General features: G+C 32.8%; 4 pseudogenes; 2 read left to right on the top strand and 2 right to left on the bottom strand.

The window, feature by feature from the left end:
• Positions 1 to 1,935: 1,935 nt before the first annotated feature.
• Positions 1,936 to 3,442, bottom strand: LOC114170697 (annotated as a pseudogene).
• Positions 3,443 to 18,380: 14,938 nt separating this feature from the next.
• On the bottom strand, positions 18,381 to 19,030 carry LOC114170321 (annotated as a pseudogene).
• An 11,626-nt stretch (positions 19,031 to 30,656) lies between these two features.
• LOC114170491 lies at positions 30,657 to 32,024 on the top strand (annotated as a pseudogene).
• A 7,275-nt stretch (positions 32,025 to 39,299) lies between these two features.
• Positions 39,300 to 60,170, top strand: LOC114170320 (annotated as a pseudogene).
• Positions 60,171 to 72,089: the final 11,919 nt, after the last annotated feature.

The following is a 72,089-nucleotide window of genomic DNA, read 5'->3' as shown; positions in this document are numbered from 1 at the left end:
CCCTAGGTTCTTCCGCCACCTTTGAATCACTATGGAAGCCACCGTCCATCTTCGATTCATCGAAAACCACCACGCCACCTAGGAACCTCCGCCACTCGCACCTTCACGCATCAACGAGTCTACTATGGTTTCACAACAGTAACCGAAGACAGAACCACCAACGTTTATCACAATATGAACCATGAAAAGCAACACCGTGGATTGTAGCAGCGTTCATGGGGAAAGAGACCCAACAGTGTGGCGTGGCAATGCGAGGTAGACGGAGCAACATACCTGCGGTGGCGTGAATGGCCAGAGTGCAACAACAACAACAACAGATGGAGCAACAAGCGGAGGAGAGAAATCATAGGCGTGGAGACGAATAAGAAGAAAAAGGATTCATGTTTTTGAACCCTAACAGACCTTATGGATTCGGTTCAATTTTTAACCGAGGTTGAAGACCTTAGTGCCTCAGTTCAATTTTTAACCGAGGCAGAAAACTCTTTTTGGCACCAGTCCAATTTCACTCGAGGCCAAAATTCACTATCCTAGTGGCATTTTTGAAATATTGGCCAACTTTTTGACACTAGTCCAACTCCACCCGATGCATATAAGCCCTTTTGGCACCAATTTTCTTAGAACCAAAGCAGAAAGGTGTTTTCTACTTCGGATATATGTTGAACTGAGGCATAAAACTTAAAAAATTTGCAAAAATGCCACCATGCCATTTTATGCTTCGGTTAAACGACAACTGATGCCTATAACGTAAGTTAAAAGGCTAAAACTGACAAAGTACTTATTGTTGTATTTGGATTCTGGAAGATTTTGTTTTTGATAAAATGTATTTTATTGTTTCTGTTCTGGTTTGAAAATATATCACTACAAGAAATACGCAAGTTTAAAATGTGGGAAAAAACTAAAACAAAAAAATCATTTGAAATAAAAACCCACATTTGGCTTCGGTTGTTGCCTCAACCGAAGGATAAAACCCACATTTGGCCTCGATTCGTGCAAAAATCGAAGCTAAATACCCCATATAAATTTAAATTAATTATTAATTTAAAAGACATATATGGTCTCAATTTATTCATCAACTGAAACCAAATGTCCTTCATATGGTCTTAGTTCACCAATCAACCGAAACCAAAAAACCTTCATAATTTAAAATAATTACGTAATTTTAAAGGCACATGGCCATGTTTTTCTTGGGAATCAAAGAAGAATGTCGGGCTTTTGACTTCGGTTGACAACCGAAACCAAAAGTCTTTTTTACCTCGTCTGAATATACCTTGAGTTTGAAACCAAAGCTGAATGACAAAAATAACTATGACCAGCACCATTTTTTGCACGGAAGAATTTGTTGAAATTTTGATAAGTTTGGGTTAAAACGAAATTGTAAATGTTGCATCTAAAAAATATATCATGTTTAACGACAATTATATAAGACCACTATTGTTATCCTAATTACAACAATAGATATAGTTATGACCTTTGTTATCTTGCAAATATAATTATAACTTTCCATAATAACTAATATCCTTTTATTTTATTAAATCATGGATCCATCATAATATTTTAAATTAATCAAGTAATAGAATTAATTCATTATAACTGCTTATGTTCAACAATAATATTATAAATTAGTCACATAATAGAATTAATTCATTAATTTATTCTAAGTTTGATAACAAAGGATGAAATACATTGAATAGAAAATTTTACTAATGCAGAGTGTTAATAATATATATATATATATATATATATATATATATATATATATATATATTATAGATAATGGTAATAACTTGACAAATGATCGACTTTATTTTCTCCACATTATTTTAAATTATACATAATTCAAATGTAAGATAAACAAGAACAGTAAGTTAAACATAAAAGCAGAAGAAGGAAAACATATAGAAATTTATGATAAACATAAATAGTTTAGTTCTTCTGATGCACTGGTTTGGTAGCAGTAACACACTAGGGATAAACCTCAATGATAGAAAATAAACCTTGAGTTGGTGTGATGTTGTAGTTACTGAAGCCAGCAGAGAAAATGAGGTTGGCCCACTCTTTCTCATTTCTTTCTTTACCACCGAACCACATCATCATATTCATATCTAAGAGAATTTGTGTCTCAATTAATTCATCGTCTTCCATATTCTCCATTACAGCGTCGATGATAATAACCCTTCCCTCACTACCTATTGCCTCCTTGCAATTTTTCAGTATTTTTACACATTCCTCATCCTTCCAGTTATGCATTATCCACTGTTTCATTCTCAAAATACAAATGATCAGAATCACAAAACAAAAAATGGAAAATCAAGATTGATTTTGTTATCCATATTCTTTTTTTTTTATATATACTGAGTTCACACTCTCAAGTTCAGATACTAGGCCCTACTTTCACTTATTGGTTAGGTTTGTATTATATTTGTTCCAGAGGTCACACGTTTGTTATTACTTTTAACCCATAGTAAAAATATGTTTTTAATCTTTATAAATTCAATTAAATTTCATTTTAATTTTCCAACTTCTTTACTTTGTATCTCTACAAAGTTTTGAAATTTCAAAATTATTTTTACCGGCACAGCTGCAGCCATAAAAGGATATATCAATTAAGTAACAACAAAGACCAAGTTATGCTAATGTATAATTAATACTAAGATTGTATATATTTACCTTCAACATAATGGAATCAGCATGAGGAATTGCTTCAAACATGTCCCCTCCAACATATTTTATGTTCTGAGTTTCTTCCAAGCCTGCAACAACATGTGGCAGATCAAACACAATGCACTTTAATTACCTGTGGGAAGGACTCAACAACGACCTTAGCCATGGTCCCTGTTCCTCCTCCAACATCAACCAATGATTCTATTCCTTCAAACACTTTCTTATACTTCTCAATCATCACAGTGGAAACCAATCGACTGTCTACAGCCATGAATTCATTGAAAAGGTGATTGAAATTAGACTCACGTCCAGCAAAATCCCATAATCCCATACCATTTACACTGTGAAACGGCGTAGGGTCTTCATTTGTGAACCAAGTAGAGAATTGAAACCATGGATTCATCAAAACTGGATCAAAAATTAATTGCGGCACACGTTTCATACTAAAGGGATGGTCCTTAAGGAGTAGTTTAGATGCATCAGTTAGCGCATACCTCACTTCAAGCTCATTTTCTGTCGCATTGTGTTGAGAGAAAAAACCAGAATGAGTCAAAATTTTCATCAACCGGTTGAGGAAACAAGTCTTGGAAGGGTGGATAGGTAATGAAGCAATGAGTTCTGAGATTGGCATAGGTTGGCCATAGTCGTGTATGATATCTGGTATGCTTAAGTCATTTGCACATTTAAGGGACATAGAGTTTATGAAGTTGAAAATATGTTTCCAAACGTGAGTTTGAGCTTGAACAAATTTTGTAGCATTCTCTTCACTATGGGATTCCATATGTAATTTGGTAGGTTATTAATAGAAGTATATATTAACAAAGTAAAAATAAAAAATCAACCATCTCACGTAAACTTTGAAAAGTTATGGTTATGTTGTTGGAATCTGATCTATTATATTAGATGATATAGATCAATAGTTGTGCCAGATAAGGGACCAACTTAGCCTTATAAAAGCATCCACTCAACTTTTATATATAATTATGCTACTTAGTTTCACAATATTAAAATCTCTAAATTATACTAATATTATAAGTTTGTAGCTGAACTTGCAGCTCACACTTAGTTTATCAAAGGTGTTCTGTGTCCAAAGTCGAAAAAAGAAATAACATAATGAATCTTCTTTCTATTGTTGTGTATTGAGGTTAGAGACAAGGAGTAAGAGCATTCAGCTTTTCCCTTCAAAATATCCACAAAATTTGGGCCTGGGTGGTCCAGAACTTCCCAAGGGTTGCCCCCAGTTGCGACTTTTCCCTGCACCTCTAAACATTTCTTTTCTATTCGCAATTTTTTTTTTATATTTCTACTTTTCTTTTTTTTTTAACTGATTTCATCCCAAGTTCTTTTGTTCTTACGATCACACATAAACTAACATTTCTCTAAATAAAACACCATTCATGATGATAAAAACTAAATAACTATCATTTTCTTATCATAATCTTTAATGAAACAAATATATTGATTACTTTCTTAAATAATATGTTTAGTGTCTTATATTGATTAACACATAAAAGTAATAAATTAAGATTAGGAGACATAGAATGATAGTCACATCATCTGATTAATTAAAAAATTAAATAATAAGAACTTAATTAAAAAAAATATAAAAATTCTCAATATACAATAAATTAAAGGGTTAAATATGTTTTTGGTCCCTCAAGTTTTAATAAATTTTAGAATTAGTTCTTCTTCGAAATGCGTAGATTTAGTCATTTTTATCAAATTTTTTTAAGTTTATTTGACATTTTAAACGCATTTTATGATAATATTTGAGTTAACATTGAAGCGAAAATATGTCAAACGGTATAAACAATTCAAATACTATTATGAAATGCGCTTGAAATGTCAGATAAACTTAACAAATTTGGTTAAAATGACTAAATTCACACATTTTTAAATATGAATGACTAAATTAGTCAAAAAATTTGACGAACTAATTCCAAATTTCATTAAAATTTGAAGAAGTACAGACATATTTAATCCTAAATTAAAAAAACTTTAATAAGAACTCAATTAAAATCCACGACTAAACTTAACTTTTTTATCGGCGTATACTAAAAAAATTATTAAATATATTTATTATATATTATTATTTTCAAATGACATTTTTCTGTTTATCATGATATTATTATTTATTCAATTATGGTTTTCTGATGTTTGACATTCATTTATTAATTAATTTGGTGTAAGATATGATTTGAGGTTTAAATATTAACATTTTCAACATGATTTTATTCATTTTCAATAAATTCATTTTCCTTAACTGATAAAAAAAATATTTAAGTTGAAATCATATTTACACATTAAATTATTTTTATCATGTTATTATTAAAACTTTTGATTATGCATTCGTAAGTTATTATTTAATTATTTTAGACCGACTTGCATGAGATTTGATGGAACTATAGAAAATAGAAATCCACCTATTGTAGTATCACAATATGATGTCTTACAAGAAGTTGAAAACGTCAATGTTGAAATTGGGAAAGAATCAGTACTTGAAGATTGGGCCAAAAGACAACAGGGAGTTAATCATGCTAAGTTAAACACTCAAACAGGGCAAAAAAAAAAAGTATTTTTTTAACTTCCTTATTGGTTAGACCACTTATTACATCACAATTTGGATGCTATGAATATTGAAAAACAAAAATATGTGATAAGGTGGTGTTTACATTGTGGAATGATAGTTTAAAAAAATTTAAAGACAATCTAAAAGCATGAAAGGATTTACAATTGTGGGGTATTAGACCTAATTTTTGGCCTGATGAGAATACTAGATATTTCCCTACTATATATACATTGAAAAATGTAAATAAATATTTCTTTCTCAAAACTTTAAAGAACTTAATTGTTCCAGATGGTTATTATAGCAACATTAGTAGATGCGTAGATATCAAACAACGTAGGCTTGGTGGATTAAAAAGTCATGACTCACATGTTTTGATGGAGCAACTTCTACCTTGGGCAATGAGAAAGACATTTCCCAAAGAAGTATGCTCTATTTTGATTGATTTGTGTATGTTCTTTTGACAATTGTGCGATAAAGTTTTAAGAAGGGATAAACTTGACCAACTACAAAGTAGAGTCGTCCTCACACTATCACATGGAAATGTTATTTCCTCCTTCTTTCTTTATAGTCATGATTCATTTAATTGTGCATTTGGTACAAGATCTCAATCTTGGAGGACACGTCCAATATCGATGGTTGTATATCTGATTGGGAGATATCTTGGAAAATTAATGTGTTATGTTCATAATAAGGCACAAGTTGAAGGGTCTATAGTTGAAGGATACATGGTTGAATAGGCTTTAATGTTTTTTCTAGATATTTATATGGAATTGAGACTATATTCAATCGACTGTGTCAATGAACCTTATATTGTTCCATCTAATGTAAGTACATTATTCCCATATGTTGGAAAACCAGTCGAGGGTTTTACTTATTTCACTTCATCTACAGAGCAAAAGTTTCAAGCATATCGTCATGTGCTAACTAACTGCACCATAGTTGACCCATTTCGAGAGTAAGTATTTATGTTTATTTGTATAATTGGTTTCTCCTTCAACATTAGATTATATATTTTATATGTTTCACATAAGGACTTTAGAGACCCTTTACAAAGACAACTAAGAAGTCGCAAAAGATCATCCTTTGTGATAGACAAAAGGGTTCATAAGAAATTTGCAGAATGGTTTTCACGTCGTGTATGTATATTTTTTTGATAGGCATGATCTTTGATTTATATATATTATTAAAATATTAAGTATATATCTGAATATTAAGTATTTTGTTTTTGTTTTGCTTTGTATTAGATAACGATTGAATGAATTGCCATCCATTCAAATGATTTAAAATTCTTGGCTATGGGTCTAATTGATTGTGAAAAGCAATATACATGTACATTTACAATGGAGAAATAAGTACAACATGGGTGAAAATGATGTTGGTAATTTTTATAAATCTAAACCATTTGAACAATAAAACTTAGAATTATTATTTCCAAGTGAGGATGGCAATATACAACTAACAAGGTAATTGACGAGTCTTCCTTCATTCACACTCATACACTATTAGCTTTTGATGAAACTGACGTTAGCTATAGGAAAGGGAGAGAGGTTAAATTATCAATTTGGTCCCTCTAGGTTTTTTAACTCAATTTCATCCCTATTTTAGGAAATTTAATGCAATCAAGTGCTTTCCATTACTGGTGTATTAACGGCATTAAATGGGGTGCCACGCGTTAGTTCTTGGATTTTTGAATTTTTTTTTTGAATTTTTTATTTATTTTTAAAAGTTTTTTAAAAAAATTAAAAATTTGACACATGTCAAGCTGACATCGTGCACGTGGTAGTGACAGTGTGATGTGGCAGTGACAATGCCACGTGTCACTATTATGTCAGGTGTCATTTTCTCATTCTCAATTTTGTCCCTATATTTTAATTTTTGTCTTAATTTAGTCCCAATTTTTGTAAAAATTGTGTAATTTCGTCCCCCTCCAAATTGAAACAAAAATTAACTTTTTTATAAATGTTATAGAATATTTTTATTAAATTTGATATTTTTATTCAAATTGATATTTTTATTATATATTTTTAACAAAACTAAGTTTATTTAAATTTGTTTCACTTATAATTGTTTTCAAATTTTAAATTTATTTGTTTTTTATTGTTACATAAACTAGATAATTTTTTTTAACATTTATATAATTGTTATTTTTACATCACCTCAAGCATTTGTATAGAAATGATTGAATTTTACACATTTTAAAAATATAAAATTATTTAAAATATAAATTCAAATAAAAAACAATATTAAAGTATGATGGAATAAAATATCAATATAATTTATGATTTTTTTTATTAGCATTATTTTTTATTAACAACTTTAAAACAAGTTTAAATAAAGTTTAGTGTAAAATATAAATTTAAATAAAATTAATCTTGTTAAAAATATTTACTTCAAATATCAATTTTGATGTGAATATTTGTGTATCTTTATATAAAAATTAAATTTGGTTTCAATTTGGAGAGAACATAATTGTTCAATTTTTACAAAAATTGAGACTAAATTGACACAAAAATTAAAATACTGTGACCAAATTGAGACTAGGAAAATTACACTTGGCATAATAGTGACACGTGGCATTTTCACTACAACATCACACTGTCACTGCCATGTGGCACGATGTTAGCTTGACACGTAGCAAATTTTTTATTTTTTTTAAATTTTTAAAAAATAAATAAAAATTCAAAAAATTCAGAAACTAACACGTGACACCTATTTAACGTCATTACTATACCACTAACGGAAAGGATTTGATTGTATCAAATTTTCAAAAATAGAGACTAAATTAAGATAAAAAAAATACAGGGACCAAATTGATTTTTTGTTACGAAAATAGAGACAAAAGGTATAATTTAACCTAACATGTGGAAAACTTTTTCTCAATGTACCGTCAATTACACTCTCAAAGGTGTCAATTACACTCTCAAAGGGGATCAACGTAGTGATTTTAAACAAGGGTTTGTTAGAAAGTAGTGAATATTTTTCTTAGTAGGAGTTTATATTGGTTCTATTAAATTTGTACAATATATATTTAGTTTTTCTGTGACGAAATGGTTCCGTAATTGAAAATGATTATAGATATTATTTACGTTCTTGGTATTTATTTTTTTCTTCTAAGATCAAATATTTCGGTATTATGAAACTTATAAATGCGCATATAAAATCAGGATGACTATATTACAATAACTTTCTCTATTTTTCTTGAGCTTGCGTTTGTCGCTTTATTAGATTTCATTTGTTTCTTTTTGTGTTTAAATAATACAAGTGCAGCCTTTCTTTACACCGCATCGAAGATTTACGTTTGCTTGTTCATTTATAATAAACTTTTGCATGCTAAATAAAATATATATCATCAAACTCTAATAAATATAGTACTGAATCGAGACCTTTTCATTAATAAAAATAAGTCCATTTCTTGTTTGCATCTAAAATAATTCGATCATGTAATCCTACATAGTTTTTAGATTGGAGATGTAGAGACCACCTAAAGTTGACTACTACTCCTTGTTGATTTTGATGTGTTTGTCTTATTTTTTTCAAGACCACCTGAAGACAAAGAAAACATCAACCAAAAATATTAGGTTGAATGTATACACCACTCATAAATCCTCTTCTACATGGGGACAAGTAGTTTATCATAATAACATTTGTTCACCTTCACGTCGTCATTCATCTCATTGAGGTAAATGTTGAATTTAAAATTTTGGACTTTATTATTCATGGCCATGTAATATTAAATCTTCAAGAGTTTTATTGGTCGTTAGGAATCTTGAAAAAGAAATTTGCAACCTCAAATAAGCCTAAGTCAGATACACAAGTTGATATACCAGTTTTTGCACCTAAGTTTACTCATTCTTCATATCTTCAACGTCCATATAAACTTTGGTAGATATCTCAACTCTCTTACTATTTTTTTTTCCACTAATTTTTTTCCATATATAACTTGTAGTTGTTATATTCAACAAATTGATTCATTTTCCAAAACTGAAAAGGTTCTTCATTTCCATTTCCTACTCCACCTCCAATTGCACCTCAACCAAGTAGTGAACAAGCTCCTCCTCCACCTCTTCCTACACCTCGACTAAGTACTGAACAGGCTCCCCCTCCACCTTGACATCCCCCTCCACCTTGACATGCACCTCAGCCAAGTAATATATGTTTCATATAGTTTTCCAATTTATTAATCCTCTAATCATTATGCAAAAAGCTAGGCGTTTAGGTTTGGGACCTTGCCCATCTAAAGTGTTTGGCTTCAATGCCCATTCATATAGTAAGACGTCTTCAAGTTTTCCTTCTATACTTAGTTTGGCTTCAATGCCCATTCACTTCAACCTCAGCAATTTAAATGGATATGAAGCATGGTTATCAAACTCGCGAGTTAACTCATTAACTCGTTAACTCGGACGAGTTTGCGTTTTTAGCTATGGCTTCCGAGTCAACTCAGAAGCAAACTCGCTTTTTGTGTGGAATCGATATACTCGGTTGCAGAATCGATAGAATTGTATGAGCTTGCGATTTTAGATGCGTTTTTGCGAGTTCGATGGACAAAATTTTAATTAAAACGAATTTGTATGGAGAAGACCATCCCACCAGATTAGGGCTCCTAGTGCTCAAGTCCTTTCTTCTTCTCGCGCATCACGCCCTCTTATCTTTCTCTCTTACACCAGATTAGGGCTCTTGCTTCGTAGTTCACCCTCTCTCATGTAGTCTCTCACGTCCACCGTCAGTGTGGTCACCATCGTCGATTGTCGTCGCTGTCACGCTTAGTTGATGTCGCCTCGCATGCTGTCGGCTGGGTCATCCTCTCCTCGAACGTTGTTCGCACTCACCTCTGCACACGTTCCCCTCTGGCATTTTGAATGTTTTAGTTTATAACATTTTTAAAAACAATCTTATAACTTAAAGTTATAACCTTTTCGGCCCTCTACATGCGAGTTTCTTATTGGAAAGCAACATTGTTAAATATTATTAGTTAGCTTTTAACTCTTAAAAATAGTGTTTGTTTATTTATATATTATAACATATTTTTAATTTTATACTGAAGAACTGATTAATTAGAATAAATTAATGTCATTAGAGAATTAATTAGAGGATTAGACATTGACACATAACATTTGAATTTATATTTTACAATATTTATATGAATTTATTTATTTAAAGTATTTTTATGTTGTATTATTTTGTGAATTTATTTGCATTAGGATGTTATTTATATAAATTAATTTTTTAATATCAAAGTAAAGTTTACGTAAACTCTTGAGTTTGATAACCTTGATATGAAGTAAACTTAAATCTACTAAGATGATTGTAGTTTAATGGCATTTCACCTACTATTTCAATAACCTCTCTTATGATCACTACAAAAAATCATGTATATTATGGCGTTTTTAATATGACATTTATTTGAAAATGTCACTTTTTGCAATATAATATAACGTTTATAAAACTGTCATAATTTACATGCAATATATGACGTTTTTAAGTGTCGTATTATTAAATGTCATACTATTATTAAAAATTATGACATTTTATAAATATCATTCTACCATAATTTTTTTTTCTTGTGTAAAATTTCTTACAACCTTTAATTTTCAAGTTTCGGGAAGTTTTTCTTTAAAATGTTCAGAACTTTTTTTATCAAATTTCTTTCCCCTCCTCCCCTACACCCCAACTCAACGTTCTTATTCAAATTCCTCCTTCTAAACCCTAATTTTCTTCAATTTCTCCCACCGCACTCACTCCTCGCAAAAACTTCACCACTATTGCAGCTCACCTTACCAACACCGCCACCGTCACATATCTCATATCCACCGTAGATGGACCTTCTCCGACTCTACTTGGAGCTCAACGTGGGTATCACACCTATACCTCATCGCATGTCATCGCACTTGTACCTCACCACACGTCAGCTCTCTTACGATCCTTTCACACCAACACCATTGAAGCTCACCAAAACTGCCCCAAACTGTCCACCCTCATCGGAATCGCTCATCCTAATGAAGCTCACCAAAACCACCCCAACTCCTCCACCTTCATCGGAATCGCTCATCCTAAACACTCACTCTGGTGAGGCTTTGCTTGGAATCCACTTTTCACCCTCCAATCCTATTAACGTATATACATTTGGTACCTCCCAAATTCTAGCTTCTCGATTTCTCGATTTCTTAGCTTTTCCAGCTAAACCGTTTTAATCTTATTTCTATTGTGAGCCAGTAGGGATGGCAACGGGGCGGGGACGGGTTTCGCTATCCCATACCCATCCCCGCATAAAAAATTCATCCACATCCCCATACCCAAACCCAACGGGTATCAAACTTTTTTCCCATCCCCATCCCCACCGGGTAACGGGTATAATCTCGTACCCATACCCGTACCCGTGTTCTAACTACTTCAATATTAATTTTTATAAAAGAAAAAAAATTACGGTAAAGAAAATATAATATTATGAAATATTCAATATTAGGAGGATTTTCTTCGATGCCAAATACCTTAAAATAAATTATAATTGTTTACATTTTATATTAGAATACCAAATAAAATTTCATGTGAACCAAAACATTTGTTAAATTTGCAAACTACAACATTGATGAACTTAGTTGATAAAATTAAAAAATATTTCAAAAAAATATAAAAGGAAAACAAATATTTAAATTAAAATATATTTTAAATGTTTGTTTACTTCAATTTTTTAAATTCTAATGAATATCTTTTTTATACACTAATAAAAGTTATAATATATCACTTGATCAAAATGACACAAAGAATAAATAATAAACATAATAATAAAAGGAAAACAAATATTCAAATTAAAATATATTTTAAATGTTTGTTTACTTCAATTTTTTAAATTATAATGAATCTCTTTTTTATACACTAATAAAAGTTATAATACATCACTTGATCAAAATGACACAAAGAACAAATAATAAACATAATAATAAAATTTTGACATAGATTTTGTATCTTTTGAACTTCAATATATGTTGGATAGTGACAAAAAAATATTCATAGCAATTACATTAAATTTTTATATTGTAATAAATAAAAGTTATTTATACAATTAAAGTGGAAAAAATTACAGTATGATTAATAGTGAGTTATAAAATAACAAATAATTAGATAGAATATATCGAAATATTATTCTACATGATGAAAATAAACAATAAATAAAAATATTAAAAGACTAACAAATGTGTGTTTTAGAAATAATTTGAGAGACTATCGAAAGAAATCGCACAAAGGAAATCAAATGTATAATTAAGGTATGATAAAATGAAAAATACCTTACAGAACTAATTATTAAATTATGTTTGAAGTGGTTAAAATTAAATAGAAATATCATTAGTGACCAAAAAATTTGTCATTAAATTACATATAAATTAGTAATTAAATTGGTCACTAAATCAAGTACAGATTCGATCATTGAATCGGTCACTAATTTAGTCATTGATTCAGACAATAAATCAACTACTACCACCAATTACGAAAAATAGTGACTGATATGGGTTACTGACTAAATCAGTCACCATTTCATGTTTTTCTTGTAGTGAATTATCATATACTATTCCTAAATATCATTATATATATATATATATATATAAAATTTTAACCACTTCAAACAGAATTTAAAGTGAAAAAATTACATTATGATTAATAATGAGTTATAAAATAAAAAATAATTAGATAGAATATATCGAAATATTATTCTACATGATGAAAATAAAAAAAAAATAAAAATATTAAAAAACTAACAAATGTGTGTTTTAGAAATAATTTGAGAGACTATCGAAAAAAATCACACAAAGGAAATCAAATGTATAACTAAGGTATGATAAGACGAAAAATATCTTAGAGAATTAAGAAAACTTTTCAAATATTAACATATAATTAATGGTTGAAAAATAACGAAAATTATTTTAATGAAACAAAAGAGTTCTTCAAATTAAACAAAAATTAATAATAATAATAAGTAAAGAATTTTTTTTATATTATCTTAAATTGAGAGTATAAACATTCTCATGTGAAAGAAAAATTTATAATAAATAAAAATATTAAAAAATAATATAAATATTCAAATGTGAGGCATAATTTTTTTTTAATTAACATACATCATTTTAACATAATTACATAAAGGTTATGATAAGATAAAAAATATATTGGAGATGAGAATGAGTTTCATGACAAATGAAATAATTAAAAGAAATAAAAAATAGAAAAAAAAAATATATATATATATATATATATATATATAGGGGTTACTTGATTAATTGTGAATATTTTAATAATTTAAACGAGAATGGAGATATGGCGGGGACGGGTATTATGGCGGGTATATGTACATCCCCATACCCATCCCCATACCCAACTGAAAAAGTCGGGGATTCCCCATACCTATACCCATACCCAGTCAATGCGGGGATTCCCCGTCAAAACGGGGACGGGTTCGGGCAATACCCACAGGGACGGGTTTATTTGTCATCTCTATGAGCCAGTGTCTTTTTCTTGAAATTAGGTTTCCCATTTCTTGTTTTGTGCTTTGATTTGTGCATCTCAGTGATCGTTCTTCTATTTCGTGTCTCTTACCTATTTCGTGTTTCTTCTATTGCATTGGTGTGACGTTGTTTGTTGCTGTGACTATCTCTTACCCTTTTTATTTTCTTTTTTTATTGAATTGGCGCTTCATTTTTGGGATACTTTGATTATGTTTCTTTTTTTATTTCAGATTTTTGGTGTGGGGTAAAAATTAAATCTTGATTTTTTTAAATGTTTGGGTTTAGCTTTGTATGAGGTGCTTTCAGGCTATGAAGCCCAACACGACACGGACACGACACGGATACGGGGAAGCGTCTAAATCGTAAAAAGGGGACACGGACACGGACTTTGATTATTTTTCAGTAATATATTATAACATATAGTTGTACCATCACCTACATACACATGTTTCTTTTAACAATGCTAAGCATCATTTATCAGTTTTATAGATAAGCATCAATCTCTATCATATTTCTTTGCCACTTTTTATTTAGATTTTCTACTTAAGAAAATCTAGATAATTTACTTAAGAAAATTTCTTAAACTAATTGTTTTGTTATTTTAAAATTATTCAAATACTTATATTATTTATTTATTCCATGCGCAAATGATGTTCAAAGTGATGTATCGTCTCCCAACGATGAAGCATGATCAAATGGAAGAGCAAAATAGGAGGAAAAAAAAAAGTTTAGGATTAGGTTTAAGTATAAAAATGTATTATGAATTGATAATATCTTTTAATATTATTTGTTTTATGTTAGTATATTTGAATTCTTGGTGGGTACTTGTAATTTTTAAACAATCAATGAAATAAAAAAAATTTCATTTCTTTTGTATACTTCCATATATTTTTTTTACAGGTTTTATATAATTTAAATTGTTATTATTAAAGAAATATTATATTGAATTAAAAAATTATAAATATAAGTGGATAATAATAAATAATAAAATATTTTATTTAACAATTATTTATAATAGTAACATTTATAAATGTAATAATACAATGTGAATTATGACATTTATAAGTGTCGTTTTTTTTAGGATTTGTTTTTTAGTAAGTAAATAACGTCATTTTTAACTGTCACTAATTACTTCTTAAAAACGTCATTTTATACAATGTATAAAATGGCATTTGTTGCGGCGTTTCACTTTAAAATGCCATATTATATTTTGTGGCGGCAAGAATTACGATGTTTTCGAAAAACGCAGCGCGCGTAAATAACGACGTTTGAAAACGTTGTAATATACAAAAATAAACGTCACAACTTAGACGATTTTTTGTAGTGGATGTTTTTACGTAGATCACATCAAACAAAAAAGGGTTAAATGTGTTTTTGGTCTCTTAACCAAATTGCTAAATAGATAGATAGCATAATGTATGAATATGAGTGATATGAACAAAAACTATATGATTTGATCTCTTAGATAAACAAATAGATATGATATATGGTCCTACCCTAGCCAATGCATGTAGTTCATTATGTGTTTCTCTAAAGTAAAAGTGAGTTTGCCCATCTTTGAATGTGATGTTAGTACATCTCAAGTTTTAGTCATCTAGGTTATGTTACTTGATTAATTTGATTTATTGTGTTTTGTAATAGGTTTGTTCATAAACATCAATGATGACTTTTCTTTGTACAAAAATAAGGAGAATTGCCTCAACAACTTTTCTATGATTCATCCATCATTCGTAATATTTAAATATTTAGTATCTTAATAATTTTTTTTAATGTAAATAATGCTACTGATTATGGTTATTTTTTATTTTAGGTATGTGATCAAGGGAATATTCCTAATGAAAAAACAAATGATTCATATCAATATTGATAATTGGAGAATGTTATGAGACTTTCATTGTTTTATATTTATGAAGGATGTTCTTTGCATATATATATATATATATATATATATATATATATATATATATATATATATATATATATATATATTTAGTTACTTTGCATCATGCATGGATTTTGGGGATATATGTAAGTTTCACATTGAGTAGTAATATGAGATTTTTGCTGGAATCCTCAAGTGTTTGGTTTCTCCCTCTTATCAGTTAGCATTTTTGTCACCTCTTCTTTGTGTCATGCAGTATTTATCTTCATACTTTTCAGCTAACTAGGACAAAGAAAGGCGGGGAGAATATTCCTCATTTATATGAACTTAAAGGGAATGAAACCTTAGGTTCTTACTTGCAAATTCAACCTTGCTCTGATAATGCTCCTGAAGTTTCTAAATGTTCAATTCAGTGGTATCGTGTATCATCTGATGGTGCAAAAAAAGAACTTATATCAAATAGTTTTTCTGTTTTATTTTATTTTTTTCAACTAGCGATTTGGCTGGCTCTTGATTTATGCATTTCTTCAACTTATTGCATTTCCTATTATTGGTCACTTTCCCAAAAGGCAAATAACAGTTATGATTATGCAAATTCTATCCTTTAGTATTTATAGAAAGTTATATACCTATAATCTGTTTAACATTTTTCATCTCAATGTAAACTACCTGTGTTGTTTAAATACTAATGATTAATTTAGTTAGACTCAAACTATTTTATAAGATGGTATCCGGACCTATTCTAGTGAGGTTTATTAATTCTATCATCCACTCACTATTCGATCACACCCACAAGAGATATATGACCATATTTTAGTATATAAATGAGTGTAAACTTCTTTTTACAAGTCGATTTTGTAGGGTTAAGTTAGGTCTGAACCATTTTGTAAGAGCTTAATACATAGCTTGTGACTTGCATTTTTGTGGCTATTATACATTTAAGCTAGCCAAACATAACTGTCTGTGGAGCTTATTATGTATGTATTTTCTGTTGTTTAAGATGCTGGAAGACTTGTTAAGTATATCATCCAGTAAGTTCACCGTTTTTATCTTCCCTTATCATATAATATAACTTTCTCAGGTGCAATCAAATCAGTTTACGCCTCTGAGCCTTTTGATGTTGGACGTGTATTGCAAGCTGATGTTATTTCAGAAAGTGAGCATCTCACACTTTCAACTGTTGGTCCAATAGATCCAGGTCTGCTTTCAATTTGACATATCCTCATTTGCATTAGTAGTAGTCACTGACAGACATTGCTTCGATACATGTTTTGTTGTGCAGTCATGTTGAGCTTAAATTTCTTCTGTATTCTCATGCAGCTGTTGGTTTTGGAACCTATGTTGAGGCACTTGTGCACAAACATGATACTGAATTTAACGTATGTTGTTTTGTTCCTTTTAAGTTTTATTTACATGCGCGCCTTGTTATGTTGAGCTATTTTTTGACCCAAAGGTGTATGGTTTCATAGGTTGTTGTTATCTTGTGCTTTGTTCTTCACATTTCAAAATAAAGTTTAGAAGTCAAATCTAGTCAGATTACAGTACATGATAATAATATTGTAGTTTCCTTGATTACTTTTTCAGGTAGTTGTAACTCAAATGAATGGTTCACACCCAACTGAATCTGTTCATGTGCTTCATGTTGGAAAGATAAGGATAAAACTCTGCAAAGGAAAGACCACAATTGCCAAAGAATATTATTCAAGTTCAATGCAAGTATTTAAAATTGTTGATAACATCTATGTTTAGATTGTGAAAAGTAAAGCAACTCAATGCTCCAACATCTTTCTTGCACTCATTTTGTACATTATGTTAATCACTATGCTGATATATATACCTTGTGCATTGAATTATCCGATTCCATCTGTGTGCACATGAAAATGCATTTATTCTTGTGCTCTTATCTTCTTCTTTTCTACTTGTAACTTATGATAAACTAAAATTTGGTTGACCATATTTCTTTGATCTTGTTTTCTTTAGCTTTGAGGTGTTAGAGGGGGTGGAAATGCAGCAGCACAGGGAGTTTTTTGGCAGCCAAAGCAAGGACATTCCTTTGTATTAGCTTTTGAATCAGAGAGAGAGAGGAATGTTGCCATCATGCTTGCAAGGAGATTTGCATTTGACTGTAATATATGTCCTTCTGAAACTCAACACATTGGTTAGAATTTCAAATTCATCTTTTCTCTTTCTCTTTTTGGCCACCATTGTTAAATTTAAACTGCAAATAATGACCGATCATGCTTGCTAGACCAGATGACAAAGCTCATCTGGGGACATCATGAGTCTCCTTACAACTTTTTCCCCACCCTTGTAATTATGAGTTTTCTACATTGTATTATTACCATAAGTGTTATTTAAACACTTGAAATCTTCCTTATAATATTGGTTTAACTTGTAGTGATTCACACCTTGTGGTCTGAATCATATATATATATATATATATATATATATATATATATATATATATATATATTTATATTTATTTATTTAAAAATGTGATATATATATTTTTTGGCGGTGTTTTACCGTCAAAAAATCTGATATGTTTTGTGGCGATTTTTAATCATCAAAATATGATAAAATATTAAAAAATATAAGTAAATTTTGTAACGGTTTTTGACCGTTAGTAATTTCTTTTTCGTTTTTTACAACAATATTGATGGTTAGATTTTCCTTGTCAAAATCTGTTTTAAAAGTGCGCAATTTTGACTTTTTTTTTGAACCGTTGAAAATTTCATTTGTAACGGTTTTTAATCTCTAAAATTTGTAATTTTAACTGTCACAAATGTTCACTTTTTTTTGTAGTGTTAGCCATTGTCCTTGTTCCCCCTCCAACATCAACCAATGACTTTGATGCATTAAACACTTCCTCGCACTTCTCAATCACTACGCTAGAAACCCATTTACTGTCAATAGCCATGGCATCGTTGAAAACGTGGTTGAATTTAGGATTACACCTAGCAAATCCCAAACTAGCATCCCATATTCAGTATGAAATGGTGTAGGGTCTTCATTTGTGAACTAGGTAGAGAGTTGGTACCATGGATTAATGTAAACTGGATCAACTAGGAGTTGTAGCAACGATGTCATGCTGGAGTGGTGGTCCTTTAGGAGTAATTTAGATGCATCAGTTAGCATATACATGAGTTCAGGCTCATTTGGGGGGTCATGGTGTTCAGAGAAAAAACTAGAATGACTCAGAATTCTCATTAAGCAGCTAATAAAGAAAGTCTTGGAAAGGTGGAGCGGTAATGAAGCAATAAGTTGTTAGAGCGGCATAGGTTGGCCATGGTTGTGTATGATATCTGCTATGCTCAACTCAATAGCACACTTAAGAGAAAAAGAGTTTCTGAACTTGAAAATGTGATTCCAAAAGTGAGTTTGAGCTTGAATAAATTTTGTAGCATTCTCTTCACTATGCGATTCCATACGTAATTTGTAGGTTATTGTGGTATAAAATCTTATTACTTTGCTCTATTTATAATAGTTTAAATCATTCCATATATGCGACATTTATATAAAGATGCAAAATTTATATAAAGGTTAAATATTGTCTCACTTTGAATTAGAGATGGCAAATAAACCCGTCCCCGTGGGTATTGCCCGAACCTGTCTCCGTTTTGACGGGGAATCCCCGCATTGTTTGGGTATGAATATGGGTATGGGGAATCCCCGACTTTTTCAATTGGGTATAGGGATGTACATATCCCCGCCATAATACCCGTCCCCACCATATCTCCATTTCCGTTTAAATTATTAAAATATTCATAATTAATTAAGTAACCATATATATATATATATATATATATATATATATATATATATATATATACTTTCTATTTTTTTATTTCTTCTAATTATTTGGTTTGTCATTAAACTCATTCGCATCTCCAATATATTTTTCATTTTATCATAACCTTTATGTAATTATGTTAAATGATGTATCTGAATTAAAAAAAATTATGTCTCACATTTGAATATTTTTATTTATTGTATATTTTCCTTTCACATGAGAGTGTTTAATACTCTCCATTTAAGTGTTTAATATCATAAATCTATCATTTACTAGGTAATATAAAAAAAAAATTACTTATTATTATTAATTTTTGTTTCATTTGAAGAACTTTTGTTTTGCTAAAACAATTTTCTTTATTTCTCAACCATTGAGTATGTATGTTGATATTTGAAAAGTTTTCTTAGATATCTAAGGTATTTTTCATTTTATCATACCCTTATTGTTTAATTTGAATATTTGTTTTCCTTTTATATTTTTAAATTTTATCAACTAGATCTCATTAATGTTTGCAGTTTGCAAATTTAATAAATGTTTTGGTTCTCATGAAATTTTATTTGGTATTCTAATATAAAATGTAAACAATTATAATTTATTTCAAAGTAATTGATATCGAAGAAACAATCATCCTCTAATATTGAATATTTGATAATATTTTGTTTCCTTTACCGTAATTTTTTATTATTTTATAAAAATTAATTAAAATTAATATTGGAGTAGCAGGAAAACAAGTACAGGTATGGGTACGAGATTCTATCTGTTACCCGGTAGGGATGTGGATGAGACAAAAGTTTGATACCCGTTGGGTTTGGAGATGGGAATGGGGATGTGGATAGATTTTTTCTACGGGGATGGGTATGGGATAGCGAAACTCGTTTCCGCCCCGCCCCGTTGCCATATCTACTTTGAATAGACATAAAATTGTTTTAGCTTGAAAACAAATTTAGATCCCATTGAGACATAATAACAAATACGTAAACTAAATCAATAATTTTTACATTCAATAATGACATGTGACATTGTCACTGTCACATTATACTGTCTCTGCCATGTGACTAAATCAACTTGATACACGATAATTTTTTGGTTAAATTACTCTTTTGGTCTCTCTATTTGTCATGTGATATCAGTTTTGTTCTCAAGTTTTTCGTTGTCTGAAGTTGGTCTTCATTTTCTTAAAAATGATTCAATTTGGTCATTGCCGTTGATTTTGACCAGACGGTGTTAAAGTCAATGCCACGTGTCAATTTATGGTTTTTTAGAAATTTTTTTTACATTTTTAAAATGTTTTTAATTTTTTACACGTGTCCCTTCACATTTGTGTCACATGTTAAAATGAACCCCAAACTATATTTCAAAACTTAACAATTTTGTCATCATATATAAAGGCAACAAGTGTATCATATTATACAAACTTAGTAAAAATTAAAAATTAAATAACTTGTCACACATAAGTTTAGGAATTAAATTTCAAATTCAAAACAAAACCAAAGTCTCACTAGTGCAGTAAGGGCTTTTGGCCCTGGTTTTTTTCGTTATTCTGCCTCAGTTTTAGACCCGAGGCATATTGGGGTGAGGCCAAAAGCAGGTGTCTTTTGGTCTCGGTTGCAAAGAACCAAAGCCATATTGATTTTCTATAATTATTTATAATTAAAATTTTGAACCCTAATCCCTTTTTGTTTTCACGTTTGCTGATAGGTTTGGAACTGAAAATCCCCAAATCTGTTATCCTACTATACTGATTCTCGAGGGTTTAAACCCTAAATCCAAAATGTTTCGAATCTGCTTTTGAACTCATTGCACTGCCTCTATCTGCAACCTCATACTCTACTGCCATGGTGGAGCACATGTCTCGAGAAGGGTTTTTTGCAGTGGCACGCGACACGCAATGGTGATTCTACAGGGGCAGCGGTGGAGGTTTCTGATGGCGGTGTCGATGGTGTAGTCGCATGCGAGTCGTAGGTGATGTTCCTTCAGCGGTGCGACTTGTGGTGGTTGCCGAAGGCGCGAGGCAGATCTGGTTCGAGAGCAACAGTGGTGAGGTTGATGGCGTCGCAATAGAGGCTGTTTGCGTCTTCGGTCCCAGTAGTGTCACGCGGTGGTGTGACGTCGCGCTGGCTCTCGGTCTGGTTGCATTTTGGGGGAGTTGTGCAGAGGAGAAAAAACTAGTTCACAGTTTGGGTTCGCGCAGAGAAGATGAACAGTGCATGGTTCGCAAATTTGGAACCCTAAATAAGGTTTATGGCCTCGGTTCCATTAATAACTGAGGCACAAAGTGGTATAGGCCTCGGTCTTATTCCACCCGAGGCCAAAGCCTTTGCTGTTAGTGGCAATTTTAAAATTTTGGGGAACACTGACGAGTTATAGGCCTCGGTTGAGTGATAACCGAAGCATATAAACCCTTATAGGCTTCGGTTGGATAGGGACCCGAGGCAAAAAAGTTCGAAAAATTTCAAAAATGTCACCGTGTCCTTATAGGCTTCGGTTTTGCAATAACCGAAGCCTATAAGGCGAGTTAAAAATGCGATTCTGTACTAGTGTCTAATGTTTTGTATAGAATTTAAAGTTAATTTAAAATATATATAGAAATATTTAATAAAGACGTTACTTTTAGTAAAAATATCACTATAAAATTTATAAAAATGTAACTTGAGTGTCAATTTAAGGAGGGAAAATATTACTTCATTTTTTATCAAAATCGAGACTAAATTGAAACTAAAAAAAAATATAGGAACTAAATTTAGTCATTCTGACACATGACACAATTGTGAAGTGCACGTGTAAAAAATTAAAAAAATTCAAAAGAAAATTAAAAAAAATAGAAATTGATACGTGACGTTGACTTTAACACCGTCTTGTCAAACTAATAGTAAAGATTAAATTGAATCATTTTTAAGAAAATTATGACCAAATTGAGATGATGAAAAATTTGAAACTCAAACTGCTATTACTTGACAAATAGAGGGATCAAAATAGTAATTTAACTTAATTTTTTTTAAATATAAAAAAATAAAAAATAATCCGAATGAAAGATAAGGAAAACAAACAATTTTGTTTATATGTAATCAATTGAGAGAATGATTAGTTAAGAGGGAGAACCATTCTTTTATGTCAAATTTCTGGAACAAATTACGTCATATAATTGGAGTCCCACGTGAATGTGGCAAATTTAAGTTTACGTCAATCTTTTATTCCGTTAACCCAACATCCATTATTCATACTTACCACTAAATGATAACGACCAATTTTTTTATAGCTAAAATTTTTGGTATAAAATAATGATATCTTATCAATTTTTTTTATTTATTTTTAATTTATTATTTTAATCATTCTTTAATTATCTATTTAGATTTTTTTTATAATGATATAATATATAAATTTGGAGTGAAGGATTAAAACTAGATAAAAAAAAGTTCAAAATATTATTATCCAAACCCATAAAAGTAATATTCTTTTCTATAGATATTTTACAGCAGAAATGTTTTATTTCACTATATTTTCAAATACAATTACGTTGATGTGGATCACCATTTTTTTAATGCTTTCTACCGCTTTCTCATCTTGCCTATTTTGTGTTGTTTTTCCTAATCTTTTCAATTCTTTGTTCCGAAGTTATAAAGTTAAATACAAAAGTTCGGTTTAAAAGTAGTTTATAAATATTTGCAAGAACTAATTTTAAGAATTTTTTTATTAATGATCAATTTTAATAACAAAAATTAATTAGTCATTATAATAACCAATTTATATATTAATTTATAAATTAAAAATTATTGGTAACTAAAGTTTACAAGTATTTAAATTGTTTACTATAGTAAATTAGTTTTTAAATTGGTCACTAACATAATTACGAACGAAGATACAAGGGAGATGAATATGAATTATAGAAATGAACATGAAGGAAGGAGATGACGAGAAGAATGTGAATGATGGAGAAGAGGAGAAAAATATGAATGAAGGAGATAAAGGAAAGTATGTAGATGAATGTGTGGAAATGAAAAAGACAAAAGTAGATGAAAGAGATGAAAGTGGGTGAAGGAAATAATTTGGATGAAAGATATGTGTGTGAGAAGATTTAAGAATGTGAAAGAAGACGAGTGTAATGATATTATATAGAAATAGAAAAAAGAAAATTATGATTTGTCATCTTTAAATTTAGGTCACTAGATTAAGAGTAATCTATTATCCATATTCGATATTGATTTGTAATGTATGGTTCTAACATCGAGTTGTTATTTTATTATATTACTTTTTTGGTAACATTTTGTAAAAATATATTTTAATATCTTTATCACTAACACAAATACAAATAAGGTTTTTCACGTATGTTATTTTATGTTTTTTAATGTTTGATAAAGGTTAGATGTAGAAATTAGAGAAGTAAATTTATGTCTTGTTATTTACCCATGTAAATTTACATTGGATTGTGAGCGACCTCGACATAAATTTACATTAGACTAAATTCACTCTAATGTAAATTTGGAACAATTTAATAAAAACATATCAAAATTTACGTTTGTTGGTGTTATGTCAGATGTAAATTTATGTTTGTACTTCTATGTCAGATGTAATTTTATAGCTATGTTAGATGTAAATTTACATTCATTAGTGCTTTGTAAGAAATAAATTTACGTTTGTTGGTGTATGTAAATTTGTTTGTCATTTTTTTTTTAATTTTGTTGGTTTTAGCACAAAACAAAAATCTGTACATTAGAAATTATCCATAACAAAATATACATTTCAAATAGAACATTCCAAGTACATAATAAAAATTTCCAAAGTCAAAATAAATAGAAGCCATTTTATTCAATAAAGTGGGAAATCTAACTTCATACGAAAAGCTAATCAAAAGCTAACATACATGTTGGAGGAGATAGCTTGTTGATTATTGTCTTATTTGGGTCATGTTCTCCTTTGATATAGGTGATGAATCATCGAACACCTAAAACAATGATACAATGTTTTTATGTAGTGGAATTCCTTAAACCATATAACTCATCACTAAACCTAACAAAATGGGTTAAAACCTACAAGACAACCTGTGGTGAGCCAGGTTGGCTTTCCAACCCACCCATAAATTCTAAATATTAAATTATATTAAAAAAACTAATGAGAAGCCTTCTATATATGGTGTTTAATATTTATATGAATGAGATGAGTAAATTTTGGATGCTCAAGATTAAATGCTAATTAATGTATACATTCAAGACTTGTAGAAAAAAGAAATTGTGATTTTTTTTAATTAAGTGAGTGAACTCGTTTAACTCGTCAATCTATGGTAGGTCGGACTGGATTAGAATTTTTTAGGCTCGCTAATAAATGAGCCAAGTTGGGTTGGCTCATTAAGTGACCAACCCATGGTGGATCAGACCAGGTGACTCGTTTTGATAGCTCTACTCATGCACAAATTACAAGTTACTTTTCTTCATTCATGAATTTCTGCCTAAATGATATCTTTTACCCAATATATGATATAGTACCCACATTCGAATAAACTATATGCTTATTAAACTAAAATAAATGAAGTAAAAATTAATATCATACAACACTACAAGAATTTTTCATATTTCATGCAATTTTTCTAGCAAATTTGTTATAATTTTTTGCAAGAAAAACCTTTTTTTGTCATTTTTTAAGAGTTTTAATTTGTAGGCAATTCCTTCATGGATAATTATTGTAAGACCCGGGAAATTGGAATAAAGAATAATAAATAAATTACAAACAATTATGGGTTGGAAGTACCTAAGAGAATTTATTGACAAGTCTTAGGTAAGGAATAGTGCTAGCTTAAGTTGTTGAGAGGAATTGGGTTTGAGTCTAGTGTGTGCCATTAATGTGATTTTAATTGTGTTTTATTTTACCAAAATATTGTGAATGCGAAAGCATGGTTTAAGTTTGTATGAATGTTTGAATTGAAAGGAATAATGGGATGGTTTGTTAGTGTGCATATGTTTGATGGGTTGGAGGGTTGTGGGTTCAAATCTTGGCTAAAGTAGGCCCTTTATAATTTTATATTTTTGCTAAGTGATGGAAAAATCTAGAAACTATAGAAATCCCTGAGAAACCAGAGAGGTAGGTGCAGTAATCAAAATTAATCTTTGAGAACAAGGAAGAATTCATTGGAAATTGTTTGGAGCTAGGAAACCGGGTAAGGGGAGTTAACTTTTTTTTTATAAATTCTTTCCTGTTTGGAGATATCTTGGGTAAAACTTATCTTTTGATCAATGATGTTTTTATTTTATGTCCGAGTTCAAGTGGGAGAAAATTAAAAATATTCTTACCAAACGTGGGTTGATGTTTCTTTGACTGCATCTCTATTTCCTTGTTACCGATATATATATATATATATATATATATATATATATATATATATATATATTATATACATAGGTATGTTGTGGTGAAATTATTTTGATTGGTTGTCGTGTTTGATGAGTTTAACTAATAATATGGAGCTTTATAATTTTGTGTTATATTTGGTGAAGTAGAAGTTGGTTTTTAAAGTGCTGGAAGGTTTTAAGGGGTTGAAAGATTTTAGCATGATATTTTGTTTTATTAGCACAAGTAGACGACGGTGTAAGACTTTCAGTCTAATTAATTAGGTAGTTGTGGATGTGTTTTCATAAGCTTGAATTAGAGGTGACATTAGGTTATTTTGGTTTTGCCGTGGTTATATTAAACGGAAGTTCCAGATTTTGTTAGAATATTATATATAATGTATGTTATAAAACTTTATAATAGTATTAGAATATTATATAGCTTATAGTTGATAATAATTTATATAATATTTAATTAAAATGTTAGTACGGGTCGATGTACAAAAACAAATAAAATTGAAATAAATAGATTATAACATGTGGGTTACATATTAAATATATGATTAATGATATTTTTACGTGGTATGAAATATTAGAGTTGCGTCGGTGATAGTCTTGTTTTATCTTATAGGTAATACAATGGGAATAATTAACAGTATACGGTGGTCATGGGTTGAACTATTTTATATATGATTATGATTTTTGTCTTATTATGGTGTTAATTTTATGTCTTTGGTTGTTTCTTTTATTTACGTAAATGAATGGTTGCAATTATTAGTTAGGATTCTTTTTTTAACATGGTAGCAACTCTAATTGGTGATGCTAAAATGATATGACGATATGATGCAGTACTAAGGAATGATTTCGTATATATATAAACAGTCAGTTTCTTTTATTACATGAATTAGCATAATTCTTTTGCTATAATAGTGGTAGCATTTTATTATCATAGGTTACAGTACCGGCAAAAAGAAATTGTGAGGAGCTTTGGTAGTATGGTTTATTTTTGCAACGACGAAATAATTTGAGAGGTTTATTATTTTCAATTGGAGATTCTTTTATTAATTGAGTTGACTTTAAAGTGTTGTTATTCCTGTTGGAGTTAGATTGATGTTGTTGTCTTTTTAGTTCATATATGGAATGTGTGTTACTAACCAAACTCAAGTGATGTCATGAGTTTAAATTTGTGAAGGTACAAGTGTTTTTTCATGTTTATGCTTGTGATTTGTAGAGGTGCAATATGATTTTGAACCAGATTGAGTGAATACTCAATTGGGTGTTTTAAGGAGTGCATATGATGATTCGAGAGGGTTAAAACATGTGCAATAATTAAACCAGTAAAATCACGACTAGTGTAGTGCCTGGCAGTACAGAATGGACTGCCAAGCGATAGGTGAATCAGGGAAGTTCCTGGAACGAGCGGCGCCCGACGACATGTTAAGACTGCTAGGCGGTTTGGAGTACAATTTCACCTAGCGGCGCTTAGGCAACGCCAGGCGATAGTGCACGAGTAGGGATCCATTGCAGATGGATTTTCATGGATGGGCTTGATGGCTTGGTCAGGGATATGCTGGATTAGTTACCAGCGGGGAGGTTCATAATAAGGATATGAGATGCGTGATTGATGCGGGCAGGGAGGTCCGTATCTTTTGTACTCTTGTGTGGGGATACGAGCGGGGAGGTTCATATGTTCCGTGCTCACACTTGAGGCTGTTATGAGTGGGGAGGATCATAGTAGGTGTTCACGCATGTTGGACTACGAGCGGGTATGTTCGTAGAGTTGGACTACGGACTGGGAGGTCTGTAGAGTTGGACCACAAGCGGGTAGGTTCATGGAAGCATGATAATCCCTGAGGACCAAGGTTGTGAATGGATCTTTTCTCATATAGGTTATGAGATTGGGGTGTAACATTATAAAGAAGTCAATAAACTAAAATTGGCTAAGATAGATTGGGTAAGGGTTAATTGCTATTATTTATTGATTGTGTTATTTTTCTTTCTCAACCCACCATTTATGTTTGTGTTTGGCGATGATCGTGTGACTTGTCATGCAGGAGCAAATGTGGATCCAGGTGAGCACGCTGATGCATAGACACGGAGCGGGGTAGACTATGGAGAATTTTTCTCTATGCTTTATTTTCAATCTTTTTGTAATAAATTTTTATGATGCTTTTCTCTACTATGAACTTGTAATAAAGATGGAGTAGTGTAATTGGATTGCAGTGATATAAGTTTTAAATTTTCCTGCGTTTAAGAACTTTATACATATTATTTTAAATTCTAAAAGAAATTATATGATATATGTTTTTTTTAGTAATATCCACCTAGGGTGTTACAATTATTTCCTTCAAAGTTATAAGTTTTGCAAGTATTTTCTACAAATTTTTTTATAAAAGTATTTTTTGCAAAATATTTTGCAAAAAAAAAATTGATATTATTTTCTTGCAGATTGTTTTTCATAATAAAAATGCTTTTTCAATGGTGCAACTTCTACAAAAAAAATTAATTTAAAGATTAAATGATATCTAACTATAGGATATATTATTTGAACTTGCTTTTGTCTGCTCCTTTGACATAAAATGTTTGTGACAACCACAACTCTAGTTAAATTGAAGACACATTAATCATAATTGTTATATACTAATTGGATTGTATGAAAGTTGTAACATTGCCCTCGTAGTAAGTTCTTTAGTTTGTTGTTGGGTTTCCTATGAAGAGAACAAAAATAGACAACTAGACAGTCTTAAGAAATGATTACTATTAAATGCCAATGGACCTATGTAAGGAGAAATTGTTAGTTGAATGATTACCACAACTTAAAAAAAAGGATACATTAATTCAGTAAGACTAATGCTTCAATGCATGGAAGTAAGCATGCATTTCTGTTTGCATATTGTTGTATTTTTGAACTTTCGTGTTACCAAATTTTTTAAATGGATTGGGGCTCAAACTCCATACACCTATGTCCATATACCCAAAAGAATGAATTATAAGTTAAATGTTGTAATTTTAATATGGTAAAAATAAAAGACACATAAATACTTACATGTACCATAGTTGGATGATAAAAATGTTTAACATTTATCATCCCCTGACCACCTCCAATGTCTCAAGAAAGGAAATGTAAAATGACACTACAACTTCAAGCCAGTCCAAATACTATAGAGTCCCATTATACCTTTATTGATCTTTTGTTCAACGTAAACAATATAATCACAAGCTTTGAAAAAGGATCATCCTTTGCTTCTTCCATGTCATCATCATCAATAGTAGGATCTAACACCTACTTTTGACCATGCTAGACAATTGAAATAAATATAAGCTAAAATTTAGTTCATTTATTTATAAATTATAAAAAAGATTACTAAATAAGACAATGTACTACCAGTTCTTACGCAACCTATCCTATAATTAGTTTTAGGCCAAACCTTAAATGTTCCTAATCAACAAATTGAACCTCTATAGTTGTAAAGTCAATCGAGTAATAAGATCTTTAACTTCATCAACCACCACATGTGTCTAGTCCAATTGAAGAAGAAAACCATGTATGGTTAATCCTTCTTCCATTTGTTGTCCTTTTGCAACCACATCGAGAGATCTTCATTAACATATCATACTAACATTTTTGTTCAATATGTCTACAATAGAATATGAGCCTTTTGTATTGACTCAAACTTGATCAGGAACTTCATCAACTTCTCCTTCAGTTTATTGTTTAGAGATTCCTTCATTGCATTAAATGTTTGTTCAAAATTTTCTTCAAATTACATCTTAACTTTCGTAAAGTGTAAATTCGGTGATGATGACAGGTTTTGCGTTAGTGTAATTTACTTTTTATGACAACTTTGTAAGGAAGTTTTTAAAAATAACATCTCATCCTCACAAATTTTATTTTATTTTTTTAACAATTTCTCACCATTTATAGCGAATTGTTTATAATTACAAACTACCTTCACAAAATATATTTTGTTAATGTATTTATATATATATATATATATATATATATATATATATATATATTATATGCACACACATTTCTATGTTTTGCATTATATATCTTCTATTTTTTATTTCTTCTAATTGTTTTGTTTGCTATGAAACTCATCCGTATCTCAAGATATTTTTTCTGTTACCACAACTTTTGTGCAATTATATTCAAAAGATATATGTCAATTAAATATTTTTATTATGATATTTTGAATTTTTCTACCTTTTTAAATATTTTTATTTATTATATATTTTCTTTTAACAATGTCAATTTAAGCATATAATAACATAAATATTTATTTACTAGGTAATATAAAAATAACTTATTTTTTAATTTTATTATTATTAGTTTTTATTTCATTTGAAGAATTCTTCTATTACGTCAAAATAATCTTTATTATATCTCAATCATTCAACGAGATAAATATTTGAAATTTTTTCTTAGATCTCTAAGGTTTTTTCATATTATCTATATATTTTTTTTCTTATTGCGATTTCATTCAACTATCTCTTAAATTGTTTCCATATGATTATTTTTTTAATTTTTATTTGTGGTTTATTTTTATCATGCAGAATATTGTTTTTATATATTTTATATAATTATTTTTATTTTCTATTATTATACGTGTCATTTTATAACTATAATTGTGTAAATAACTTTTATTTACTATAATATAATTATTCATAAATCGTTATCTATCCGTTGAGGATGAAGATAAAACAAAATTTTGATATCCGTTAAATTTAAATATGAAACAAAACTCATTTCCACTCATGTTGTCATCATATTGTATTTTACAACCTCTAACTTAGTTAATTACTGTTAAAACCAAGAGTGGTCGTGAAAATATAATTTTCTAAGCTACTATTATTACCAAGAAAGCATCGGAATATTTATGCAGCGGTCATTATATAAATACACATAGCTATATCAGATTTTATAGCACACAAACTACCAAATTATTCATGGAAACCCAGGGTGGAGATAATGCTTCACAATTGCTTCGAGCTCAAATCCATGTCTGGAACCATATTTTCAAATTCATAAACTCTTTGTCTCTGAAGTGTGGTATTGAGTTGGGGATAGCAGATATCATACACAACTATGGCCAACCTATGCCACTCTCACAACTCATTGCTTCATTACCAATCCACCCTTCCAAGACTTCCTTTATTAGCCGCTTGATGAGAATTCTGAGTCATTCTGGTTTTTCTCTGAACACCATGGCACCCCAAATGAGCCTGAACTCATGTATATGCTAACTGATGCATCTAAATTACTCTTAAAGGACCACCACTCCAGCATGACATCGTTGCTACAACTCCTAGTTGATCCAGTTTACATTAATCCATGGTACCAACTCTCTACCTGGTTCACAAATGAAGACCCTACACCATTTCATACTGAATATGGGATGACAGTTTGGGATTTTGCTAGGTGTAATCCTAAATTCAACCACGTTTTCAACGATGCCATGGCTAGTGACAGTAAATGGGTTTCTAGCATAGTGATTGAGAAGTGCGAGGGAGTGTTTAATGCATCACAGTCATTGGTTGATGTTGGAGGGGGAGCAGGGACAATGGCTAAGGTTATTGCTAAGTCATTCCCACAACTAAAATGCACTGTATTGGATCTGCCACATGTTGTTGCTGACTTGGAAGGAACTGAGAACATAAAATATGTTGGAGGAGATATGTTTAAAGCAATTCCTCATGCTGATTCCATTATATTGAAGGTAAATATATTTGGTATCTGAGTATTCATTACACTTTACAAAATTTACTTAATGGTTTTTGTCTTGCATCGAATTGGTGGATCATATGATGTGGTTATTTTTGGTTTCCCCTTTTTGATTTTGTCATTGTCATCATTTTTTCTTTGAAAGCAGTGGATAATGCATCTCTGGAAGGACGAGGAATGTGTGAAAATACTGAAAAATTGCAAGGAGGCAATAGCTAGCGAAGGAAGGGTTCTTATCATAGACATGGTAATAGAGAATAAGAAGGAAGACGCTGAATTAACTGAGATGCAGTTTTTCTTTGATATGCAGATGATGATGATGTTCAATGGAAAAGAAAGAAATGAGAAAGAGTGGGCCAAACTCATTTTCTCTGCTGGCTTCAGTAACTACAAGATTACCCCCATTGGTTCAAATTCTATCATTGAGGTTTATCCATAGGGTGTTGTATACGAGTGTTTGACAAGAACTAAACTATCTATGTCTATCATAAATTTCTGTATTTACCTCTTCTCTGTTTAATTTTAGCTTTCTGTTCTTGTTTATCTTGTATTACAATCAAATATGAGTGCGCATCGTTGTGAAATAAGTTAAAGTCAATAAATGGTAATGAATGTTGTGATAACCTTCACGGTACTTCTTTCTTCTCAAAATATTTAGGAGAGTTTTACTTCATACATAAGATTAACCAAATTACTTTAATTATATTGTTAATCATAGCACTAAAAGAAGTAGTACATTACAATTATGGAATGTTACATTATATTCGACACTTTTAAGATTTAACTTCGTCTAATAGGTTTCAATTTCAAGAAAAACGAAGTGTTTCGAAACGTGATCATAATTTTTTTTTTTTGCAATTGTAATGACATAGTGAATTTTTTAAAATATTTGTACAATTATAGGCTTCGAGTCTTTAAAAAAACTTAAACCTATAATGATAGAATCCAAATTATTCTTCTCAAATTAATTCAATTAGCAATTAATCTCCAGTGTTTAAGCTACTTAAATTCATGTAATTAGGTTATTAAATCTTTTGTAATTATGTTGTGCATAATTACATACTTGATTTATGGACATTTTGTTATGTATATATACAAATCTCTAATGCATAATAAGACAAACATTCAAATCATCTTTCTCTCATACATGGTATCATGAGTCTCTCTTTGATCCATACCCCGCTTCTTTGTGTTTCACGTTGTTTGCTTCTTTCCTTTTCCATTCTGCGTTACACTCCAAGGCTTTCTCTTGCACCGCCGCCACCCTTAACTATTGTCGCACCTTCCCTCTGCCAATAACTTGCTTTTGTAGCCTCCTTCCCATCCTTCTCCAACTCGCACAATGCCCGTCCTCTTTCAGCCCCACAGGACACCAATCACTCTTATCCTCAATATGTTCAAATTCATCATTCAAACAATTGTTCTGGCACCGACCGTAACCGCAACAATCATGGTCACTCTAGCGGACGTAATCAGTGTAGAGGATCCCACTTAAATCGTTCATTTAGTTCGAAGGAAGTCGGCATTCTGGGTCGGCATCCTTAGGCCCACACTGCCACAACTTCCCCAATGCCCATCGACATTGCACTGTGATGCACACCATGTCCATGACAACACATGGTACATGGACACTAGAGATTCATCTCACTCAACGACATCACAAGGTAATCTCATGTCTTATTCTAATTTGCGCCATTTAAATCAAAGACTAATTATTGGTAGTGGTCAAGGTATTCCAATTCATGGTTTGGATCACATAATCCTTCCTACATCAAATCACCATAAACCTCTCATGAGATGTGATAGTGTTGGCGACCTCTATCCAGTCACAAGTCTCACTCCTTTTGTTGGTCTAGCTAATAGTGTTTGGCATAATCATCTTGGTCATCCAAATTCTTGTATTTTGCAATATCTTCGTATGAATAAGTTCATCACCTCTGAACCTTTTGAATTAAAAAACTACTTGAGATTTGTGTCTATTTGGAAAACATATTAAGTTGCCTTTTGTGTCATCGAATAATGCTACTTTGATGCCTTTTGATATTTTACACAATAAGCTTTAGACATCACTTGTTTTCAGTTTCTCTAGTCCTCGCTATTATGTTTTGTTTCTGGATGATTACTTTGATTTCCTATGGGCAATTCCTTCAGGTACTAAATCACAAGTTTTTGAAAAGTTCACATCTCTCACTAATCAAATTCAAACATAATTTTTGCAAAAAGTTAAATGTTTTCAATGTGATAACGAGCATGAGTAAGACATTGCATTGTTTAATCGATTTTATGATGACAATGGTCTTCTTTTCCGGTTCTCTTATCCTCATACTTCTTCTCAAAAATGCTAAAGCAGAACGTAAAATTTGAACCATTAACAACATGATTTGTATTCTCCTCTCTCATTCATTCATTCATTCCTCCATCATTTTTGCATCATGCCCTTCAAATGGCCACTTATCTCCTTATATACATCCTCAGAAGGCCTTGTCTAATCGGTCTCCCACTCAATTTTTGTATCATCGTAATCCCGTATATATGCATTAACAAGTTATCTTTGTTATGCTTTGTTCCTTTTTCCTACCATTAACAAATTACAACCACGATGGACTCCGTATGTTTACTTGGGCTATCCCTTTAATCACAAAGATATAAATATTTTGATTTGTCCCAATGAAATGTAATAATACCGCGTAATTTCCTTTTGCCCATATGTCTTCCTCCCCTATCTATACTAATGATAGTTTCATTCATGACATACATCCCTGGCCTAACTATAACCCGAAGCCTTTGCCTAATCCACATCCTGCAAGATTACCCTCCTTTTCACTCAACACATCAACCTCCACAACCAGTTTATCTACCTCTCTTACTTCATACTAGCCTTCCTTGCCTCTGAACCTGATAAGTTCTCATTTTACGTATAATTGACATGCACTTTAGCACTTATCTTAATTAATTCAATTGCATATTTTATGGATTATACTCCCTTTTTATTAGAATTTATTAAAAGCATTTGAATATGAAATTTTGTCTCCACATCTCAAGTAGAGAAGATGGTGCCTAAGCCATACGAGGAAGACTTCACCATGCATGACGCAACCTAAAGCACCATGGTTGGAGCCGAACCATGGAGGAAACCCACAATTGAAGAAAGCTTCATGATCAAATAGTATAATAAGCATACAAGTTACAAGGAAACTCTCCATGGAAGGAAAACTCACAAGATTAGCCACCATGTTAGGAGCTGCAACCAACTCATATTTTTTATAAATTAAAGGTAGACCCTTTGTTTAGTATACATAATTCCATCTAGGAACTTAGACTCTCTCTATATTCTCTCTTCACTTGTGAAACTCTCTTAGAATTTAGAGAAGACATGAGGAAGGTGCAGTTTCTCCTAGGATAAATTGTTAGAATCATAATGAGTTGCTGAACTTTCAAGTGTTGGAATTGGATTTAACTATTATCAACTTATGTACAGGTACTATTTTACAGTTTTATTCAATTTTTCTTTCATGTGTTAGGGATTTAATTCACGTTTCATGTCTGATGGACTTTCTAATTGTCTGTTGCATATATAACTTGAGTTAGGCGGAAGTTAATTCATCTTATAGATCCAATTGAGTCATTTAGGGTTGTTAGGAGGCAGACATGTCCTTATATGACTTAAATGGTGTAAAGAGTCTCAATCATTAATGCAAAGAGTTCATTCATCAAGGGTGAGACATCACACTGAGTTTGAATGTCTTTAGGTGTTAGTGACCTAGACATGGGCCTAGGATTACATTAGTGTACTTCTAGAAACAATGAATGAACGCTGGTAATCCCAACACACCTCATCATATTTGAGTAATGTATTTATTTCTATTTTGAATTCTTGATCACCATCATTTTACAAACACACATATATTTTCACAAATCCTAATTGTCTGATGAGTTTTTGATAATAAGTTCACTAGTGCATGAAGGGATTTTGGCAGCGTTTATTTTTGTCATTTTGCCCCAGTTCTGGAACCGAGGCATATTAGGACGAGGTAAAAAAGGTTAGCTTTTTGCCTCGAGTCTCAACCGAAGCAGAAGCTCCATATTCTGTCTCGGTTCTGCTGAGAACTAAGGCCATATGTGCCTCTCTGCATTTTCAACATCCCATCTTCTCCACCAGAAATCCTAGGCAGCCACCATGGTTCCACCACAGCTCCGTTAGCCACCGCCATGTCCGAAACTCACAACCAAAGATCTATAGCCATCACAATCTTCTCCTTCATTGTAAGAGCCATTTGTGGATCGTGCCACCACCATGGAACCTCCATGTTCTTCATACACTAAAATGTGAGCACCACACTTGCATAAATGCAAACAAAAATCAACTATCTGCAGCAAATCACAAACCCTGAATCACAAAACTCTTAACGCTACCGCACAACACTAGTCTGCCACACACCTGCAACACAACGAACTAACGCCCACTTCACAAGCCCGAAATCGCACTCCGCCAAGCTAGAACACGAATGAGCCAAACGTCAAGTAGTCGCGAGTGGTCGGAGTGCAATAGCAGCAATGGAGATGGGTGGCTGAGAGAGAATGCGCACGCGAGGAAGAAGAAGAAAAAAATGATTCACAATTTTTGAATCGTAATAAACCTTTTTGCCTCGGTTCAATTTTTAACTGAGGCATAAAATAGTTTTTGGCACCGGTTCAATTCCACCTAAGGCAAAAAAAAAATTTTGGCCTCGGTTCAATTTTTAACCAAGGTAGAAAATAGTTTTTGGCACTAGTTCAATTCCACCCGAGGCTAAATATCACTACCGTAGTGGCATTTTTGAAATATTAGCTAACTTTTAGGCTTCGAGTCTTCAAAATCGAGGCATATTAGACCTTTTGGCATCATTTTTTTTAGAACCGAAGTAGAAAGACGTTTTCTGCCTCGGGTATATACTGAACCAAGGCATAAAAGTTGGAAAAAATTGCAAAAGTGTCATCGCGCCATTTTATGCTTCGGTTAAGTGATAACCGAGGCCTATAACACGAGTTAAAGTAGAAAAACTGCACTAGTGGTTTATCAAATCCTTGTGAATAGGATACTTGGAACTATAGTCGAATCAATACACTTTATGTGTGATTGATCTCGAACCGAGATGCCATCAAGTTTTTGGAGTTAAGAAAGGGTGAAGGACACAATCTGGTGTCAAATCAATACATTTTATGTGTGATTGATCTCGAACTAAGATGCGATCAAGTTTTTGGAGTTAAGAAAGGGTGAAGAACACAATCTAGTGGAATTCACAAAGGGTGAAGAATAGAAACTAATGGAAATTCTAGAGGCCAATCAAAAAGCTATGGGCTAGACCTTGGCTGACCTGAAAGGAATAAACCCTTCCTATTGTATGCACAAAATTTTGATGGAGGAAATTACCAACCAATAGCTTAGCCTCAAAGAGGCCTTAATCCAAATATGAAGGAAGTAGTAAGAAAGTTGGGATGAAAGTGGTTCACAATGAACATAATGAATTGATCTATACAAGAATTGTCACAAGGTGGAGGATGTGCATTGGCTAGGAACGTTAATCAATCAACTAAAAAATACCATTTTCCATTACCTTTCATGGATCAAATGCTAGAGAGATTGGTCGGACATGCCAAGTTTGGCTACGATGAGGACTTAAAATAATGATGACCTTGGTTAGGTGGTAGTGCTTTTTGATAGATCTGTGAAGGCTTCCAAACTAAGGAAGGATGGAGAAATTACGTGGGCAATGGCTTTGGTTGGTGGCGAGGAGGAATGATGCTTTAATTCAGATCATGTATGGGAATACAATGTCGTGGTAACAACAACACCTGATCAAGGATGTGGAGACCTTGATCTAGGCTTAAGAGATACCGGTGACGAGATAGTGGCGATCTGATGATGAGCAAAGGAGGTGACATGGTTCCATTGAGAGAGTGGGATCTGTAAGAGAAGAGAAAGAAAAAAGTGAGATAAGAGAGAAGAGAAAGGAAGGTTCCATGGGGCGGTAGTTGATGGAATCGATGGAGATGAAGGTGGAGGTTCTGGAAATAGGTTTGTAGTCATGGAAGGTCACAAAATGGATGACACCGACAACCATAATGTTCCATATGTTATCTTTGTGCTTAAGGTAGACTAGGGTTTCATCTAATTGATGTGGATTATGATTTCATCTTTGTGGATCAAGCTTCGTAATATAATTAAAAACAAATGTGAGAGGCAAGGCAGAAGTATGAAAGGGAAACTAAAAATTAAAAAAGAATTCGACAGTTAAAAACGTGACATTTTAAAGGTGAAATACAACAATTTTAAAAAAGTACATTTAAAAACCTCATATTTTACGTGTAAAATGTAGTAGTTATTCAATTGTCGTATTATACTAAAAAAATGGCTCTTTTAAACAAACAACTTATTAAAACCACCAGAATATACATGATCTTTTGTAATGGTGGCTAAGCATAATTATTTTGTTATCAAAAATTTCATGAATTAAAACCCTAATATAAAGCAAAAATATTTAGAAAAGGATGATATAGTAATCAAACAATTTGCACCAGAAAAATACTAACATATATGTTGAGGTTTTGGGTTTGGCCATTAGGTGTTTGAGATTGAGAAAAATTGAGAGAAGAGAAAGTTATGTTCGGGAGAGGTGAAAACCTATACCTAAAATCTTTTTGCATACGAGTATATTATTTTTACATACGAATGTTTCTTTTGTAGGTAATTTCTTTTTAAAAAAAATTATATAATTTTTTATTGTATTTATTTTCTACGGCCACTTTCGTAGAAAATTATTTGTATAAAATAATTTTGTCAAAGTTTGTTGTAAGACCCGTAGAATTTAATTAATTAAATAAATAAATAATTAATAAATGCGAGTAGAGAGAGCATTTATGACATTAAATTCTGATTGGTATGATGTGGATTAGTACTAATTCAAGTGGTTGAGAGTACTTTATTGTGTGATAGGACTTCAAGTCCTATGTATGCCATTTATGTGTTATTTAATTATTATTATTTCAATAATATGTTTGAGAATGTTGAAATGATATAATACGTGAATTATATTAGTTGGCAAGAAACATGAATTGGCATGATGGTTTTGTATTGATGTGGCATGGGTGTGGTTATGGGTTCAAGCCTTGGAGAACCTAAATTAAACTTTATTTTTGGCTATTTTAGATTTGGCTTGAATATGAAAGGGTAGAGGAAAACCCTAGCAGCCAAGGAGAGCTCGAAAACCATCATAAGATAACCAATTAAATGACATTAACCATGGTCTAATTGCATTTTCGTTTTAGACCATTAAACCACATTAAGCCCACTTTTAAAAGGCTAATTAGAGGTAAGAAAAAGGGTTTTGGTGGGCAGTTATTGTGGTTGCAGAAGGGAGAACGAAAACTTGAGTGTTTGTGAGGATTGAGAGTGTTGAGGGGAGCTTTGGGGCTGAATTGAGAAGAACCAAGGAGGGTCATTGGTGATCAAAGGATAATTTTCAAAGTTCTAAGCAAAGGAGACCAGGTTAGGGAAGCTTTACGCGTTAAGTTTATGATTAATTTTGATTGGTATGATAATAAAATACCTTACATGTTAACCTTATTTTAAATGTGATTGGCATGCTGAATTTGGTAAGATTTTGTATGAATTGTTGTATTCCAATTAAAGTGGTGATTCTGGAAAATTTCCAAAACCTGTCTGGTCAGCGATGAACTGCCGCTAGACGATTCTTTCTTCTTTTAGGCAATTTAGGGTTCCTTTAGAGGAACCACATGCTAGAAATAGTGTAAAATATCCTGTTGGACCATTGTTGACCAAATCTTTGTCCAGAGTTGATTGGTTGACCAGTGCTAACTCGTCGAATGTCCAACGAGAGGCTGCCACGTGTTAGAGCAGTCTGTCTCCCAAATCAGATTTCCTTTCCACAATTAGGGTTTGGTGGTGGTTCTGTGAGTGGTCGTGGCTGTTGCAGATTCCGCGAGTGTCGCTGCAATGGTGGTTCCCAAAGCAGACCCGGTGTAGCAGTGGTGGGTCTGGACGTGTGTGAGAATGGTGTAGGCATGGTGATGCCAGCGTGATGTGAAGATGGAGGGGCTACGATTCTGGTGTGCACGCGTTGGTGGTGACTTCATGATGAAGAAGACGCAGCGGTGGTTCATGGTAGCGCGAGAGTTACATGTTCGAGCTGCTGGCAGCGCGACTGCGGAGATGGGGTTGCATCTTTCCATGTGGTCGCGACAAGAGTTACTAAAATGGCAGATTATCAACATCGGAAACGACGCATAGGGGGAGTCGAGACGCAGCAGAGATAGTGGTTCGAGGCTGAAGTCGCGGTGGTTCTATGAGTCATGAAGGCTGGTTCGCGCATGGGGAAGCGATGGAGGTGCGAGAGAGGCACGACGGAGGACGGTGGAGGTGCGAGAGTTGCAGAAGGTGTAAGACTCGTGAAATTTAATTAATTAAATAAATAATTAATTAATAAATGTGGGTCGTGGAAGCCTTTATGGCATTTAATGGTGGAGAGTACTTAATTGTGTGAGAGAATTTGGGTTCAAGTCCTAGGTATGCTAATGTGGTGTTATTTAATTTTAGTATTTTTGTAGACATGCTTGGGCGTGATAAGTAAAGAGATCATCTTTGACGTATTAATGTTATCACGAAATATGACATAAGTTGACATGAACATGAAGAGTCACACAAACCCTAGCCGTGAGAGGGCAACTAGGATGGCTGGAAAAGTATCTCTAAACACCATTGAATGATCATTAAGCTCATTAAATACTTAGTTCTTCATTTTATGGTCATTAACCTTAATTAAGGTGTGATTAAAGAGACAAAATAAGGTAAGAGAGAGGGGTTTTGTGAAGCTGTTATTGTGGCTGCAGAAGAGAACACGAATTTGAGAGTTTTGGTGAGTTTTTGAGTGAGGTTTTGGGGGGCTGAGTTGAGGGAAAGGCAAAGGAGGATATTGGTGTTCAAGGGAGAGCTTACAAGAGTCAAAGCTAAGCTAAGGAGATCCAGGTTAGGGGAGTTCCTTTGTTAATTAAATTGTGCTTCTTGCGTAACCATGTAATGTTTGGAATTAATAAAGCTTGCATATCTGTTAATGTCAAGTTTTGTACGCGTTTCTGGATTTTTCCAAAAACTGCCTGGCGATCGTCCATGAGCCGCCAGGCGACTCAATGTGTCTGAGCCAGTTTTTCTAGTTTTTCTTATGAACCGCCTGGCGGCTGAGGGTGGCCCACTAGGCGACGCAACGTGCGTCTTCCCATTTTCTCGTTTTGGTTGGTTTGTCAGCGATGCCGTGGTGTTTGGGTTGTATTTCTATTGTACATATTTAATTGGCATGATGAATTATGGGATTGTAGTTACTAAATTGATTGGAATTGCATGAACTTGAGAATGGAATTGGGGGTTAGGGTTTATGCGGGAATTGGGGATAATAAGCATGAAATATTTCAATGATTGGTGCGTTGATTATCCAGAATTAACTATAATATGAATGTTGTACCAACCCTGTATGGTGTGTGCATATAGAAACACGTTGGGATGAAGGTGGGTACTGTAATTGGAAAATTAGGGTGCAGTTCGGTGCTGGAAAATCTGGGCAGAACCCAGATGTGTATGCACCGCCTGGCGGCACATGAACTGCCGCCAAGCGGCCTGTCAGTGTAGTGAATTTTTGGGCAGTCTTGCGTGGGTTTCGTGTCTTTGGGTATTTAATTGGCAAACTATACTTGTATGATTTAGAAATTTAACAGGTAGGAAGAATTTGACTTAAACGAGACTAGGGGAGATTAAAATAAGTGAAAGTGTGAAGTGTGACATAGATAGTGGTGATCTTTGAACATTTGGGTGCATGTGGTAAATTAAATTCAGAATGTATGTTAATTGTGTACGAGTGAGATAATTATGTGAGATATGGTATGGATGGTGCAACTTTACCCTAGTAATGGTTTTGTGCTTGTGAATTTTTATTGAGGTACATATGCAATATTGACCAAAGTGTGGTGTTATGAGTTTATAAAAATATCAGACTGTGTGATCCTAAGACTGGGTGTATGTGGAATGTATGTGGCATGTTTAAAGGGGTAAGTGAAGGAGAGTATGGGTGCATGACAATACTTGATTTGATGGCATGTTTGAATGGGTGTGATGCAATCTTATTATAGTTGTATGACTGGAAAACCAGGCTGTGTTATAAATTGTTGTGTTGTATGATTGAGATCCCTTGGGGATTTGTTTATGTGCCAAGAAACCAGTACCAGTGCGCTATTGGTATGGCGCCTGGCAACACGAGCGAGCCGCCAGGCGGACGAAACGAAAATCAGTGGCAGTGGTCACAATGCGAGCAGGGCGGCTGGTGGTAGGGAGGGTTCCACAAAGTGGAATGGTGTAGTAAAGACCCTGACGATGCGGTGGCGCCTGGCGACGCGGGAAGGGTGTGCCAGGCGGTGGCGACGAGTGGCGCCTGGCGGCATGGTGAAGTCCGCCCGGTGGTGACGGTGCAATGATGATGCTACAGGTGTGTGGTGTCTGGCGGTGTGTGATACCTGCCAGGCGATTTGGACCCAGTGTCCGCCTAGCGACGTGGTGATGGTGCGCAAGGAAAGGTTTCTAGACAGCTTTAGGTGATGTTCATGATGTGAGGCTTTGGCTGGGGGTCCAGTTACGAGTGTAACCTGTATTGGAGTAACACATGACCACTCTAGGTTGTAGCCTGGTGGTTTAGGAAGTCCAGTGGAGTGTGCGAGTTGTGGTTCGTACGGCGAGGTTCGGGTGATTGCCCTCTTCAGAGCATTCTGATAGAGTTTTGGTAGTCTGGAACAGCTACAAACTTTGTGTTTGTTTCGGGGAGCTCCACTTGGTGTCACGGTGAGATGCTGTGGCAAGGTTATTCCCACGTGTGAACTATCAAGTGGTGGCCTGTAGTTGGAGGGGCGAGTAGACACTCGTGCAGCGAAGATCGATCATTGTTCTCACCTAAAGGGTATAGAAATGTTAGACGTCTAATGAAAGTATTAGAAGTGGAGAAGTAAGGAAAAAGGGAGAAGAATACTAACCTGGGTTTAAATGTTTTGATGTTGTATTTAATATTTTATTGGTTGGTTTTATTTAAATGAGCTCACCCTATCTGTGTGTGTGTGGCGATGATCATGTAACTTGTTATATGGGAGCAGATGTTGATGCAGGTGAGCGGACAAATGCATAGAGACGGAGTGGGGAACTCTTGGGGATTTTCTCACTAGTTTATTTTATTGGACTATAGTGTTATTGTAATAATTTTATAGACCATTTTAATTGTATTATAGTATTAATGCGAATTATTTTATCTGTTTTGGTGCGTTGAACTTAAGGTTTTAAATATTTCCCGCGTTTTGGGAAATTGTTGAATGATAAATGAGGTCGTTTTATTAAATTTTATTTTTGTTTTATTTTAATAAGTAATTTCCGGCTAGGACGTTACAGAAGGTGGTGGCAGTTGTCCCTGCAAGAGCTGTCACGATGTGGTGGTGGTTGCAGGACGTGCGGAGATGACGCAGATGTCGCGAACCACTAGTGCAGCAACGATGACGAGGTTTCCGATGAGGGCGCGACGAGCGGTGGTTTTTCGGCGTGTGCAGTGGTGGCCGGACGTGGTCATGGCGGCTGCGGAGTGGGTTGGTGAGGAAAAGAGAGAAGAAAGAAATTAGGGTTAGGGTTTTGGTTGTGTGAAGGAGAGAGAGTGATGAGGTGGCATGTTTTGATTGGTGATTTGAGTTAGTGGAGTATTGATGATGTGGCAAACTGTGAGTGGTTATTTTAGTGAGTGGGGGATTGAGGACGTGGCAAGTTTTAATTGGTTAACTTAATAAGTGGGGGATTGCCACATGGCGCAATCTGGTGGACGAGAGTTTAAGTGACATTAGGGGTGCAACTTCGTAAAAAGGAGGTGTGCAAAGCAGAAATTGAAAGTTAAATTGCAGAAGGGGGTGTAAACCTGAAAACATGGGGTGCAGTTAGCTCCATAAATGTCTTTTTTAAGAAATAGATATTCCAATTGGAAAAAGTGGGTGTAAACATGAGAATTGGAGGTGCAATTAGTACCTGAACTATTTCTCTCCAAAATTCCTATTTTGGGACTTAATTAATGAATTAAAATATTCATTATTTACACTCTTAAGGACCTAAATTAAATTATTGTTGCATTATTAAACTCAAGAATATCCAATAATGTAATATGCAACTAAATACAATTTTTAAGTGCAAAAATAATATTAAATTCCCAAAATTTAATTATTGAATGTGAGCCAAGGTTCGACTCATCATACCTTCCAGGCGGTTTGGAAGCGGGCAGCGTCTGACGGTACGTGTCCCCCGCCAGACGATTTTACTACAGCAGTGTTGGTGTTCTTGATTCTGTGGGCGTGATCTACAAGGCTAATGGTGAGGCTTCAAAGGTGGGATTGCTGGTGTTCCTTGAGTTGTGGCTCAGAACGTATCCCTTGAGTTGTGGCTCGGGATAGGGGTTAAAGCACGTGGTATTCCTTGAGTTATGGCTCGAAATAACATCTCTTGAGTTGTGACTTGGGTTGGCGGATGAACGCGAGGAACTCTTGAGTTGTGGCTCGATTTGGCGAGTGTTGCTGGTGTGAGTGTGCTGGTTGTGGCCAGTACGGATGGGTCCAGATAGATTGCCCTCCTCAATAGTTGACTGACGAGTTTGGTAGTCTTAGGACGTTGCGAACTATGTTCGTATTTGGGAACTCCACCTGGCGTTACGGTGTATGATCCGTAACATGGTTTCCTGCACGTGCTATATCGGTTGTGGCCGATAGGTATGGCAGCAAGCCACCTAGAAGTAATCACTAGAAGATGTAGAACATGAATAACCTGGTTGTGGCCAGGTGGTATGAATCAAAGGAAGGGAAATCCTTTGGAATGATTGTGTTTTATATTGACATGTTGTATATGGGTATATATTTGTATATGTTTTATCTGTTAAGCTCACCCTATCTGCTTGTGTTTGGCGATGATCGTATACGCGATATACGTGAGCAGATGGTGTTACAGGTAGATCTGGTGAGGCATAGAGTCGGAGCGGGGCTAGTCTTGGGGAAATTTTCTCAGAGTTTTTACATTGTCTTTATGATTTCAAATCAGTTGTAATTATTAATATTACTGGACTATTTTTTTATGGTAATAGTAATTATATTCGTAGATAATTTATCATAGATAATAGACAATTTTTTTGTAGTGGCAACACAGTCTCTTGTAGATAATCAGGATGGAATTGGAATAACAAATAATATTGTTTTAAATTAAACTCATTTATTGCCAGAGCAAGGATCAAACAATTTTTTTTTTTTACTTTGAGAAAGAGTATAATAATAACTTAAATTGATAATATAATATTTAATATGAGGTGTGCGTGCATGTAAAAGAATAAGTACAATATCCCATTCAAGTTTGGGAGAAAAAGTACTAAGTAAATTAAGTAAAATGTTATGACAATCCATTCCTTATTTTATATTTTGACTAATTTTGGATAAACTAATTCTATAAATGTTTTAGACTTTTTTATAAACAAGGATATGTTGTTTAATTAGGTGCATTACACATATTGATTGATCTAACATGATTTTTTTTTTTTTTCCAACCATATCCTATGCTGACAGTAGTCTTATTGAAGGTTGTTTCTTCTTGCACCGTCATCAAATTAATTTCTTCGTGCACTCCATTAATTCTCTTCGTGCACACTATCAAATATATGAATTTCTAGACTTTGCTTTTCGTGCACTCCATGTGGATCAAAATTTCTAGAAGCCTATATTTCCGTGATAAGGTGCATATAAAGAAATTTTGATGGGAGCATTAAAAACAGCCTTTATTGAATGGATTTCACCTTTCACCTTAATTTACCAACATAAAACTTTTTCTTTAGGACTTCATTTACGGACTAATCCACCGTAACGAATTGCTTCATAACTCGTAACACATTAATTGTTTCACAAAACATGTTACACCGAAGGAAAAGGTTCGGTTAGTTTACAAAAATGGTATAATTTTTTTTATCAAATTTACTGAAATTACAAAATTTTAAAATTTGTATGAAAATGAGTATATCATAGTTGAAAACACTATTTAAATTGAAGAAATTGTATTAAAGTCATGCTCTCAATACTTCAATTAACTTGTAATACTTCAATTAACTTCAATCACCCTTAAAGTATTATGCATCAAGTGAAGTGGTCACTAAAAAGAAATAAATTTTAGGAGGGGTTATCTTTTGTATTTCCAACGATTTTAACTCCCGTTAAAGGCATTACTTGTAGTTTGTTTGTTTTTTCTGGAAATACCAGTGTCACTAATGGATTAAAGACTGTATCTGAAACCTCTATTACTTATCGACAGACGGTTCTGGAACCTCAGTTACTTTTCGACTATTTTGGAAATCCCGTCACTTACCAACGGTTCTGGAACCCTTGGTACTTTTCAGGGATGTTCCAAACTTTTGCTAGTTTTTAGCGGTTTTAAATCCCTGGTGGGGGTTCTTACCCCTGCAATGCAATTCATTATTTGTTGATGTTTTGGCTTGAAGTTTCAAATCGTCTTAATTTTATTTGTTGCACTTTTTAATGCACATAATTCCTAAAACATATCAAATAAAAGAAAAAAATTCTAAAATTTTGATATTTGTTTTTAATTAGATATAAAATTCATAAAAACAAATAACATCATCTATAAGTTTAAGGTAAATAATAAAGTTTAAACATTCAAACTAGTGAAATATTACAATATCTGTATTCCTTCATAAATATAAAACAGTGAAAGTCTCATAACATTCTCCAATTATCAATATTGATTTGAATCATTTGTTTTTTCATTAGGAACATTCCCTTATCACATACCTAAAATAAAAAATAACCATAATTAGTAACATTATTTACATTATAAAAAAATATTAAGATACTAAAGATTTGAATATTACCAATAATGGATGAATCATAGGAAAGTTGTTGAGGTAATTCTCCTTGATAGTTTTGTACAAAGAAAAGTCATTATTGCGTTCATTTCATTAACTTGTGATATTTATGAACAAACCTATTACAGAATACAATAAATCAAATTAATCAAGTAACATAACCTAAATGACTAAAACTTGAGAGGTACTAACATCACATGCAATGATGGGCAACCTCACTTTTACTTTAGAGAAACACATAATGAACTACATGCATTTGCAAGGGTAGGACCATATATCATATCTATTTGTTTATCTAAGAGATCAAATCATATAGTTTTTGTTCATATCATTCATATTCATACATTATGCTATCTATCTATTTAGTTATCTATCATAGTGTAGTGGCAATTGAAATTATGAAATGGAGACTCTTTATTATGTTGTTCCCATCTTTCAAAATTAAAGCTTCACCAAGGTTATCAAACTCAAGAGTTTACGTAAACTCATGAGAGTCCAGTAAACTTGGATTGTAAATTTGAATCGTAAACTCGTAAGAGTTTACTTTGATACAAAAAAAAAATAATTTATATAAATAACATCCTAATGCAAATAAATTCACAAAATAATACAACACAAAAGTACTTTAAATAAATAAATTCATATAAATATTGTAAAATATAAATTCAAATGTCATGTGTCAATGTCTAATCCTCTAATTAATTCTCTAATGACATTATTTTATTCTAATTAATCAGTTCTTCAGTATAAAATTAAAAAATATTTTATAATTTATAATAAACAAACACTATTTTTAAAAGTTAAAAGCTAACTAATAATATTTAATATTGTTGCTTTCCAACAAGAAACTTGCGTGCAAATGGCTAAAAAGGTTATAACTTCAAGTTAAAAGATTGTTTTTAAAAATGTTATAAAATCAAACATTCAAAATGCAAGAGGGGGAACGTGTGCAGAGGCGAGTGTGAACAACATTCGAGGAGAGGATGACCCAGGCGATGGACATTGACGGTGAGCGTGAGAGACTACATGAGAGAGGGTGAACTACGAACAAAAACCCTAATCTGGTGTGAGAGAGAAATATAGGAGAGGGGTGATGCGCGAGAAGAAGAAAGGACTTGAGCACTAGGAGCCCTAATCTGGTGGGTTGGTCTTGTCCATAACTTCGTTTTAATTAAAATTTTGTCCATCGAACTCCCAAAAACGCATCTAAAATCGCGAGCTCATATGATTCTATTGATTCTACAATCGAGTCTACCGATTCCACACGAAAAGCGAGTTTGCTTCTGAGTTGACTCGGAAGCCATAGCTAGAAATGCAAACTCATCCGAGTTAATGAGTTAACTCGCGAGTTTGATAACCATGCTTCATACCCATTTAAACTCCCGAGGTTGAAGTGAATGGGCATTGAAGCCAAACTAATTATAAGAAGGAAAACATGAAGACATCTCACTATATGAATGGGCACTGAAGCCAAACACTTTAGATGGGCAAGGTCCCAAACCTAAACCCCTAACATGTCCACAATGTTCTTGATTTCCAAAAGCATAACCTAAGGAATCATTACTTGATATATCTTTTGATTGGGATGATGATAATTTTGATCCATATGCTTGTATATTTTCCTATATAGAACACGAGAAGAAACTAATTAAAATAAGATGAAGTGTTGATGATATATATAGACTTTATTAGAATCGAACTTACATAACTTTTCCTTGCTTCATCACTAACAAATGTTCCATTAGCATGCTTGTGTGTAGATATCCATACCTCTCCTCTACTGACCTTATGGCCACATTCTTTTTCCTATAAAATTGAAGAAAAAGTATATCGCACAACAAAAAAACTTAAAACATAAATTTCACTTGAAGATATGTAGTATTGTCACCATTTGATCTCTTTCCCTTGCAATGCTCTTAGATCCACCTATGTGAGCAATGATTTTATTTGCTCTATTCTTTTTATTTTTTAGGGCATGGTCCTAATAATCAACATATAAATTTAATAATTATGAATAAGGTTGATGAAAAAAAGTATCAATTATACGTTTATTTTTCAATTTAGAGGCGATAATCAACAAAAGAAGCCTATTGATCTCTATCTATTCCTTTTAGAGCCATTGCGATCAATTCATCTCTAGTATACGTACCACCATTCCTTTGGTTCCAAAATTCTTGTCAATGGTCTCTCCACTTTGTGTTAAGTGATTTGAGGACATGGTTTATATGAACATCAGAATGGACACAAAAATTAGCCTTAAAACACATAAAAAATTAAAATTAACAACAATCATAGTATAATTAAATTGTAAATTCAACTTTTACATTCCTCAACTAAATAGTGTTCTTAAGTACATCTTCTTTGTAATCTTTAGGAATCTTCCTTCAACTAGAATAACTAATAGGAAAAACATTGAAGTTTCTTGAAATACTACCTAAGAACCTATAGAATAATTCACCACTATCTACAATTGGTTGGCCCTCATTATTCTATTAAAGGCATACATCATTGGCTAACAACTGTTTTGTATTTCTCTTTCCTTATCATCTATGAAGTTTGAAAAACTAATTCAATAATGCATTCTTCGAATAATTTTTAGATTTTCACATCATAAACATATTTCAATCTTGAAAGTTATAGAAACTGGAGAGCTTATTTCATTTTGGAAGTTACAAAAATGTTGATGTCTTTTATTTTATTTCATATTTATGGAATTCAATCTTATTGTAATGTCTGCTTAATTAATATTTGATAGAGTTATTAAAACTGTGTTCTAGCACATAATTTAATTAAACTCAATTACAAAAGGCTCTTAAGTAATTTTCATTGAATATGTGTAATATTAAATAGTTGCATACCAACATCAACAAACAATGCTCATTTTCAAGTTGCAAGCCTTTGTTGATCTACTTACAACTTAGTCTCCTCATTTTCTTCCTCTTCACTTCCAAAATATGCATATGATGTACTAGTTGAAGATATCCTCACTTTCAAGGTTCCTGAAAGCAAATTAGTTGAATGAAAAAAAGTGTGCATAATTATTAGAGGATTAATAAATTGGAAAAATACGTGAAACATATATCTTACTTAGTTGAGGTGCATGTCCAAGTGGAGGGGGAGCTTGTTTAGTACTTAGTCGAGGTGTAAGTGGAGGTTGAGGAGAAGCTTGTTCACTACTTGGTTGAGGTGCAGTTGGAGGTGGAGTTGGAAATGGAAATGAAAACCTTTTCAGTTTTGGAAAATGAATCAATTTGTTGAATTTAACAACCACAAGTTATAGATGAAAAAAAAATAATAAGAGAGTTGAGATATCTACCCAAGTTTACATGGACGTTGAAGATATGAAGGATGAGTAAACTTAGGTCCAAGAAATGGTATATCTACTTGTGTATCTGCCATAGGCTTATTTGAGGTTGCAAATTTCTTCTTGAAGATTCCAAATGACCAGTAAAACTCTTGAAGATTTAATATTACATAGTCATAAATAATAAAGCCCAAAATTTTAAACTCAACATTTACCTGGATGAGATGGATGATGACATAAAGGTGAACAAATGTAATTATGATAAACTATTTGTCCCTGCAAGGCTCAATTATTTTCTACCCTTATTTTTAAAGGCTGCCCCAATCCATTGGGCCTAAGGCTGACCTATAGGGAGTCCAAATCCCCTAAACCAACCTAACAATTTCACTTCCATCTCACTTTCAGAAATTCAGTTCCTCAAACCCTCCCTTGTTCTCAACAGGAGCTCTGCTTGGGCTTGGTTCTCTCTTGTTCATGCTAGCTCAAAAGCTCACCTCCGTCTCATGTAAGTTGGTCCTTGAATCGCACTCTCCCCTTTCTAAGCTGTTTTGGTAGTTTCTGTTGGGGTTCATAGTAGTAACCCTATTTTCTTTTTGTGCCGCTGTTCTCAGCTCTCGAGTCTGCTCCTACTCCTAGAGCTGCTGGGTTTGTTGGCTTAAGTGTCGAAGTCTATTACTAGCTCTTTCTAGGTAAGGGAAGTTAGGGTTTTGGTGTTTTCTTCATAATCTCCCTATTTTAGCTTTGTTTCGTGTTTAAGATACTTGGGTGTTGCTGTGATTGCTTTGAATATTGCTAAATGTTGACTGGGTTCTTGAATGTTGGTTGTTGCACGAGTGAACAGTGGTGGGCACTGGTTTTCTCGTCCAAGCGAGTGTGTCTCGCCTAGGCGAGACGAATATAGGCTTGCCCAAGTTTTCTGCTCGAGTTGTCGCTTAAGTGACAAGCCTTCGTTTTGAGCGAGTTGTAGTCACGCTCAGGTGAGGAGGTCTCGCCTAAGCGAGAAATCGTAGAAACTCATTGTTCCTCTTCGAGCTCTCGCCTAGGCGAAAGGAGCTCGCCTGAGCGAGAGACCCCTCTCGCCTGAGTGAGCCCTTTCAGCCTGAGCGAGAGCTGTGCGTAAAAGTGTTAGGGTTCTGTTTCCTTCTTTGTCTTTGGGTGTTTGCCACATGTTTGGTTGGATTACTATGTTAAAGCATGAGATAAGTGATTATGCATGAGTAAAATAGTTTATGGGTTGTGAATGATGAGTTTGGCATGATCTTGGCATGTAATGAGTGTGGGAAGGTTGGTTATAAAAGTGACATGGAATTGGTATGAGCAATAATGTTATAATGATTGATGGAACATGATGTTGGTGTGGTCAGGATATAATTTCACGATAGTTTCATGGTGGTGCCTCATTGGTCAGGGCGTAATTCCATGGAACTCTATGTGAGATCCCATGGTGGTGCCTCATTGGTCAAGACGTAATTCCACGTTGGTTGCATGGTGGTGCCTCATTGGTCAAAACATAATTCCATGACCCTTGTTAGTGGGAGTTTCATGGTGGTGCCTCATTATATAACTTAGTAAGGATTCAAAGTAAGGATTGCATCCTGACGCTCTAAGGAGTCAGTTAGTCTCACATAGAGCGTACTGACTCAAGTGGTGAGAGTAGCAGGAGGCCTGAAACACTTTAAGGCTAACCTTGTGAGTGGTGGGATGAGACATTTGACAATTAGCTCGATAGAGCAGTAAAGGCCACCACAAGTGCAAGCATCCTGTGAATCCGACTAATTATATGTAATCGGATAAGTCGTGTCTTGAGTCTTAGTGTATTGGTTGCGAGTCATTAGATGATTGGTTGATGTATGTATCTTGGACTATGAAATGTATGCAATTGTATGATAAAATCATTTTCTACTCTTGCTTACCCTTTCTGCTTGTTTGTATGTTCTGTGTATGGTTTTCTCTTTTTGTGATGATGTGAGCAGAGGGGAGAACTCCTCGTGGTCAATAGGGTAATGGAGATTCCGCTGCCTAGTTCATTTTGGAACAGAACATGCTTGTCTAAGTTTACTTTAGGACTATGGCCCATGTATTGTCTACCTCTTGAGCAATTATTTTAAATACTGTTGACCCTTGAACTCTATTTTGTAAGAAGTAGTGTTTATACTCCGAGACTTTACTCTTAATATTATATTGTGTGATGTTCCGTTTAATTAAGTTTATCTATTAAATATGACGTTAGAGTCCCATGTAGAAAAAAATTTATGAGTGGTGTATACATCCAAACTAATATTTTTGGTTGATGTTTTCTTCGTCTTCATCAGGTGGTCTTGAAAAAAATAAAACAAACACATTAAAATCAACAAGGAGTAGTAATCAACTTTAGGTGGTCTCTACATCTCCAATCTAAAAGCTATGTAAGTTCTACATGATCGAATTATTTTAGATGCAAACAAGAAATGGACTTAGTTTTAATAATGAAAAGGTCTCGATTCAGTACTTATATTTATTAGAGTTTGATGATATATATTTTATTTAGCATGCAAAAGTTTATTATAAATGAACAAGCAAACGTAAATCTTCGATGCGGTGTAAAGAAAGGCTACACTTGTATTATTTAAACACAAAAAGAACAAAATGAAGTCTAATAAAGCGACAAACGCAAGCTCAAGAAAAATAGAGAAAGTTATTGTAATATAGCCATCCTGATTTTATATCCGCATTTATAAGTTTCATAATACCAAATATTTGATCTTAGAAGAAAAAAATAAATACCAAGAACGTAAGTAATATCTATAATCATTTTCAATTACGGAACCTTCGTCAAAGAAAAACTAAATATATATTGTACAAATTTAATGGAACCAATATAAACTCCTACTAAGAAAAATATTCACTACTTTCTATCACTTATATAAACCCTTGTTTAATCTTGTGAAATGTTTATGAAAATATCGGTAAGCAAATTTTAAAATTATTACACTATTCTTCCGTACGCATCTAATATTGACCGTAAATGAGAATATTTGTAAATATATTTTAAAATCACTACATGATCCCCTTTGAGTGTGTAATTGACAGTACATTGAGAAAAGTTTTTCACAACATGTTAGGTTAAATTATACTTTTGGTCTCTATTTTCATAACAAAATATTAATTTGGTCTCTCTATTTTTTTTTATCTCAATTTAGTTTCTATTTTTGAAAATTTGATGCAATCAAGTCATTTCCGTTAATGGTATAGTAACGACGTTAGATGAGGTGCCATGTGTCAGTTTATGAATTTTTTGAATTTTTTTTTATTTTTTTTAAATTAAAAAAAATTAAAAATTTGCCACGTATCAAACTGACATCGTGCCACGTGACAGTGACAATGTGATATGGTAGTGACAGTCACTAAAAAAAAATATTTTTTATTGACGATCGGTTTATAGCGGTTAAATAAACTGCTAAAAATATTTTTATTTCTGATACTTTTCTTTAACCGTCACAATCCGTCAATTATATTATTTTAAACTTAATTAGTGAGTCTTTTATTTTTTAAAGCTTCTTTTCATCGTAATCTTCCTCACTCGTCGACCACCACTTCTACTATTGTCAGCGAGATCAAGATCTTCACCACAACGGCGACACCACTCACCGCCTAGTCTCCTTCATCGCTACATCTCCTAGTTCAGTCTCCTCATTGCTCATTCATGTGTTTCCGTGTTTTGTCTCTCTGGTAAGTGGTGCTTCTGACGTCATTGTCTAATTCTAGGTTTTTTTTCCCTCCATTTGCGATGCCTACTTTATTCGCGGTTGTCAATTCTTGTATGATCACAAGTAGTATATTTCATTCTCTCACCTATGTAATTTAGGGTTAAGTTTTTGTTGTTGTTAATTTCTTTGAATTTTGGAATAATACGAGAAAGGAAAGGTGAAATTTGCCTTTATTGATGAAACAAAGTTGTACTATTCAGTTCACATGAGCTTCAGCATTCGCAACAACAACGAAGAAGAATGTGAGGCAACGAATAGTGGGAAACAACTCCAAGGGATGTAGGTAATTCTGATTTAGATTTCTAATTTGTTTCATTTTCTTAAGGAGCTACCTATAATGATTCAAGTTGTAGAGAGAGAAGCACTTTTGGGCTTATGTTCCTATTTCGACAATGATTTCTCTTGGAAAGTTGAAACAGATTGTTATGAATGTTATGGAGTGCAGTGCAAATCCTCCATAGGGAGAGTGGTTCAACTCGATCTTTTTGTTGCCAAGTGGAATTCTTACGAACAATATATAAATTACTTGGATTTTTTGTCTTCAAAGATTTGAAGGAACTCGACTTGTCTTATGGTAATATAGTTGGTTGTGTGGGGGGATATAGAGAGGACATTTTATTTGTTCACAGAGGATCATGAACGCCATTTTCAGAGGTGGGATGATCACCATGTTCGTCTTCTCAAGCATGAATTCGTGCATTTTAAGGTACATTTTTCCTCTTAGGTTAATCTGTTCTGTGTGTACATGATGTTATGTTTATGGTTACTCTGTTCTCCAATGTCAAAAGTGAATTTCCTTTCATAGTTGAATATCCTTGGAAATTGTGAAATGTGCTTCCATGGCCAGATGTTGATGTTGTTGACATGAGAAGCCAAGGTGGTTTGCTTCTTGAAGATTTGATGAAGATTGAATGAAGCTCTTTTGAACTATCTTGAAGCCATAGACATTGGAATGAAGCCTACATTGATGAAGGAAAGGAGATTTGATGATATCCATGGTGATCAAGGCTGAAACATGTGCTCTCCATGTAGTTACATCATTAAGAAAGTGTACTTGTTGTTTTTAATTCATGTTGTAGACCTTAAAGCATTAATTAGATGTAGTTTGGTCTTTGGTGTGTTTTTAATCTGTTGAATGGCTTTTCAAAAGGTTAAAATGTCTCTTTTAATTTGTTGAATGGCTTTTTAACAGGTTAAAAGGTTGGCTGCAGTAGTCTTAAACTGCAACAAATTCAATCAGTTGATTTGGTTTTTAATCGACTGATTTCACTTAAGTCAAGTGAAATCAACCGATTGATTTGAAAATCAACCTGTTGAATTTCGTAACAGTTTGACTATAAAAGCTGTAATTTTCGAAAGAGAGGTCTGTTCATCATTTTAGAGCACGATTTGGTTCTGGAAACTTGTGGAAACTCTCTCCTTCATGATCATAGGTGTTGCAGTTGTTGAAGATTGATCTTGGATCAATTCTTGAAGCTTTTGGCTTGGTTTGAAGCTTGGAGAAAGTGGTTTGTGGTAGGCAAGGCTGTGCTACCACTAAGGTTTGATCTTTCTCAAGTTTTGTGTGTGTGCCTGGTGGTTTTCCAGGTCTGCAAGAGGGTTCTTGCTGTGCTGGTGTGATTCTTGTGTGATTCAAGAGTCTTTTGTGGTGTTTTTGCATATTTTGGAAGTGTAAGAGTGGATTCTTTGTAAAACTTTTGAAATAGTGCAAAGTCAAGCTCAGGTTGCCTTGACAAATTGGATGTAGCTTAGGTTTGAGTGAACCAGTATAAAAATTCGTGGTGTCCTCTCTTCTCTAACCTTTCTCTCTTGCATTTTCATTTTAAAGTTTCAAGAACTTGTGATTTAATCATCTTTATCATGTTCTTGCATGTTTTCATAGCATCTGAAGCATTGAGCATGTTTGTATAATCATTTGGAACTGATCTTGATCATTCTTGAGCATTGTTTCTGGTTTAAAATTCAAATTCACATTTCTGCATTTTTCCCAGTATTTCAGTCGACTGTTTTTCAATTTCAATCGATTGATTATACCAGAACAAAATCTGTTTAGTAAAATCAATCTGTTAACTCTGTTTTTGATCGACTGAAAGTGTACAGTTCAGTACTGTTTGCATCCTAACTTGGTGATCTATTTGATTCAATTAAAGGAGGTTTTTAGCTTGCAAAAATAGTCTAAAGTTTTAACTAGCCAATTCAACCCCCCTTCTTGGCTTTTCAACCATTTCAAAACTAACAGATGTTACTCTTTTTTTAGTTTCCTAGTGAAGATCTCGTTGTTGTTATTACCATTATTGCTTCAAATTCTGAGTTTTGGTAATTTTGTTATTTTACAGGCCTTTCTCCAGGTCCTTAGTTCTCTAGCTTTTCATCTAGAGCACTTTGGGCTACCATAAGTTTCAGAATTTTCAGGTAACCTTGTAGCTACTAAACTTGTGTTTTTAATTAAAGGTTTTATTATGTAATTGAGAGGTGTACTTGGGATTCATCATTCAAACTTTTTTTGTTGGTTACAGAACTTGGTATTTTTGAATAGTTATCAGTTTCATTTTTCTACCCCTTCCCTATTTTCTACACTCCAGCTATATAACACCTGCTATTGTTATTCCCATCGTACAAGTACTTGTTAAATTGGAAGGTATGGATTAATAATTACTAGTTTATGGTGGTGGATTAATAATTACATGAATTGAGCAACACATTACTGTACTTCTGTTGTAGACCAGAATGTTGGATATTAACTATATAACTCCATAAATACACTAGTTTCTGTGTTATGAAATATTTTTTCCATAGCTGCATAAAGAAATTCCTTTTCAAATGTTGATAGTTCATTTAATTTCTAGGCTTCTGAAGATGCTAAGAAACTTGTTGATGAAGAAAGAGCTTTTGCTCGTGCTGAAATAGAGGATGCCAGAGTAGTAGTTCAAAGAGTGGAAGAGGCACTACAAGAACACGAGAGAATGTCTCAAGCCTCTAGGAAACAAGTTTGTGCTATTTACTTGTCATTTGTCATGTTTTATTATAGGGAGTTTGTAATAAGCGCTTGTCGAAAAGTTTATACAAAGAGGCTCTTTTTGATTATTGTTTTAATGTGATACCCTTGAGTAGTTGAGCTACTGCTTCTCCTTTCTTTGCATTGTTTGCCATTCCCACTCAAGTGTTTTTGCTTTCTCTTTTCTTTTATCCGATGAACCAAATACTGTTGGTCTATCATAATTTAGTAATAATCATTTCAACAAAAAATGGTTGTATCTTTTAGGACATGGAACAATTGATGAAGGAAGTTCAAGAGGCTTGAAGAATAAAAATCCTGCATCAGCCAAGCAAGGTATATATGAACGCCTACACATGTACCTAATTTTTCTGTCATCTAATTGCTATTTCCATTGCCTTCTCTTTTTCTGGGTTCCATTTTTCTTAGGTGTGCCAATATCTTGATTGTTCTTCTTTGTTGAATTAACTTTCTTTCCTTTATTTTCCTAGACTTCTTTTTTCCATATTGTTAAAATTTTTATTAAGTTATTTAAGATAAATGATTATATTGATGTTGATTGAATTCTAGGTCATGGATATGGAACATGAACTTCGAGCATTGAGGGCTCAACTTGCAGAGAAGACTAGACAGTATCTGAACTTGAAGGGAATGAAACCTTAGGTTCTTACTTTCAAATTCAACCTTGCTTCTGATAATGCTCCTGAAGTTTCTAAATGTTCAATTCAGTGGTATCGTGTATCATCTGATGGTGCAAAAAAAGAACTTATATCAGGTAGTTTTTCTGTTTTATTTTATTTTTTTCAACTAGCAATTTGGCTGGCTCTTGATTTATGCATTTCTTCAACTTATTGTATTGCATTTCCTATTATTGGTCACTTTCCCGGAAGGCAAATAACAGTTATGATTATGCAAATTCTATCCTTTAGTATTTATAGAAAGTTATATACCTATAATCTGTTTAACATTTTTCATCTCAATGTAACTACTTATATTGTTTAAATACTAATGATTAATTTAGTTAGACTCAAACTATTTTATAATGTATAATTCACCTAACAAATTATTTTGGACCCATATATAGGTTTAATTGAAATCATGACTGGCAAATTAAATAAACGAAAATAATTACTTGGTTCAAGCAATTATATATTATATATAACTAATAAAAAATTGTAGTTAATTTCAAAACAATTTTTGTATTGAATATTAGTTTTATCAAGCACAAAAAATGTTGACATTATAATTTTATAGGTAACGGAAAATCCTTCAGGAGATTTTAAGAGTATGTATCGTTATATATGTAAGAGGTCATGGGCCCTGGCAGATAGAGACCAAGCCTGGCAAGTTTCTGATACTAGTGCAGAATGTTTAAAGGTAATTAATAGTACTTATTTAAGGTCACGTAATTTTTAGTTTTGTTTTGTTAAAAAGTTTCATGTACAAAGCAAGCACACATCTTAACCTAACGAATTAATTAATTATCCTATGTTTCAGTGTTGTTTACTTTTATCGGTGTTGCCAGAAGAGATTGTGGGAGAAAAAATGGAACCTCAAAAGTTATATGTTCAGTCAGTCTTATACTGTCACTGTAGCTGAGTATTATTCAATTATACATATTTTTCTCTATAACTTTAAAATATGTAATACTTAATTTTTGAATTCATTTTATTACTTTAATTACTATAGAGTGCAAATGAAGGTATGGCTGCATGGGAGCCAGCAAGAGCTCAGGAATGGTTAGAAGTAAGTGTTATATTAATTAAAAAAAAAGTTTTGTTAATCATTTTTAATAATGGATTAATTAATAAGTTTGTGATTACTTACCAGCGACTTAATTCGACGGAGTTCTTTGTTGACATAGTAGTTCAGCATGAGTATGTTGAATGCATTGCATCATCAATTGAAGTTCTGGTGTTGTTTAAAAAGCTTTATCTAGAGCATAGGAAGGAAGAGATTGAGAATTTCATTGGTAAAGCAGTAGCATTCTGATAGGTTTAGTGGCAAGGTCTTCACAAGGAGAAATAAAGCAGAGAGGCAGTTATAACCTCCTGTAGTTATAACCTCCTGCAGTTATAATTGTGTAACAAACTAATATAAATAGTCTGTGTTTTAGGATTGGTAAGGAGGTTTTTTTAATTTTTTTGGAGTGTTGGAGTTAGGGAGAGAAGGGGTCCTCTCGAAAGACCTTTAAAGTTGTAAGCGTTTGTTGTTACTGTTGTTATTCAATTGAAAGAACAATAGCCACAATAAGATCATACAGGGATTATACATATCTGTCTGAGTCTGGATACCTATCACATTCATTGAAAAATGACAATTAGAAGATGGTTGTTGGTATGGGAATTGGGTAGTTTGCTTCACTTACTGTTCCTGGTTTGCACTGGGAGGTTTAGTTGCTGCTGGAAAAAGTTACAAAGACTCATTTATATCTTCCCTTATCATATAATATAACTTTCTCAGGAGCAACCAAATCAGTTTACGCCCCTGAGACTTTTGATGTTGGACGTGTATTGCAAAGCTGATGTTATTTCAGAAAGTGAGCATCTCACACTTTCAACTGCTGGTCCAATAGATCCAGGTCTGCTTTCAATATGACATATCCTCATTTGCATTAGTAGTAGTCACTGACAGACATTGCTTCGGTACAAGTTGCTATTTTAAAAAAATAAAGTTGTTTTCTTATATGTTCTTTTAAGATATTGAGACATGTTTTTCTGTGCAGTCATGTTTAGCTTAAATTTCTTCTGTATTCTCATGCAGTTGCTGGTTTGGGAACCTATGTTGAGGCACTTGTGCGCAAACATGATACTAAATTTAACGTATGTTGTTCTGTTCCTTTTAACTTTTATTTACATGCGTGCCTTATTATGTTGAGCTGTTTTTTGACCCAAAGGTGTATGGTTTCATAGGTTGTTGTTATCTTGTGCTTTGTTCTTCACATTCCAAAATAAAGTTTAGAAGTCAAATCTAGTCAGATTATAGTACATGATAAGAATATTGTAGTTTCCTTGATTACTTTTTCAGGTAGTTGTAACTCAAATGAATGGTTCACCCCAACTGAATCTATTCATGTGCTTCATGTTGGAAAGATGAGGACAAAACTCTGCAAAGGAAAGACCACAATTGCCAAAGAATACTATTCAAGTTCAATGTAGGTATTTAAAATTGTTGATACCATCTATGTTTAGATTGTGAAAAGCAAAGCAACTCAATGCTCCAACATCTTTCTTGCACTCATTCTATACATTATGTTACTCACTTGCTGATATATATACCTTGTGCATTGAATTATCCGATTCCATCTGTGTGCACATGAAAATGCATTTATTCTTGTGCTCTTATCTTCTTCTTTTCTACTTGTAACTTATGATAAATTGAAATTTGGTTGACCATATTTCTTTGATCTTGCTTTCCTTAGCTTTGTGGTGTTAGAGGGGGTGGAAATGCAACAACACAGGGAGTTTTTTGGCAGCCAAAGCAAGGACATTCTTTTGTATTAGCTTTTGAATCAGAGAGAGAAAGGAATGCTGCCATCATGCTTGCAAGGAGATTTGCATTTAACTGTAATGTATGTCCTTTTGAAACTTAACACATCGGTTAGGATTTCAAATTCATCTTTTCTCTTTCTCTTTTTGGCCACTATTGTTAAATTTAAACTACAAATAATGACACATCATGCTTGCTGGACCAGATGACAGAGCTCATCTAGGGACATCATGAGTCTCCTTACAACTTTTTCCCACCCTTGTAATTATGAGTTTTCTACCTTGTATTATTACCGTAAGTGTTATTTAAACACTTGAAATCTTCCTTATAATATTGGTTTAACTTGTAGTGATTCACACCTTGTGGTCTGAATCATATATATATATATATATATATATATATATATATATATATATATATATATATTTAAAAATGTGATATATATTTTGTGACAGTTTTTAACCGTTAAAATCTGATATATTTTGTGGTGATTTTTAACCGTCAAAATATGATAAAATATCAAAAAATATAAGTAAATTTTGTAGTGGTTTTTGACCGCTAGTAATTTCTTTTTTGTTTTTGACAGCAATACCAGCGGTTAGATTTTTTTTGTCAAAATCTATTTTTGACATGCGTAATTTTGACGGTTTTTTTAACCGTCAGAAATTTCATTTCTGACGGTTTTTAACCGTCACAAATGTTCACTTTTTTTGTAGTGAGTGCCACGTGTCATAAATTATATTGATATTTTATTCCATCATACTTTAATATTGTTTTTTATTTGAATTTATATTTTAAATAAATTGTATATTTTTAAAATGTGTAAAAGTCAATAATTTCTATACAAATATTTGAGGTGGTGTAAAAATAACAATTGTATAAATGTTAAAAAAAATTAACTAGTTTATGTAACAATGAAAAACAAATAAATTTAAAATTTGAAAACAATTTTAAGTAAAGTTGAATGTGAAACAAATTTAAATAAACTTAGTTTTGTTAAATAAAAGAAATAAAAGAAATTCAAAAATAAATAAATAAAAATTAAAAAATCCAGGAAGTGACACGTGGCACCCCATTGAACGCCGTTACTACACCACTAATGGAAAACACTTGATTGCATTAAATTTCCCAAAATAGGGATGAAATTGAGATAAAAAAAAAATAGAGGGACCAAATTGATATTTTGCTACGAAAATGGGGACCAAAGGTATAATTTAACCTATATTTTAAAACTGTTTTTAACCTCTCTCCCTTTCCTATAGCTAACGTCAGTTTCATCAAAAGCTAATAATGTATGAGTGTGAATGAAGGAAAACTCATCAATTACCTTGTTTGTTGTTCAAATGGTTTAGATTCATAAAAATTATCAACATCATTTTCACCCATGTTGTACTTGTTTCTCTGATGTAAATGTACATGTATATCGCTTTACACAATCAATTAGACCCATAGCTAAGAATTTTAAATCATATGAATGGATGGCAATTCATTCAATCATTATCTAAAACAAAACAAAATACTTAATATTCAAAGATATACTTAATATTTTAATAATATATATAAATCAAAGATCATGTCTATCACAAAAAATATACAGACACAACGTGAAAACCACTCTGCAAATTTCCTATGAACCCTTTTGTCTATCATAGAGGATGATCTTTTGCGACTTCTTAGTCGTCTATGTAAAGGGTCTCTAAAGTCTTTATGTGAAACATATAAAACATATAATCTAATATTGAAGGAAAAACCAATTATAAAAATAAACATAAATACTTACTCTCGAAATGGGTCAACTATGGTGCAGTTAGTTAGCACATGACGATGTGCTTGAAACTTTTCCTCTGCAGATAAAGTGAAATAAGTAAAACCCTCAACTGGTTTTCCAACATATGGGAAGTGTCAAAAGAACATAGATAAATCAATCAAAATAGAGCATTCTTCTTTGGGAAGTGTCATTCTCATTGCCCAAGGTAGAAGTTGCTCCATCAAAACATGTCAGCATGACTTTTTAATCCACCAAGCTTACGTTGTTTGATATCTACACATCTACTAATGTTGCTATAATAACCATCTAGAACAATTAAGTTCTTTAAAGTTTTAAGAAAGAAATATTTATTTACAATTTCCTATTCAATGTATTTCATCTTATGTTATCGAACTTAGAATGAATTAATGAATTAATTCTAGTATGTAATTAATTTATAATATTATTGTCGAGCATAAACACTTAGAATGAATTAATTTTATTATATGACTAATTTAAAATATCCATGGTTTAATAAAATAAAAAAACATATTAGTTATTATGAGAAGTTATAATTACATTTGCAAGATAACAAAGGTCATAACCATATATATTGTTGTAATTAGGATAATAATGATGGTCTTATATAATTGTCGTTAAACATGATATATCTTTTAGATGCAACATTTACAATTTCGTTTTAATCCAAAACTTGTCAAAATTTCAACAAATTCATTAGTGTAGAAAATGGTGTTGGTCAGGGTTATTTTTGTCATTCAGCTTTCGTTTCAAACTCAAGGTATATTCATCATTCAGCCACGTATTGTTAGTGACACAACACATATATCTAAACACAAAATTGATTTGATATAAGTAACTACATAAATCAATCAAATAATGGTAATAAATCAAAGGCTCACATCGTCCATAACTGAATAATGGCAATATTCATCTCTTCTTTCCCTGGTGGAATCTCTAAGACATCTTGTTTATGCAAGTATAGTAGGATGCAAAGGTCTCTCCCAAAAACATTAGAATCGCAAGGAATCTACATCGACTTATTAGTTATGATTTCAACAAGTTGGTGTAATGCACCAAGAGGGTCATCCAAAGATAGAGCAATCTTCTTGGGTTGAGGACTTTCCTGTCGATGTAATTGAGTTTAAATGGATTACAATTTAATGTTGAATGTAAATAACATGTAAACTATAAAATTTAGTATATGGTGAGTTTGAGAGTTTGTAACAAGTGGGGAGGGGGGGGTCAGAATTAGAATCAACCAAATCTGTAGGCCAGACGAGGAAACCTTGAAATGCTTGTGCCATAGTATATACCTCATAAGTTGGCACATGAACTAAAGTATACGGCACGAGAACTTCCTCTATCGTGACCTTAACCTCATTGTTTGATTGTTCCATACCATGAAGAATTGTGGCCGCCATGGTGATTCAGGGGTGGCGAAAGAACATAGGGTTTATTTTCTATCGCACAATATGGCTTCAATTCTCATAAGAACCGAGGTAGAATGTGGGGGTTTCTACTTCGGTTCACATCCGAGACCAAAAGCTGACCCCATTTGGCCTCGTCCTAATATGTCTCGATTCTGGAACCAATGAAGAATGGCAAAAATAACTGTTGCCAAATCCCTTTCATGCACTAGTGTACAACAAGTAAAAATTTCCTAAATACTATTATACATTTCAATTATAAGTATAACGGTAGTACTTTTGAATGTTTGCAAATTAAGATATTGACTTGAATTAGTATATAGAAAGACATTGTTGCAAAATATTTGTTTTAATGCAAATATATATATGACTGTTTACCAATTAGTTGTAATACGAGCACAAACAATGGTTGTCATCCATGCATTACATAGTAATCGCACTCATATGAGGAGGTTTTTTAATTACATTACAATCTATAAGCACAATTATAAATAATTAAGGAAGAAAACCAAATGAAACAATTATAAACATAAGGACCAAAATACCAAACCTGGGGGACAACCATGAAAGATTTTTTGTCTTACTTGTTGATCTCCCTAACAACATGTTATGTCTAACAATTGAACTATGATAAAGAGAATGTGTTAGGATACTTTTATATAAGAAAGAATGTTCATGACATTGGGGTTATTACCAATCTATTACTTGTTTAAGATAGAGGGAGCGATGCAATGAGAAAAATCACATAGCAAGGTTCTTCTTCAAGGAAACCACAAGTAGCTTCCATTGACGCCTTAGAAGAAAATAAATTCATTGTTATACCTTAAAATCACATATTATATTCACAAGTTAACAAAGTACACTTATGAAACAATATAAGGGACAACATAATGAAGTACACTATAGATAACATTTGGTAACGTCAATGTTTTATTAATATTATTCAATTATTTTATTAAATAACAATTATTTAATCCGTAACTTATAGAAAAAAAGTTTGTTATTTTTACCCGTGAGTGGCACCGATGCTTCTAGTGGAGGAGATAATTGTGGACGAATGCCATAACTCTCGAACTATTGCTGGAACTTGCGCATAACCCTTTCATTCACATTCTTATTTATTTTTTGCATCAGATGCATGAAGATTGACAAGAGGAGGCACCATGAGACAATAAATGTGGGATTTTTGTCTTTATCTTTTCTTCAAGTTTTCTATACCCACCATGAGACAATAAATGTGGGATTTTATTTTAAGTACTTATCCCTTGGGCCTTTTTTCTCTTTTCCTATACACAATTATCAATTAAATAATTGATTATTTGAAATAAACATACTTATCATTCCTCACATGTACGAAGCTCAACAAATGGACAATAAGTGTCTTCATCAATTGCTTTGTATTTGACTTAAGAATGTTCATTCTTTTTTGCTCAAAATACATACCTAGATGTCAATTTTATGTTAAATCCACAAAATTTCTCAACCACTGATCAGAATCATTTATGTCTAAACGTCACCACATTTTGGAATGTCAAATGTCATCTGCAATACAGAAAATGCAGATCAAAAGTATTTAACAAATTATCAATAAATTCAATAAAATTAATATTATTTACCAATAAATCATGTCGTATCATGTTCTGATCAACTTCAGTCACATGATCGAAAAATGGAGTAAGGATGGATATTTTGTCCCGTGCCAATACTCATAAATAGCTTATAAAGACTTTCGCATGAGAACTTGAAGCTATACCAATTTTGACGTTAATATAGATAGTTGTTTTCTCACCATTAGCTATTCTCATTAAGAGTTGTCTCAACATAGTTACCTATTTGGTAGGTCTCCATTAGGTCCTTCATCCTTTGATGAATTATGATGTTTAACCATATATTTGTTAAAAGAAAAACGCACAAAACATTAATAACAAACATATTAAATCACATATAAAAGATTATTTAACAAAACAAGTAAGATTGTATAAGAATATGAAATTCATACATAAAGTTATGGATTGGTCATATGTATATTACCAAAAAATCTGTCGGTAAATAACACGCACTGTTCATCTTCCTCCTTCCTCTTTCCTTTTTTTGTCATCGTCGCCGTCGCCATCGCCACGTCGTCCCCTTCTTCTTCTTATTCTTCTTCTTCTTCTTCTTGTCTTCTTTTAAGGTGAACTTTGGGCGAGAAATTTCCCATATGTATCATCCTTCTTTTAAATTATCGACGAATTTTACCGATGAATTTTAAGTTATGGAAGTACTGATGAATTTTACCGACTAAAATAATCCATCAACAATACAAATTTGGGCGAGAAATTTACCGCAAATTCATCGATAAAAAATATTTAAATTATCGACGAATTTTACCAACAAATTTTAAGTTATCGATAAATTTTACTGATGGAATAATCCGTCAGCAATACAAATTTGGGTGGGAAATTCCCCGCTCCTTTTACCGATAGAATAATCTGTCGGTAAAATTTCGTCGATAATTCCATTATTTTTTGTAGTATGGTTGCCCCCAATATTAAGATTACTCAAATTCTCTTCATTAACATGAATTTAGTTTTTGCCTTGAAAAGTGACAAACCAATGTTTAGACGTAAGATCTTTTACATAAAAAACTTGAGGTGCTTGTTGTGCCATGATAAATGGCTTGTCTCGACAATCCACCTTCCAAAAATCAACTGAAGTCATTCCTAATTCATCCATTTTGACACTACTTTTATTGTCAACCCACTTACATTTGAATAAAGAAATATTAAACATGGTATAATCATCCTCTCATATCTCTTCTATTATACCATAGTATGTCAGTGAGCCAAATATAAGATTTTAATCTTTAGATGTGGAAAATTGTAGCGACTCAACTTCAAGATTGACTACACTATTTTGTACTCTACTTTTATCATCCAAAGACCTCGTATAGAATGAACAATTATTAATTTCGTAAATCGTGCAACATATGACATCAAAATTTAACCCATTTGCTAACCATATCAAAGTCTTAGAGGATTCAAAATATTCCAAAACCTTAAATTTAAACCAAGCCATGGATGTTTTGTTATGCTCCATCAATTGTCACTTCTTTGATTGTCTTTGATTGTTCTCTTTCACAATGTCTTTGTGTGTAGATCAGTAAGGGATCTCCTCATTTGTGTTGTTCAATATGTATATACGTGCTTGCAACAATTCTTCGTGATCTTTGCTAACCACATTCACAACTCATATGCTCTTACTTACATGTTCAACATGCGAGAAACTCCTATCGGATTTGCTTTCGTCATGTAATATAAACAAAAATTGATACTTTCTTTAGAAATATACCTTTCAATCATTAAAGCTTCTAGATGATATTAATCTTTCAAATACCTATTCAAAATCTTCATATAAAGGATACATCCATCTGAAGTATACTAGTCCACGAACCTTGATTTCTCTTACCAAATAACAAGTACATGTACCATGATGGAGGGAAAAACATCTCCAACTGACACAAAATGATAACAATTTCGCCTTGAAGTTCATATAACTTTACAAGATCAATTACTTCACTACAAATTGAAGAAAAAAATGAACACAAACAAGTTATAGTTTGTCTAATACTTTTTAGTAAAATTCCATGTATAACCACCAATAATAATTGTTTCATTACGATGTGGCAATCGTGAGACTTTAGGCCAACAAGCTTTAAGTCTTGCATCGACACTAAACTCTTAATATTTGAAGAGTATCTTTGAGGTACCTTGACACCTTTTAGGCAAAAGCAAAAACTTATCTTCTCTTGTCTGGACATGGTGTAACATGTAAGGGGCAAATAAGTACGCCTCCCAACCTCCCTTAGTACAAAGTTTTCTCGGATCTTCATTTCAACCAAATCCAAACGAGCATTTACTTCATCTTTTGTCTTTCCCTGAATGTTAAGTAGAGTACCAATCAAGTTATCACACATATTCTTCTCTACATGGATCACATCTACGCAATGCATAACTTGTAACTTCGACCAGTATGGAAGATCACAGAATACTGACTTTTTTTCTTCCAAATACATGATGTTCTTTATTAACTTTTCCATGAATTTGAAGGCCAATCAATGGAATTGGTGCTTCGTCATTCTCTTGATGTTCGTTGAATGCTTTCTTTAACCTTTGATAAGGATGATTAGCTTGTAAAAACCTTTGATGGCGTATATATACGATCTTTCATTCATTTGTTTATTGATGAGATACAATGCTTTGTTTCACACATATAACATTCTTTATGACCCTTGACATTGTATCATTACAAACTACCGTAAGATGGAAAGTCATTAATGGTGCAAAATAAAATTGCATGCATCATGAAAGTTTTAGAAGCAACAACATCAAATATCAACCCACAACAACTTCAAGTCTGCAACTAGTAGACTGAGATATACATCTTTGTCATTTCCAAGTTGTCTTGGACTATATATCGTCACAGAAAGCATCATGTATTTTCTCTTCATGCACAACCCAAGAGATAAGTTGTAAATGAATAATATAACGGACCAACAACTATGGTTGATACTTAAATTACCAAATGGATTCATTCCATCGGTAGCTAAACCAAACGAAACATTTCTACATTCTTGTCCAAACAAGAGAAATTCATGACCAATATTTTTCCATTGCATTGAATCATTTAGATGACAAAGTAGTCCATCACTTCTTCTCTCATTTGCATGTCATCTTAGGTTTTTAGCGTCTTTTGGATTCGCAAACAGACGCTTATGTCTATGCACGATTGTAATGTACTAGACTACTTTCAAAGTAAGACCTTCCTTTTCTATTTGACCAGTATCTTTACTGTTGGTTTTCTTCTTGTACCGTGATAACCCACACTTTGGACTTTTTTTTTTAAATCTTCAAATTCTTTCCTATATAATATGCAATCATTAGGACATGCAAGTATCCTTTTGTACTCCATACCCATCAGACAAAGAATTTTCTTAGCATCATAATTACAAGTGGGTAATTTATTTCAATCTAGAAGCATTCCATTCCAAAGCACCAACAATTATCTGTAACTCTTATTCATCCACGCATTGGTCTCTTTCAAATTTATAAGTCTTAACATTGCTGATAATCGCATGAACTTAGTTGAACCAACATACAATGGAGTCTTCGCATTAGTAGCCATTATCTCATACACATGCGCTTGTGCAACATCTTCTAGGCCAACATCCTAAATCTTGTCCTCTAATTTGTCTTTTTCTATTCGGTCTTCCATGGCGGAATCCACATCATGTTTAGTTTGGGAAACAATTGGTAAGTCTATTAATTCACAATGTCAAATCCATGTTGTATAACTTCTAAGAAAACCCTCACAATTAAGATGTTCCCTAACTTCAGTTGCATTCAACTTTCTCCCATTCAAAAAAATTGACACAAGGGTACATCTAAACTTTTCCTAATCATCATTTCTACCTTCATTACATTGCGCAAATTTTATATATTCTTCTAATCCTTTCTCATATTCAATATGCATTCTGAATTAATTCAATCCTGATACATATGTATATATACTAAAATTGCATGAACAATTTCGATAATCTTTGAATGAAGGATTACAACGCTTTTGTATTTAAGGTGTGACCCTGTCCTTTTGAATAAGATTCATTGTTTTTATTTTATTGGTACATATTAACTTTAAAAAATATATCTTAAATTTCACGAGATTTTGCTAACTTTTCACCTTGGTCTTCAGTTTACAAAAAATGAATGTGATTATGAACCACAATCAAATATGCACTCGAAGATGAATACAAAACATAGTTGAAAAATATTCAGGAATTTTAAAATGAGCATATTAAAAAATATATATCCACTAATAAACTAATAAAAAATTATTAATCTTCTTAAATTGTGCAACCGAACAATTCAAGATTCAATACATATAAATTATTAGTATTGTCTCCCGGGTTAAATATGTTTTTGGTCCCTCAAGTGTTAGTGAATTTTGGAATTAGTCCCCCATCAAAACTTTATACCAATTTAGTCCTTCATCTTTCAAAATGTGTTAATTTAGTCCTTTTAACCAAATTTTGTTAAGTTTATTTGATGTTTCAAGCGCATTTCATGATAGTATTTAAGTTAACATTGAAACAAAAATGTGTCAAACAGTGTAAATAATTTAAATACTATCATGAAATGTGCTTGAAACGTCAGATAAACTTAACAAAATTTGGTTAAAAGGACTAAATTCACGCATTTTGAAAGATGAAGGACTAAATTGGTCAAAAGTTTTGATGAGGGACTAATTCCAAATTTCGCTTAAACTTGAAGGACCAAAAACATATTTAACCCTTGTCTCCCCTTATGTTAATTTAAAAAAAACAACAACAACTTCAAAAAATATACTCAAAAACAATACATGTTTTTCGTATTAAATCTCAAACAGAAAACTAAGGCTAACTCAATGTAAGAAAATCAAATAATATATTTAAGCGAATAGTTAATCACATATATATCTAATAGAAAACAAATAAACAACATACTACAAAATCATTGGCTCATATTAGAAATAGCAACCTAGGAACCTAGGAGCATTAAAACAAAATGACAATGGAAGAAGATGCAACAATATCCACGTTTCTGAAATCTACACAGTTCCACCACAATGCAACAATACTTGATCAAAAACACAACCACAAAAGCTCAAGACACCATAAAAAATAGTAGAAAAACAAAAGAAAAACAATAAAAAAATATAAACAATAAGCAAAAAAGCAACCCAATCACAAAAAAGGGAGGAGGAAAAAGTGTTTGTAAATTAAACACACATTTTTGGTTGTTTGTCAAAATAGGTTGCTTGTCGCGATAAAGTGGTGATGCGACAGAGGTTGGCGAGGGAAGGAGGCGTACATGTGGCTTGCCAAAATAGGAGTAGAGGTGGCGTGCAGGTGACTGCCAACGAGAGAAGCAGAACGATGCTTTGAGGAAGAAGAAGAACAACAATGGTTGTGTGCCTTTGGAAATTGCGATTTTGAACCCTAAATAAGACTTATGGCCTCAGTTCAATTTAAATGAGGCTAAAAGCCTAAATCTGACTCGATTCCCATTTTACCCAACACCCAAATCCATGCTTTGAGTGGCAATTTTGAAATATTAGGCATGTTTTTGGCTTCGGTTTAAAAAAAATTGAAGCATATAAGGGCTTTTGACCTCAGTTTTGTATGACTCGAGGCAATATCTCACATAAAATAATAAAAAAAGGTGTCAAATTTGAAATTTGAGCAAACTTATAGGCATTGGGTTCTTGAAACCTAAGCATAAAGAGTTATAGGCTTCAATTCTTGGAGAACCAAAGCAGAAAACCATTTTTTGCTTCGGATATATAGTGAACTGAGGCAGAAAAGTTGTCAAAAATTGCAAAAATACCACCTCGTTGTTATATGCTTTGCTTTCACGAGAACTGAAGAATGTAATGTGATTTCAAATCCCAAAATTGCACTAGTGATTACACCAATATAGTCCAAAAATGTACATAGATAGACAATTCAAGTAATGTAAACATATCAAATGTTAATAAAAACTAACTAATCTTCCAAACAAAGTTGAGGAAGACATATATATATATTCTTATATCTAAGAAAATATATATAGGATATTACCTCATCCCAATCACTTTGATAACCGCCTTGCACAATGGTTAAAATCCATTGCATGACGTAATAGCCACGTGCATAGCTTCTAGTTTGTTTATTGCACTACACCCATGGTAAAAAATTTTAGATAAATAAAATGATAATACAAAAATTAAATGAATGATACAATATAGATACTTTGACCTTGTGTTAGGTGAAGCATTTCAACAATGTTAAGAAATTGAAATACATTGTATTTGAATTGCTTGCAATTAAATTTCCTTCATTTTCTAAATAACTTGTTTGGATAAAGAAATTAAAATACCATAGATTTCAATTTCTTGTTTGGATAAACAATTAAATTTCTTATGAGATAGAATTTTATCTTAACAATATTTATTTTATGCTTAATTATGTTTTCAATTTATGATAAATTTGGAAATAGGATCGAGGACTTAGATAGGACGGGTTGACCCGACTACCCAGTCGAGCTGGTATCTCTAGGTCGTCAGCACGTCCGACATGTGTGGGTCATTGGGCACGTCCAACTTGCCTTGGTTGTTAGGCCCGTCTGACTCTTCTTAGTCGTTGTACCCGTCTGACCCATCTTGGTCATCGGGCTCGTTCGACCCGTCTTGGTCGTCGGATCCGTGGTCGTTGAGCCCATCTGACCTGTATTGGTTGTCATGTCATCTTGGTCTTTGGGCTCATCCAATCCCGTCTTGGGCGTCGGGTCCGACCGACCCGTCTTGGTCGTCGAACCCAACCGACCCGTCTTGTTCGTCGGGCCCGATCGACCAGCCTTGGTCGTTGTTTCGACAGGCCCACCTTGGTCGTTGGGCCCGACCGGTTCGTCTTGGTCGTCGGACACAACCGGCCCATCTTGTTCGTCCGACCCGACCAGCCCGTCTTGGCCGTGCGACCCGACCGACCCATCATTATCGTCGGGTCGGCCCGACCTGTCTTTGTCGTTGAGCTCACTCGGCCCATCTTGGTCGTCGGGCTTATCCAACCGGTTTGGGTCGTCGAGCTCACCCGACTCGTTTGTGTCGTCAAACTAGCCCGATAAGTGTGGGTCGTCGGGTCTGCCCAGTAACATCCCGACGGAATATTACGAATTTTTAATAAATAAAATAGAAAAGAAAATTAAATACCTTATTTAATATAATACCATTTCCCCTAAAACACGGGAAATTTAAAATTTTAATATACATGTAATAAAAACAGGAGTCCATAATTTATAAAACTGAAATAATATTCAAATGGCTCCCAAAAGGTTACATAATTATCTCAAAACCAAAGTAATAGACATATATACAAAATCTCATGCTATCCCTCGCTCTGAGTCT

The sequence above is a fragment of the Vigna unguiculata genome, chromosome 11 (genome assembly GCF_004118075.2).
Source record: "Vigna unguiculata cultivar IT97K-499-35 chromosome 11, ASM411807v1, whole genome shotgun sequence".
Lineage (NCBI taxonomy): Eukaryota > Viridiplantae > Streptophyta > Magnoliopsida > Fabales > Fabaceae > Vigna > Vigna unguiculata.
The sequence above is the reverse complement of the archived record's forward strand: the minus strand, read 5'-3'. Positions and strand labels throughout refer to the sequence as shown.